Source organism: Sphaeramia orbicularis, chromosome 18 (assembly GCF_902148855.1).
Source record: "Sphaeramia orbicularis chromosome 18, fSphaOr1.1, whole genome shotgun sequence".
In the NCBI taxonomy this organism is placed as follows: domain Eukaryota; kingdom Metazoa; phylum Chordata; class Actinopteri; order Kurtiformes; family Apogonidae; genus Sphaeramia; species Sphaeramia orbicularis.
The window spans coordinates 811,445-873,276 of NC_043974.1; the positions used below are offsets into that span (position 1 = coordinate 811,445).

General features: G+C 39.6%; 1 protein-coding gene across 1 annotated transcript; it reads left to right on the forward strand.

The window, feature by feature from the left end:
• Window positions 1-24,129: 24,129 nt before the first annotated feature.
• LOC115438920 (OTU domain-containing protein 4-like) lies at window positions 24,130-59,111 on the forward strand. Its single transcript, XM_030162811.1, has 21 exons — window positions 24,130-24,506; window positions 27,212-27,295; window positions 27,905-27,955; window positions 28,042-28,088; window positions 29,781-29,853; window positions 30,391-30,469; window positions 32,398-32,560; window positions 32,720-32,759; window positions 33,584-33,686; window positions 34,256-34,320; window positions 34,409-34,503; window positions 40,968-41,059; window positions 41,419-41,581; window positions 41,686-41,822; window positions 45,182-45,254; window positions 50,768-50,967; window positions 51,139-51,428; window positions 53,641-53,972; window positions 54,096-54,481; window positions 56,853-56,893; window positions 58,704-59,111. The coding sequence occupies exons 1-21, from the start codon at window positions 24,366-24,368 to the stop codon at window positions 59,109-59,111; spliced, it is 3,063 nt and encodes a 1,020-aa protein (XP_030018671.1). The 5' UTR covers window positions 24,130-24,365.
• The last annotated feature ends 2,721 nt before the right edge of the window (window positions 59,112-61,832 follow it).

Below are 61,832 nucleotides of genomic sequence, written 5' to 3' on the forward strand. Positions count from 1 at the left end.
TGAATAAATATGTGTTTATGTTTTTGACCTCTGGACAAATGTGTCCCAAATCCCATCCATTCTCTGCCTCTTATCACAGGGGCAACAGTCTAAGCAGGGATGCCAGACTCCTCCCTCTCCTCTGACTCCTCCCTCTCCCCAGACTCCTCCTCCTGGTGGGACATGCCCAGAACACCTCCCCATGGAGGAGTCCAGGAGGATCTGAACCAGATGTCTGGTCCACCTCAGCTGGACCCTTGAACTGCCACCTTACTGTGGTGGGGGGGTTTGAGCACCCCAGTGATCCCAGGAGCACTGTTGTCAGGGGCTTTATGCCCCCAGTAGGGTGTCCCATGGCAAACACACTGTAAAAAAAAAACAAAAAAACAGAAAAAAAAACGGTACTATTCCAGCAGCAGGGGCGCTGAAAATATACTGTAAAATAACAGAAAATAACCATCTCATAAAACTACGGTAATTTTCTATAATTCAAATACATTTTTTTGCCCTAACTTTACATGAGATTTTGCATAATTTTTTTTACTTTTTAATGTTCAGTAAAGAATATTTTCATGTATTAAATTACTATTACTATTACTATATTACTGTGTGAAAACTATGAAATAAAAACATGTTTAATGCAGCTGATCTGGTGTTTTCTCACATTTGAACACACTTTAATACTAGTTATTACTCAGTTCATGGAGATAATATGCAAAAAAAAACAAAACAACTTGTTTAAAAAAAAATTTTTTTTTTTTTTAAATCCTGATAATTACAGTCTAATAACAATTAGGTTTTTTTTTCCCACTCAAACATGTCAGTGCAGATCAGGTTTATGTAGAACAGCACAGTTACAGTAATAGTCTGAATTATAGTGTACAGGATGATGGGTAAGTGTCCTCTGTACATGGAACTAAAACAAGAAAAAACCATGAATATATAAGAGAACAGCTCTGAACAGCTGTCCACTGGAGTGAGCACTGTGCATGGAAGGGTTCATGAGTGAGTGCTCCAGTCTGTGGAGCCATTCATGGTTGTGATTGGTGGGTGGTGCTGGTGGTCCTGGTGCATGATTTGCACTGGGTGTTCAGCGTCTGGAATATCAGTACTTCATAGAAGTGCTTTAAACTGGGTTGGAGGGAGTTTTCTGTGAACAGGTGGTGAAGGACGCTGACGCCAGGAACACTCAGAGGAGCCTGGGAACGGATTCTGCAGGAAACATTCAGAGGAACAAACTGGTGAGAACAGAGCGGAAAATATCAGATACAGGAAAATATCAATGAAATGACAAAAACAGACTGTGATTTTACATGTCAAATGGAAAATAATATGAAAAACTAACTGAACAACCATAAAATTTACATTCTTTAAAAGATTTTTTTTTCTTTTTTCACAGAAAAAATACAGTTCAAATACATTTGCAAATGTATCATAATTTCACAAATATTTATTTTCTATTTATGAGATTAAACTGTTAATTTAAAGTTTAATACTGTAAAAAAAAAAAAAAAAAAGATAAAATTACTGACAGTTAACGGTAACAGAAGTATTTGTTCTGTCAGTTGAACCAGACTTGTTTGTTCATTGACAAATATCTTGTGTAATTACAGGAGGTTTCACAACAAAAATGTTGAATAAATGTATTTTTGTGAATGTATAACATGTATAAGCACTGATAAACTGTCCAAATACAGTTTTTATCAGTGGATTGGACAACTGAGTCTCACTGAAAATTATTTATATATATATTTATAGGGAATTGGATTGTTTTCATACATGTAAATATTCTTTATTAAACATTAAAAAGTAAAAAAAAAAAAGAAGCAAAATCTCATGTAAAGTTAGGGCAAAAAACTGTATTTGAATTATGGAAAATTACCATATTTTTATCAGATGGTTATTTTCTGTTATTTTACAGTATTTTTTCGGCACCCCTGCTGCTGGGATAATACTGTTTTTTGTTTTTTTTACAGTGCACTATGCATGAAAGGGTTCAGTTCCAGTCACAGTCTGAGTGTTTGTGACTGTGGTGCAGCTGTGGAAGGGTTACCGGCTGTGACGTGCTGGACAGTCCAGGCAGTAGACCTGTCCGTGGTTCAGCACTGACACGCTGCTGCACACACACTGAATGAACACAAACCAGGGATGAAGGTCACACAGCGCACTCACCAAACGAGTGGGAGGAGAAGTGTCAATCGCCATGGGTCCTGTCCCCTCCTCTGTGGTTGCCACGGTTACCTGGCATGTTGTAGGTCTCCATGGTGGCAAGTGGAGCGGCGGCGATTGGCTGGGATCGGCCCGGAACAGCCAATGGTGAGCCGACGTGTGGGCCAGGGGGGAGGGGCTGCACAGAAACACACACACATACACACACACACACATGCACACACACACGCACACACACATGTACACACATGCACACACATATGTACACACACACATGCACCCACACATGCACACACACACATGCCACACACATGCACATACACACACGTGCACACACACATGCACACACACATGCACACATATGCACACACATATGCACACACACACATACATATGCACACACACACACACACATGCACACACATGCACACGTACACACACATGCACACACACATGCACATACACACACACATGCACACACACGTGCACACACACATACACACACATGCACACACGCACACACACATGCACACACACATGCACACACATATGCACACACACATGCACACACACATGCACACATACACATGCACACACACACACATACACACACACACATGCACACACACATACACACACATGCACATACACATGCACATGCACACACACACACACACATGCACACACACATGCACACACATACACACACACATGCACACACACATACACACACACATGCACACACACACATGCACACAAAGGTCATGATTATATTTTTTAAATGTTTTAGAGCAGAGACGATGGAAGGATGACGGCAGCTGAAGGTCGGAGGACAGTGGAGATATGTGGAGGAAAATATGTGGAAAAAAATAGGCCACGGAGTGAGAAGAAAAGGTGGATGGAGTGATAGAAAGAGGTGAGAAAGAAGAAGAGGAGAGGCTGGAAGGTGCAGACCATCACTGCCTCTTTTCTGTTCTTCACAGGTTGGAAGCAGCTGTTTAGATTTCTGCAGCTTCAGTCTGCTTCACCAACACAGAAGGTCAAAGGTCAAGGATGAAGGGAAAAGAAAAAAAGGAAAGCTATGAAAACGTTTGAGCTGAACATTCGAACATTCAACGTGTCTTTTATGAAAAATGAAAGAGTCACAGATGATGAACGGCAGGCAGGTCCAGGCTGACGTCTGCTTTTATTTCATCACTTCTTCATCAAGGAATCAGTCATTTGACTAAAAAGGATTTTAAAAGGATATTATCGTTTGGTCCGTAACAGAAAGATTAGATTTTACTGTTGGAGCTACATGCTAGTCTGTTCGTCAGAGTAGAATATTCAACAAAGCAGTCAAACGGTTGTCATTCCCTCTGAACCAGGGTTCTAAACTCCTGTTCTGTCAGGTTCCACATTCAGTCTGATCTGATCTGCAGTGGACCCACCCAGGAAAAGAAGAACAGAAGAACCCAGAAAGAATGACAAATGCACATTTAGGTCTGTGTTTGAGTGGAAAAAAAACCCATTGAATGATGAAAATACTTACTTTTATAAACTATCCCAAAAAAAGGTGAATAACCTGAAAAAACTGAAATTTAAATAAAAAAAAAAAAACTTCAGAAAATTTTGTGGAATTTTAAGAATATTCTGCCTCAACTTGTCTTTAACCTCCTCAGACCCAGGAAGTGTCAGCAGTACCAGCTGGTTTTGTTTTTGTTCAGTCAGTGCCTAAACTGGAAACATCCTGATGCAACAGCTTTTTCAGATGCAGTTTTGAACATTTTGATGGAATGTCCTTTGTGGTGGACCGTTTTTTTTGTTTGTTTGTTTTTGTATAAAGTTGTGAAACTCTTGTTCATAAATGTGGACAGAAAACCCACAGCTGGATCTGAGGAGGATAAGACATGTGCATTCTGGATCAGATCTCCAAAGACACTAAACACTGAGGAACAGGAAGAAAAGAGTTCAAACTGGACTGAATTTAATACAGACATTTCAGGTTGGACACATTTGTTCAGGTTAGTCACATTTTATTGGTACAGGAGAGTTTGGAAATGGAAAGAGTTTCACAATTTAATGTGATTTTTGCACTAAAACAAAGACAAACATTTATAGTTGTCATTATTTACAGACATAATGTAATATTATTTTTCCACCAAACCCAGTAGTAAATCTGCAGTGGTTCTTCTGTGTGGGTTCTTCTGCTGTTCTTATTGGACTGTAGATCAGATTGGTCTGGATGTGGAACCCACACTAACATGAGTTCCACAGCCTGGACTGTGGAATTTAGACACTGTGGAAATTCATCCCAGGGGTGGGACTGGAACCTTTGGGGGGACACATGTTTGACAGCCCTGGACTAAACCAACTCTGAGTGAGCCCCTGTGGATCAGAGGGGCTGGTCCTGCTCAGTGTCATACAGTCCTTTATTTACCAGAGTCTGAACCATCCCATCTAGACCACAGGTTTGGTCTGTGTCCCCAGAGTCTGAACCATCCCATCCAGACCACAAGTTTGGTCTGTGTCCCCAGAGTCTGAACCATCCCATCCAGACCACAGGTTTGGTCTGTGTCCCCAGAGTCTGAACCATCCCATCCAGACCACAGGTTTGGTCTGTGTCCCCAGAGTCTGAACCATCCCATCCACACCACAGGTTTGGTCTGTGTCCCCAGAGTCTGAACCATCCCATCCAGACCACAGGTTTGGTCTGTGTCCCCAGAGTCTGAACCATCCCATCCAGACCACAGGTTTGGTCTGTGTCCCCAGAGTCTGAACCATCCCATCCAGACCACAGGTTTGGTCTGTGTCCCCAGAGTCTGAACCATCCCATCCAGACCACAGGTTTGGTCTGTGTCCCCAGAGTCTGAACCAAACAGGGAGAAGCCTTGTACAGTTGTTGTGCTCCACATCTGGAACAAACCACCAGAAACCTGCAGATGTGCTCAGACTCAGTTGTGTTAAATCCAGGTTCCAGACTCCTGTGTTTACGGCTGCCTCTGATTCCAGGAGGTTTTCACGTCTAACACCTGCACTGACAGTTTCAACTGTTTGAACTGATTTAACATGAAATCCTGCATTTTAATCCAGACTGTTTTTAGCTTTTTTTAACTGTCTCTTATTACCTCCACTAGGAGGGATGGGATCACTCTGCTTTGTGTGTGTGTGTGTGTGTGTGTGTGTGTGTGTGTGTGTGTGTGTGTGTGTTTGTTTGTTTGTTTGTTTGTTTGTGTGTTTGTGTGTTTGTTTGTTCTCATCTTTAGTGTAAAACTCTTCCACCCATCTTTCCCAGATCTTCCCCACAGATAGGCCTAGGCCCTGGGACCAACCCAGTCCATTTTGGTCCCAGTAGGACAAAGTTCAAGGTCACAGCAAGGTCACAACATCTACAGTTTTCCATCTGTCATCACTGAGACATTTTCAGAAATTCATCCAAAATTCCAAACGACTCTGATTCTCCTCCAGTTGGATCCACCTGTAGCTTAGAACAGTCTCTTGTATGTGGAACTAAACTGTCCACATCCACTGTGGAATGTGGACTCTGTGGACATTTACACTGAACACTGAAAATCCCATTTCCCACACATTTAAAATTAGAACTCAACTAATATTGATGTGAATTGAATCTAATTGGACAGACACATGACTGGGACCAGATTCAACTGTTTGTGTGTATGGAACAACCTGGAAACTGTTGGATTTACACAGAAACAGTGGATCCACACATGCACAGAGTTCAGGCTGAAGGAGGAGCTCTGAGTTCTGAACACTAGTTTGGGTGATTTTTAGGTGGTTTTTGGTGATTTTTAAGTGGTTTATGGGTAATTTTTGGGTGTTTTTGTGGTTTTTGGGTCATTTCTGGGTGATTTTTGGTGGGTTTTTTTGTTACTTTCTGGGTGATTTTTAGGTGGTTTTTGGGTAATTTGGGGGGTTTTAGGTGGGTTTTGTACGGTGGCCCAGAGGTGCAACAGGCCAAAAAATTATCCACTAGACAAAAAAAATTATCTACTACAAGAAAAAAAAGAGAACAGCCTAAAAAAATGATCCACTAGATGAAAAAAATTATCTACTACAAGAAAAAAAAAAAAAAAGAGAGAACAGCCCAAAAAAATTATCCACTAGACAAAAAAATTATCTACTGCAAGAAAAAAAGAGAACAGCCTAAAAAAATTATCCACTATAAGAAAAAAAAGAGACCAGCCAAAAAAAATTATCCACTGCAAGAAAAAAAAAAAGAGAACAGGCAAAAAAAATTATCTACTAGCCCAAAAAATTATTCACTATAAGAAAAAAAAAAAAAAAAAAACAGGTGAAAAAAAATATCTACTATGAGAAAAAAAAAGAGAGCAGCCCAAAAAATAGATATTTCCATTAATATAGTTTGCAAAGCAGTTAAATGATTAAATACGGTTCCAGTGTCTGCTCCAGGTTAGGCATGGGCGTTAAATGGTTAAGGTTAGGGTTAGGGTATGGTTGGGGTTAGTTTTCAGTGGTAAATGGCCCTTGTGTGCACTGTGTGAAGGTTCGTTGCTAAGCTAATGCTAACGCGAAAAGTTGACGGCAACTTTGTGAACTACCAGTGCGAGTAAACAATTGTGTGATTACGGTGTTGAATTGTTCAACTGCCTGACATTCAATATCATTTTTGATGAATATTCGCTACAAGAAGTTCTAAAATTATTTTATTTTGAGAGGAGGAGAAGAGGAGCTTCCTGTGGAGCTCCACTATCATGGCATCGCCCATTTGTTGAGAGACAGCGAGTGCATATTGCGGCACCGACACCTGGTGCCGTGGCACCTCGGCTGGTGCCGCCACGTACCGCGGTACCACGGCTCGGTGCCAGGTACCCCAGCACGGCACCGCGTACCATGGCTCGGTACATGGCTCGGCACCTGAGGCACTGCGGTACCACGGCACACATCTGTATCTCCACAAAATGTCCTTCTTGATCTAGTGTTAGTGAAGACACTCCGTTTGAGTTGAGGAGCAGAGGTCTACCTGCAAACAAATGGGCGATGCCATGATAGTGGAGCTCCACAGGAAGCTCCTCTTCTCCTCCTCTCAAAATAAAATAACACAAAGTTGCCGTCAACTTTTCGCGTTAGCATTAGCTTAGCAACGAACCTTCACACAGTGCACACAAGGGCCATTTACCACTGAAAACTAACCCCAACCATACCCTAACCCTAACCTTAACCATTTAACACCCATGCCTAACCTGGAGCAGACACTGGAACCGTATTTAATCATTTAACTGCTTTGCAAACTATATTAATGGAAATATCTATATTTTAAAATAACTTTATTTTTTAGCGCACGACCTCCACTTCCGGTGGGGTACTTCCTTAGCATTAGCCACATTAGCCGAAAGCCTTAAAATTTTTCAGCCTATCCTTTTATTTTTTGTGGTGGCCTTAATTTTAAAGCAAGGCACCTTTCGGGTAAACAGCGCCCCCGTAATTGAAAAGGTGGATGATGTTTTTTTTTTTCTTATAGTGGATATTTTTTTGGGCTGCTCTCTTTTTTTTCTCATAGTAGATAATTTTTTTCACCTGTTCTTTTTTTTCTTATAGTGAATAATTTTTTTGGGCTAGTAGATAATTTTTTTTGCCTGTTCTCTTTTTTTTTTCTTTTAGTGGATAATTTTTTTGGCTGGTCTCTTTTTTTTCTTATAGGGGATTTTTTTTTTCATCTAGTGGATAATTTTTTTTAGGCTGTTCTCTTTTTTTTTCTTCCAGTGGATAATTTTTTTTGGGCTGTTCTCTTTTTTTTTTTTTGTAGTAGATAATTTTTTTCATCTAGTGGATAATTTTTTGGGCTGTTCTCTTTTTTTTCTTGTAGTAGATAATTTTTTTTCATCTAGTGGATAATTTTTTTAGGCTGTTCTCTTTTTTTCTTTTAGTAGATAATTTTTTTCATGTAGTGGATCATTTTTTTTTAGGTTGTTCTCTTTTTTTCTTATAGTGGATAATTTTTGGGGGGCTGTTCTCTTTTTTTTCTTGTAGTAGATAATATTTTTCATCTAGTGGATAATTTTTTTAGGCTGTTCTCTTTTTTTTCTTATAGTGGATAATTTTTTTTGGGCTGTTCTCCTTTTTTTTCTTGTAGTAGATAATATTTTTCATCTAGTGGATAATTTTTTTTAGGCTATTCTCTTTTTTTTCTTATAGTGGATAATTTTTTTGGGCTGTTCTCTTTTTTTTCTTGTAGTAGATAATTTTTTTCATCTAGTGGATAATTTTTTGGCCTGTTGCACCTCTGGGCCACCGTAGTTTTGGGTGTTTTTGTGGCTTTTGGTGATTTTTAGGTGGTTTTTGGGTAATTTCTGGGTGATTTTTAGGTAGTTTTTTTTTTTTTTTGGGTGATAATTGGACAGACACATGACTGGTACAAAGCTGCAACATTTTCTGCTGTATGGAACAACCTGGAAACTGTTGAATTTCCACAGAAAGTGGATCCACACATGCACAGCGTTCAGGGGGAAGGAGGAGCTCTGAGTTGTGAACACTGGGTTTGATCGTCCATCAGCTGTTCTAAACAGCCTCCACTTTGGTGGAAGACACAGAAACCCTCCAGAGCCGGTCTGTGGTCGGGCTGTGAACTGGCAAGAATCTAGTGATACCATACAAATCACAAAACGAAGATCACGATACGATATATCATGATACTGTTAAAAAGGCAATATTTTTTTAGTTGTTTTGTTTCTTTTTTAAATGATTATTTCTTGGAAAGTGTAGTTACACCAGAAATATGCGCTAATACTAAACAAGTTTGTATTTGATTGGAATAGGATCTAATGCTATGTCACAAAACTTTTCTCTATAAAAACTCAAAATGCAGGATTTGGATGAATACACTTTTAACATTAATTTAATGAATTACTTTTTTAGGTCAAAAAAATGAACCTCCACCATATCTGCATTTGAATAAATACCTAAAAATATCAATACAGTACTTTTTAATATCGATACAGTATTGTGAAATGAAATATTGCGATATATTGCAGAACTGATATTTTCTAACAGCTCTAGTCTTTGGTCTATTTAGTTTACTCATTAGGCAAGGCTAATGCATGTGTGCAGCACCATTCATACACACAGCAACTCAAAACACTTTTCAAAGGCACGGAAACACATAAATGACATTAAAATCACTAATACTAGGACAATAACTGAATAAAACATTAAACAAAAGGAAAGTGCAGAGAAGATGAAAAGAAAGAAATTAAATCAACCCAGTGTTCAGAACTCAGAGCTCCTCCTTCAGCCTGAACTCTGTGCATGTGTGGATCCACTCTGTCTGTTTAAATCCAACAGTTTCCAGGTTGTTCCATACACACAAACAGTTGAATCTGGTCCCAGTCATGTGTCTGTCCAATTAGATTCAATTCACATCAATATTAGTTGAGTTCTAATTTTAAATGTGTGGGAAATGGGATTTTCAGTGTTCAGTGTAAATGTCCACAGAGTCCACATTCCACAGTGGATGTGGACAGTTTAGTTCCACATACAAGAGACTGTTCTAAGCTACAGGTGGATCCAACTGGAGGAGAATCGGAGTCGTTTGGAATTTTGGATGAATTTCAGAAAATGTCTCAGTGATGACAGATGGAAAAACATACACTCACAGTCCATGAAAACTTTGAGACCATATTTTTGGACATAGTTTTTATTTTAAACCCTAAAGGCGTCCATACACTGTGTGATTTTAGACCTTCTGTCACTGGTGCTTCTGTTTGTGGATGGGTCCAGATGTTCCTCTGCTGGTGTGTGCTGTTTGGTGCAGTGGACATGGGCGAAGGAGAAGACATGAACACCTCACCACCAGCAAACGTGTGTTCACAAGGAAAACGCAGCTGTTTGAAATCCTGCTGGCTCCTCCTGAGGGTATGGCACTGTCAAAGCACTGCCACGAGCCCATGGGCCTCACATTCTCACACTGTGCATGCACCAGTACAGAAGCGTACAGTAGCGTACAAGCTAACAGGAGCTGTCTATTGTCCTAGTGCAGTTTATCTGTTGCATGTTCCCTCTCGTTCCCTTCGCTGTAGGACTGACAGCCCATACTGTCCACATCTGGACAAACAACTCCTGCACAAACACGTGCTCGTCTTTTCTTCTGTTTTCATTCCTCACAGATAACAGCACATGTTACCAAAGCAGCTCCTTGGTTTTTGTTTAGCACTACCATTTGGTGACTCACACCAAAACACAATCGTCTACGCACTTCTGGATTCCTTGGTATTTGAGCGTTGTATTTCTGGATACAACATTGGAACATGTGGTGCGTCCTCTGGTGGATGGTCCTACACTGTGGTTCGTCCTCTGGTGTATGGTCCTACAGTGTGGTTCGTCCTCTGGTGTATGGTCCTACAGTGTGGTGCGTCCTCTGGTGTATGGTCCTACAGTGTGGTTCATCCTCTGGTGTGTGGTCCTACAGTGTGGTTCATCCTCTGGTGTATGGTCCTACAGTGTGGTGCGTCCTCTGGTGTATGGTCCTACAGTGTGGTTCATCCTCTGGTGTGTGGTCCTACAGTGTGGTTCATCCTCTGGTGTGTGGTCCTACAGTGTGGTTCATCCTCTGGTGTATGGTCCTACAGTGTGGTGTATCCTCTGGTGTATGGTCCTACAGTGTGGTGTATCCTCTGGTGTATGGTCCTACAGTGTGGTTCATCCTCTGGTGTGTGGTCCTACAGTGTGGTGTATCCTCTGGTGTATGGTCCTACAGTGTGGTGTATCCTCTGGTGTATGGTCCTACAGTGTGGTTCATCCTCTGGTGTGTGGTCCTACAGTGTGGTGTATCCTCTGGTGTATGGTCCTACAGTGTGGTGTATCCTCTGGTGTATGGTCCTACAGTGTGAGCAGTCAGGTCCCATACCAGCATTGGTCCGTACAGTGTGAGAACAGGAATCGTGAGTCTGACTTTACCATTGATTCGCACAGTTTGAGATGGAGCTGCGTGCAACAATCAAAATAATCGCACAGTGTATGGACGCCTTAAACTGGAACTTTTTCATCTGAATCATTTGTTTCGGATATCGGCACAGAAACACAAATCTACAATTTACAGAAGAATTTCAAAACAAAAAACTGAACAGAAGAAAATGTCACCTGCCAAACACACAGTCACAACAGTCCTGGTCCTGGTCCTGGTCCTGGTCCTGGTCCTGGTCTGCAGTTGTCCCTCTCTCTCTCTGGTCCTGGACTATGTGGTCTCTGTTGACCAGAGCCTGTGTTGTTGTGGTGTTCCACCAGGTCTGGGACCAGCCTACCCATAGTCCTGGAGCTCAGACCGGCCTCCTCCATACCCAGGTCCAACCCACAGACGATGTTCAGGTGACAGACGTGGCATCATGCCGTTCACTGGACTAACAATGGAGGTCTTTTTTGGGCCTTTTTGGGCCTTTATATAGGCGTTTTTGGGGCCTTTATATAGGCATTTTTGGGGCCTTTATATAGGCGTTTTTGGGGCCTTTATATAGGCATTTTTGGGGCCTTTATATAGGCGTTTTTTGGGCCTTTATATAGGCGTTTTTGGGGCCTTTATATAGGCCTTTTTGGGCCTTTATATAGGCGTTTTTGGGGCCTTTATATAGGCGTTTTTTGGGCCTTTATATAGGCGTTTTTGGGGCCTTTATATAGGCCTTTTTGGGCCTTTATATAGGCGTTTTTGGGGCCTTTATATAGGTGTTTTTTGGGCCTTTATATAGGCGTTTTTGGGGCCTTTATATAGGCCTTTTTGTGCCTTTATATAGGCGTTTTTGGGGCCTTTATATAGGTGTTTTTTGGGCCTTTATATAGGCGTTTTTGGGGCCTTTATATAGGCCTTTTTGGGCCTTTATATAGGCGTTTTTGGGGCCTTTATATAGGTGTTTTTTGGGCCTTTATATAGGCGTTTTTGGGGCCTTTATATAGGCCTTTTTGGGCCTTTATATAGGCGTTTTTGGGGCCTTTATATAGGTGTTTTTTGGGCCTTTATATAGGCGTTTTTGGGGCCTTTATATAGGCCTTTTTGGGCCTTTATATAGGCGTTTTTGGGGCCTTTATATAGGTGTTTTTTGGGCCTTTATATAGGCGTTTTTGGGGCCTTTATATAGGCCTTTTTGGGCCTTTATATAGGCGTTTTTGGGGCCTTTATATAGGTGTTTTTTGGGCCTTTATATAGGCGTTTTTGGGGCCTTTATATAGGCCTTTTTTTGGGCCTTTATATAGTCCTTCCAAACCAGTCCTCAGACTGTGCACAGACCCTCTGAGTATTACTCAGTGTGTATTTGGTCCACTTTAGTAAACAGAGCGACCCATGTGTAATGAACCATGACAACAGGACAACTGAGCATGAGCTGAACGAGCAGCACTAAGGCAGCAAGAAGTACACTAGGAAGAACTACAGCCAACTACAAGTAGAAATACACACACATTTATACATGTAGAAATACACACACATTTATACAAGTAGAAATACACACACATTTATACAAGTAGAAATATACACACATTTATACAAGTAGAAATATACACACATTTATACAAGTAGAAATATACACACATTTATACAAGTAGAAATATACACACATTTATACAAGTAGAAATATACACACATTTATACAAGTAGAAATACACACACATTTATACAAGTAGAAATACACACACATTTATACAAGTAGAAATACACACACATTTATACATGTAGAAATATACACACATTTATACAAGTAGAAATATACACACATTTATACAAGTAGAAATACACACACATTTATACATGTAGAAATATACACACATTTATACAAGTAGAAATATACACACATTTATACAAGTAGAAATACACACACATTTATACAAGTAGAAATACACACACATTTATACAAGTAGAAATATACACACATTTATACAAGTAGAAATAGACACATTTATACAAGTAGAAATACACACACATTTATACAAGTAGAAATACACACACATTTATACAAGTAGAAATATACACACATTTATACAAGTAGAAATATACACACATTTATACAAGTAGAAATATACACACATTTATACAAGTAGAAATATACACACATTTATACAAGTAGAAATACACACACATTTATACATGTAGAAATATAGACACATTTATACAAGTAGAAATATACACACATTTATACATGTAGAAATATACACACATTTATACAAGTAGAAATAGACACATTTATACAAGTAGAAATACACACACATTTATACAAGTAGAAATACACACACATTTATACAAGTAGAAATAGACACACATTTATACAAGTAGAAATACACACACATTTATACAAGTAGAAATACACACACATTTATACAAGTAGAAATATACACACATTTATACATGTAGAAATATACACACATTTATACAAGTAGAAATAGACACACATTTATACAAGTAGAAATATACACACATTTATACAAGTAGAATTATACACACATTTATACAAGTAGAAATATACACACATTTATACAAGTAGAATTATACACACATTTATACAAGTAGAAATAGACACACATTTATACAAGTAGAAATATACACACATTTATACAAGTAGAAATATACAGACATTTAGACTGACAAACTTTCTATTGACTGTTGGTATAGATGTTGTGACCTTGCTGTGACCTTGAACTTTGTCCTACTGGGACCAACATGGACTGGGTTGGTCCCAGGGCCTAGGCCTATCTGTGGGGAAGATTTGGGAAAGATGGGTGGAAGAGTTTTACACTGAAGATGAGAACAGACAAACAAACACACACAAATGTAACAGTTCTGCTTCCACATATCTCTTGTATGGGTGCTCGTTCAGGGGCTCCTCCTTCTGGCTGGTGGAAACAGAAGTCAGTCAGCTGATGAAGGATGCTCAGGGGTAGGTGCATCTGCTCGGTCCGCTACAGGAACAAAGTTTATTAATCATAAATTCCAATTGTAATTGGACAAGAGCTGTTTCAGCACATATAATATTGTGTTGTGATCGCTTTGAAGTACATTTGTTCTAGTTGACATTACTGGATCATAGGTTTCAGCAGTGTTGTAAAATGGCTAAGCTAATTGTGCTAACTCTTTTGTAGCTGAGACCGAGCCGCTGTCTGCTGTGACGGAGCCACTACAAACTTTAGTTCTGTATGTTCACTAAAAACCACTACAAACTGGACCAGCACTGGACACATGACACCTGTCGTCCCGCCCCCGGACACTCGGCGTCTCCAGGGGTGAATGGAGCTGTGGGCGGAGCTCAGCTGGACCAGACGCCGAGCTTCCACGTGCTGATTGGAGGACGGGTCCGAAGGCTGAACCCTGTTTGATTGACAGCTGTTTTCAGATGTGCTCCTTCACTGACACAGTTCAGTTTAATACCGTCACACATTCTGCTGTGGAATCACAGAAACCACATGAACTGTTCATTTACTGACCTGGAAGAAAACACAACCACTGGACTAACTGGTACACTGGACTGAAGTTCAGCGTTTTCTTGTTTACTGTGTACGATAACGTCACTGAGCATTTTCTGAAAAAGGAACAGAGGGACGAATTTATGTTGAAATAACTTGACTTTTTTTTTTCAATGTAAGCGACACTGAGCTTCCCCTGTCTGACAGACAAACAGCTGACACTGGTTTCTGGTGCGTAACTTGACCATCCAATGAAACAATGAAGAAGTGCTTGATTTCAACACAGTGAACTGAAGTATATCTCCTGATTTTTAGACGTATACAAACTAAGGCCTCATCTCAAATGGACCTTTAATTTTGGATCTTGCTTAATAAACGTTGGAAGGTTTGAGTCCATAAAGGAAACTGTGGTCAGGACAGATGTCTGACTGCAGGGTTTGATCACCTGGACCAGGTCTGTCAGACTCCTGTTAGTTCAGTTCCACATTCAGTCCAGTTTGATCTGCAGTGGACCCAACCAGGCAAATAAGAACAGTGAAAAAAGTACAATTCTATTCTGATCAGGTTTACATCTACGAAGTTTCCTTAAAAATCTGAATAACATGAACAACTGGAATTGTCTGAAGAAAAACAAATGTAATTTTACCAATATTCTGCCTCAGTTTATCAGTTTATCATTTACACATGTGCGTTACAATCACACAAAACACTTAGTAACAGACAGAATATTGGTACAATTGTATTTACTTTTCTTCAGACATTTCCGTTTGTTCATATTTGTTCAGGTTATTCATGTTTTTTGTAAAAGTATAGTTTGGTAATGGAAACATTTTCATGTGATTTTACTTGTTTACACCAAAAACACAGAGCACATGTGGGGTTGTCCTTATTTATAGGTTATTCTGATCATATTTGACTGGTTCTGACCCCTGGAAATCTAATTGGACTGTGTGTGTCTGTATGTGGAACCTGAATTAAAATGATTTTGACACCAGTGATTGTTCCTATCTTTAGTGTAATTTTTGCATTTCATAAATTCATCCCAGGGCCGGACCGGACCATTTGGTGGCCCAGATTTGGCCCTGGGACGCATGTTTGACACCTGTGACCTACAGTTATTATGGATCAAATCCTGTAGAATAAACGTCTGTAGAAACCCATCCTCCACTGGGGCAGGTTCATATAAATGGAGGCTTTATGTGAAGTGTTACTCTGCAGCAGGAGATGAGCACAAACCCTATCCAGATTCTGGGAGAAGAACTTTATTTACTTTTTAAATTTTTTTTTTAATTTTTATTGTAAAAGGCTTATAAAAAGTATTCACCCAATTTATCATACTGTGTTCAAAAATTGAATCATGTATAGTCCATATAATTTGACTTTTTTCAACAAGAATTAATGTCAATTTCTTCAAAAATAACCAATGTAAAAATGAGTGATTGTACAAATATTCCAGCCTTCCAAGTCCCACATCTGTATGTAGTAGGTATCATTCTGGCCACAGTGCAGATGGGTCTGAGTCCAAAACTGCTCCAGATCTGTCAAGTTCTCAGCCTTTTTCACCTTCACCAAAACTATTCTATGGCAGCTGTATCGAGCGCCATCAACGACAGTTTAGAGTTAATGTGCTAATGCTAATGCTAGGTACCGTGTGTGTACTGTGAGACGGATCATAACATGAGTTAACCCTTTAAATTCTGTGTTGGACAGAGGTCTGGGTTATGCCTCAGAGGGTCCAGGACTCGTTTTCATCTTTAAACCATTTTTACGCAGTTTTCTATCATACACTTTAAATCACTGTCCTGCTAGAAAATAAATGTTCTCTGAAGTCATACACTGGAAAAAATAATTTCTAAGAAAATGAAAAAAAAAAAAGCCTTGTTTCTTGAACATTTGACTTATTTTTCATCTAAATACAATAAAAAGCTTGTCAAAATTTTTTACATAAGAAAAATGTTCATGTAATATATATATATACATATATATAACCCTAACCCTAACAACTCATAATGGTTTTCTACTGTATTTTTATAATAATAATCACTATTTTAATGTGTTTTACTCTTGTATTGTGCTTTAACTGAATCTCTTCATCTCATGGTGTTTTAAACTCATCTTTTCGTTTGTTTCTTTGCCTCATCTGAATCATTGAATGGACATTTGCTGCCCCCTGCTGGTCAGGTTCCCTGCTTATAAACTCTTGTAAAATCTGTGGTTCTCAGTTCAACATATGAACTTATACAAACATGCTATAAATTCAAGGCCAAATGCATGAAGCAGTGTGATGGCAGTAGCTGTACAAAGAAGCATCAGCGTCAGCCCACACCCAAAGCTGTGTGGTTCAACTAAGAGGAGGAAAATCAATACGATTCTGTGGAACCGGAAGAGACGAGCAGCCAGAGTGAAGAAAGAGAGGAAGAGAAATGAAGGGATGAAGGAAGGAGCAGACGGAGGAAAGAGATGAGGAAAGGTTCAGGGAAGGACTGGGGTCACAGCAGAGAACAGGTTTAAATACTGAGGTCATGAAGGACAGCGACTCAGACCCCAAGAAAAACCAGTGGAAAAACTGGCATGAAAACATTCAAGAAAAACTTTAATGCACTGTAAAAAAAAAAAAAAATCTGTAATTTAACAGAATTTTCACTGTTTATTTGACAGATTTTTCCTGTATTTTTCAGATACAGAAAAATATCAATGAAATGACAAAAACAGACTGTGATTTTACATGTCAAATGGAAAAGAACAGGAAAAAACTGGAACTGTGAACAACCATAAAAATTTCCATTTTTTAAAAGAAGTTTTTTCTTTTTTCACAGAAAAATACAGTTAAAATACATTTGCAAATGTATCGTAATTTCACAAATAGTTCTTTTCTATTTATGAGATTAAACTGTTAATTTAAAGTTCAATACTGTAAAAAAAAATAAATAAATAAAATGAGATAAAATTCCTGACAGTTAACAGTAACAGAAGTATTTGTTCTGTCAGTTGAACCAGACTTGTTTGTTCATTGACAAATATCTTGTGTAATTACAGGAGGTTTCACAACAAACTGTTGAATAAATGTATTTTTGTGAATGTATAACATGTATAAGCACTGATAAACTGTCCAAATACAGTTTTTATCAGTGGATTGGACAACTGAGTCTCACTGAAAATTATTTATATATATATTTATAGGGAATTGGATTGTTTTAATACATGAAAATATTCTTTATTAAACATTAAAAAGTCAAAAAATATGCAAAATCCCACGTAAAGTTAGGGCAAAAAATTGTATTTGTATTGTATTATAGAAAATTCCGTATTTTTATGAGATGGTTATTTTCTGTTATTTTACAGTAATTTTTTTTTTTGGCACCCCTGCTGCTGGCGTAATACTGGGGGTTTTTTTGTTGTTGTTTTTTTTGTTTGTTTTTTTACAGTGTAGACATAAGGTTAGTTTTGCTAAATGTTAAGTTGCAAAAAACACATTTGGGCGAGGCGAGGCAGATTTATTAGTAGAGCACAATTCATACACAGGGCAATTCACAGCTTTACAGAAATGGAAAAGAGACAGATTAAAAACACACACAATTAAAACAGAATCAATAAAACATAAATAAGAATCAGTTTAAACAAAGTAAAAGGTCAGAGTGCAGATAGAACCTGTTCAGTTATGCATAGTTGAACATTTAAATCATATATTGATGATATTTAACCATTTTCCATGCAAAATGTTTTAAATTGTGGTTCTGAACAGATTTTATTGTGGAAACATTAATAAGAAAACTGATTTTTTTTTTTTTTAATTCCCATCCATTTTTCTTTTTTCCCCTTTTTATGCCCTTTGCACCTTTTCCTCTTTTGATTTATAAAAGAATTCATGCCATGAATGTTTTGTACATTACACTTGATGAATAAAAATAAATAAATAATTTAAAAAATAAAGACACGGAAGGAAAGTCCCGTTTCCCACGGAAAAAAACAAAATACACACACACACACACACACACACACAAACCCCATACCGTTTCAGTCTCATTTTTCTTATGTTTCTGCTGTTCTGTGTTCCACTGGTTCTCCTCTCCATCCTGGTTTCCGGTCTGGTTTCCGGTCTGTCGGCTCGTGCAGCTTGATGCAGCCCACTCACAGTGGGCGTGGCCTGGCCGTGTTGTCATGTGTTTTTGTCCCACGCGGCCTCCACGTGCAGAGTTGGGTTTCGCGGGAACCCCCTTCCTGTGGTAGTGGGTCCGAACCAGCAGGACAGAGTCCAGACATGTGACAGAAGAAGTGGAGGAGCAGAGGCAGTCTGAGAAGGTCTGAGAAGGTCTGGTCCAAACACAGCTGAGGGTCAGCTGAAGTTAAAGCTTTTATTTTGATAGGAAACATCCGGAGTCCAGACATGACCGGAAGTGATTTTATTTTGGTGATACAGTCGTAGCTGCGTTTTATTCTTATAATAATGAGTTAGTTTTGTATTAGTGGAGGAATAGAAGGTGTCACAGGAAGGGAATAAACTGTAACCTGAACAGCACTGAGGAGCAGGTCTTTTATTCCTACTTCCTGTTCCAAACACCTTTACTGCAGACGGACTGCCCTTTGACCTCTGCTGCCTTTATTTTCCATCTGTGGACAGGAGGATCTGGACATGGTTGTGTACTTTAGGATTCAGCACCTGTGTGATTTCATGTGTATGTGTACAAGTACACAAGTTTGTCTGTTTATGAAAAGGCAAAAGCTGAGTGATATTTCAAACCTCATGAGTTTGTGTCAAATGCGTGGTTTAAACACTGGGATCAAGTCTGATGGTGAGATAAAAGGAGCAGGAACAGGCCATACCATTAAACATGTGTCCAAAAACAAGTAGAAGAGGTGAAGGAGATAAACACGTATTAGTCTTCTTTCATGTATTCTCTAAAACTCACAAAAATGTTTAACAGCCTCTTCATGACTGACTAGTACTTGTTAGCTGCAGGACCTCTGGAGCACCACAGTGATCCACTGACAGATGCATACTGGTGGGGTGGGATTACAGAGGGAACCAGATGACAATGTATTATTATCGCAGTATTGTTGAAATTGTGCTGAAAATGTTCAAACAGTACTAATACACACACTGAAAGAATTTAACCAGTTTGTCTTAAAAAATAAAATATAATCCCAGTCCCACTGTTCCCTTCTGTGTCAGAAACATTCACATATTAACCCTTAGTGGTCTGAGTCTATTCTGTCTGTTTTTCAGTCCTTTTGATTTGGCCTTTATATACTATAGAAACAAATGTTTACTATACCCATGTTTGGATCTGTTTTTTCAGCACAACTTCATCTATATCCTCTGTCTGTTATTTTTTCACTTTAACCTACTATAAAAACATAAAAGAACAGAAAACACAAAAATATATAAAATCTGATTTGAAAAATATATATACTTTATTGTATAAATAACACACAGATATTTAACAAACCTTTTCACAGACTTTAAAAGTGAATATTGGTTCCAATATTAGGTATAGAAAATTAAAATTGTAATAAATTCAAACTATACTCAAATATTTGACATTAAAGCAGATCTGTACATAGGGTTTTTTCCCTAAAAGTGCGGTAATCAAACACAGTTATCATGAGAATTAGAATTTAAACGGTAATACTGACAGTCTGCGATTTTACCGCCGTTCATCGTTATACTGGTAATTGTTACATCCCTAGTTGTGACATGCTGATGAAGCTTTACCCAATGTGTCTGTTTGTCTTCTGTGTAAAATTATTTAAGTTAAAGTGTTCATCAAATCTAAATTAAAGTCTTTATTGTCATTTTTGTTGTACATATAAGATAGTACAGGCAGAATTAAACTGTTTCTCTGCAGAATACATATATATATATATATATATATATATATATATATATATATATATATATATATATATATATATACATATAAAAAAAAAAACAGTTCAAGTAATAAATCAATAAAAACTAGCAGCTCCAACTCCAAATCTACCAATATTTGTGAGGCCATAGTATCACCTTTTAAAGTTCTGTCACACATTTATCCCACCCCTGTCTAATATCTACACCAGCACATTTAGAAATTGCCGTTGTAATTATTACCTCCGCCAAGGAGGTTATGTTTTTGCCAGGGTTTGTCTGTTTGTTTGTTTGTCTGTCCGTTAGTGTGCAACATAACTCAAAAAGTTATGGACAGATTTGGATGAAATTTTCAGGGTTTGTTGGAAATGGGATAAGGAAGAAATGATTAAATTTTGGTGGTGATCGGGGGTGGGGGGGCCCACGGGGGGGGGGCCACTGATCAGCCTTGGCGGAGGTCTGCGCTCTCCGAGTGCTTCTAGTTGTGTTGTGTTTTTGTCCTGATTTGAGCTGAAGAAATTGCCAGCTTTTTTCTGGCCAAAACAGAGTAAACAACCACAATATACGTGGTTTATTCCAGAAGAATGTTGTCTCTGCTAAAAGATAGTGCAATAGAATGTGACTGTGTCTGTGTGTTTTTGATGTCACATGAATGTACCCTTTAGGATCGCACTTTTTAATTTTGTTGTACAATGTACAACGACAATAAAGATCTATTCTATTCTATTCTATTCTGTTCTGTTCTGTTCTGTTCTGTTCCAAATGTGATGTCTTATTGGAATAATCTCATTCCAAACCTGAGATGGAAGAAAATCTGGTGTCTACCTTCTAATTATTTAATTATAAACGAGATAAAAGAAGTTTCTCTCAAATTATTTCATCATTTCTATCCTTTGTGAACTGTTCCTACACAGATATAAACAGGACATCAGTGTGGATTGTTCCTTTTACAGTCATTCATTCATTCATTCATTCATTCATTTTCTGAACCCACTTTATCCTCACTAGGGTCACGGGGGCGGAGCCTATCCCAGCTCCTTATGGGTGAAGGCGGGGTTCACCCTGGACATGTGACCAGTTCATCCCAGACTGAACACACAGACAAACACACTGTCACATTCACACCTATGGGGGATTTAGATGAACCAGTTAACCTATCAGAGCATGTGTTTGGATGGTGGGAGGAGCCAGAGGACCAGAGAACCAACACAGACACAGGAGAACATGGAAACTCCACACAGAAAGGTCCCACCCCCATGGACTAAAGGTCCCACCCCCATGGATTAAAGGTCCCACCCCCATGGACTAAAGGACCCACCCCCATGGACTAAAGGACCCACCCCCATGGACTAAAGGTCCCACCCCCATGGACTAAAGGACCCACCCCCATGGACTAAAGGTCCCACCCCCATGGACTAAAGGACCCACCCCCATGGACTAAAGGTCCCACCCCCCATGGACTGGTGTTGGACTCAAACCCAGGACCTTCTGTGTGTGAGGCACCAGGTCTATCCGCTGTGTCACCCCCTTTTATAATCAGTCAGAAGTAAATGCAGATCATCTGTTTTGGTTCCTGTCCTTTCTCAAATATTTTCTGTAAAGATGTCTGTTTTTTTATTTGTCAAAATATTGTTTCTGATTTTTCTCTCACTTATTCAAAAATGTTTGGTATTTTCTCATATCCTGTTAACAAATCAGATCAAGATTAAATAATCAGTCTAATTCTGTTTTTAGCAAAATACCACATTCATAAATCCAAATTCTCCAATCTTAAACCTTCCTTTTTTAATCTCTAAAACTGAGCTTACTCAGTATATTTCAAATGTTCAGTGTTCTGAAAATAAAAGAGCTATAAAAACCACTGACCTATGCAACAGTCATGATCTTTGCCTAAACTGATATATTATTTCTGCTTGTGTATTTTGTCCCCTGGCTAATGTTCTGTTCTGTTCATGTTATTGTATTAATATTGTATTATACTTTTTATGTTTCTATTGTACTCTGTATAACACTAAATAAATAAATATGTTTTAATTTTTTTTTTTTTATTTCACTCTTTTAAGTGTACAGCTGCTTTTATGTCTTTTTAATCCATTCTTGTATTTTAGTCTATTATTTTGCAGTGTATTCTTCTGTTTTAACTGTAGAGCTGTTTTATGTTTTTAATCTATTCTTGTATTTTTCTTTCATTTTAGGTTTTCCCCTGTAAGTCACTTGGAAAAACAGCATCTGCCAAATGAATGAATGTAAATGTAGTAGTAGTAGTTTATTTCAAGCACATAGAATCATCAGATAACAAAGAATCATACATGGTCCAAAAAAAAAAAAAAAAAAATTGTGCTTGAAAAGGAGTGGGCAGAAGTACAGCTTACTGACTCCCACCCCCTTTTTACAAACTAATAATCAAACTAGATCCACCGCTTCATTTGATTTGTTCACACACATTTTCCTCTGTATATTTTTACTATAACACAAAACATCCATTCAGTCCATTCACATACACTTTTTTAGTCACCTCACACACAATCAGATTTACAAAATCAACTGTTTTTAACATAAACTATAATATTTATATGCACTTTAAATATTTACTATAAATACAATGATCAATAAAGCTCATAGTATCTTCTTATCATGATAACCAATTAACTACAATAATATCTTATTTTATGCGTGCTTCTATAATGTTCTATATTTTGTTATTACAGTGGATTTATACGTCCTTTTAAATCAGGGCTGTCAAACTCATGTTAGTTCAGTTCCACATTCAGCTTATAGGATCTGCAGTGGGCCGGACCAGTCAAATAATATAAATAATACGATAAGAACTGATAAATAATGTCAACTCCAAAGTTTTCTCTATGTTTTGAGTGCAAAAAGTAAAATTCCATAATGAAAATGTTTAAACCTATGAATTGTACTTGAACATAACATGAACAAATATGAACAACCAGAAAATTCTTGAGAAGAAAAGTGCACTGTTAACAATATTACGCCTAAGTTGATCATTTATACATGTGCATCACAACTTAAAGATTTAGTAACAGGCAGAATAGTGTTAAAATTCCACAGACTTCCCTTAAGACATTTCAGAATGTTCATATTTGTTCAGATTATTCATATTTTTGTGAAAGGATAGTCTGTAAATGTAACTTTTTTTTTTTCTAATTTTACTTTTTTTTATACCAAAACAAAGAAGAAACTTTGCAGTTTTCATACTTATAGGTTATTATGATAATATTTTACCACTCTGATCCACTTTAGATTGAATTAAACCTAAAATGATTTTAACATCCTTGACTGATAATATCTTCAGTGTAATGTTTGCATTTCACAGATTCGTCCTAGGGGTCAGACTGGACCCTTTGGTGGGCCGGATTTGGGCCCCGGGCCGCATGTTTGACACCTGTGATTTAAATGCACTAATTGAAGAAGACATTTTTCAGTTTTGTTCCAGATTATTCCACAGGTGAACCCCTCTGACACAGATTCACTGGCTTTTTATGTGTGTTCTACACTTAATTTTCTTGTAGATTTCAGTCAATACGTAAAAATAAAATTAAATTAAATTAAATTAAATGAAATTTTAAAAAATAAAATTGCCAGCTTTTATTCTTGTAAACATCCGGTTTGGTGACGTTTGCGCAGGTCCAACTTGACACCATAGAAGAAGAAGGGGGCGTGTCGTTAGCCTGTGCTAGCTGCTCAAATGCTAACTGCGGGCTAAAGTTGACTGTTGTACTTTCATTTTCTGACATTCCGTCTCTGGGATGCGCTCGGCTTCGAGGAAAACGAAACTAGAACCGGTCATAGTTGTCTTGGAGTGTCCTTTACCCACAAATGTAGTCACTGAACTCTTTCCGGCTGATAATATTAACAACTTATTCCGGTCTAAAGCGTCTAAAAGTTTGTCCAGGCTAGCCGACAGTCCAACAGTCCGGGTTAGGTCAGCTAGCGTTAGCCGCTAGTCCCCGCTAGCATGGACGGTGGCGGAAGCATGAGAAGTAATGAGGAGAGGGTCGCCGAGAAACAGATGGATGATTACCTGAAAACAATAGGTCTGCATCGGAAGAAGATAGCCAAAGATGGGTCGTGCTTGTTTCGGGCCGTGGCTGAGCAGGTAAATGTGATAAAGCTGACCCAAAGCCAGGCTTAAGTTTTGTAACATGCTAACTGGGTTTGGTGTGTTGTGTTGATCAGATTCTTAGTTTTATTAAAGAAGCACCAAGAGAAACCGGTTCAACCTGAAGACACTGTTAAACCAATGCCTTATACAATTAAAATTAAGGAATCCTAAGGTTAGATTTAATTTGTATGTTTGTGTCTTATACTTTTTTAGTGATTTAATGGACTAAAATTAATTTTTACAGTTCTCTGATGGAAATGACTTTACCCAGGTCAGTCAAACTCCTGTTAGTTCAGTTCCACATTCAGCTAAATCTGATCTGCAGTGGGCCCAACCAGTAAAATAATAACATAATTATATATAAATAATGTCAACTCCAAAGTTTTCTCTATGTTTTACAGTGAAAAAAGTCAAAATAAACAATGAAAATGTTTACAGCTACAAACTATCCTTTCAAACAATGTGAATAACATGAACAAACTAAAAAAATACGTTTAATTTTAACAATATTCTGCCTCACTTTGTCATTTCCACATGTTCATTATAATGTACAGATCACAGTGGATCTACAAACACACAAAAACATTTAATATAAGGCAAAACATTGTTAAAATTTTACTTACTTCTCTTAGAATATTTCAGGTTGTTCATATTTGTTCAGGTTATTTGCATTTTTTTTGTGAAATTATACTTTGTTTTAGTGTAAATACATGAAAATATTTACATTTACAAAATGTTTAAAACTTTTAACGTGTAATATATGACACTGATGCAGCACTTCCCAGTTAAAATGAATATTCAGAGATCTATTTAATGTTGTCTCTAAAATAAAGTAGTCCACTTTAGAGCTGCAACTGATTAATCGATTAGGTGCTTGAAGCCAATGCAAAAATTCACGATTTGATTAATCAACTGGAATTGTTTGAAGGGAAATATTCTATGTCAGTTTTCCTGAATATGAAGCTTCTTTGTGCGTCACAATAAGCGTCCGTGTGAAACACAACAGTGGAACCAATGTTTAACAGCAGAAAAATGAAGGAAACAAAGCTGAAGATTCAGGAGAATTGTGGTTGAAGGATTTTTTTGGATCACGTTGAGGTCGATTAATTGGTTTCAGCTCTAGTCCAGTTTTGTTTTCTTGTAGGTATCGTGGTTTCAGTTTTCACATCCAGTAAACACATATGATATTAGCAGTACAACACTTGGAAATCTATACATTTACTGTCACTACTGAGATGTCATAAGAGCAGGATCAAAAGTAGTCTGTAAACTACCCTAACAGTTGAGATATCCCCAGTATGCATGTGTGGGTATTTGCAGTGGCAGTATTTTTGCTGAGTTTTTATTGGTAGGCACAGTACTACAGTCTGTTGTATCCACAAGAGAATCATCTTACAAACTATGGCAATATTTGATTGTTGCACAACAGCAGGACAGAAACTAGAGAAAGTCAACAGAAACACAACAGAGTGAGTCTGAAGCTGGATTTATGGTCACACAGACCATAAATCCAGCTAGGGTTGTAGGGTTGGGTTGTAACGATTGCAAAATTTCATATCACGGTTATTGTGACCCAAAATTACCACAGTTATCATTATTATCACGATATTGTTAAAATTGTGCTCAAAATGTTCAAAAAGTACTGATACACACACTGAAATAATTTAACCAAGTTGTATTTTGAAAAAAAAAAAGAATAAATAAATAAAATTAAATAATAGGTACAATGTACTTTCTGTTGCAGAATCCTTCAAATATTAACTTGTAAACAATCAAATATACAAATGTCCATTAAAGATGGCACCTTATGGACACTATTTTACCATTTTACAGATCAAGTTTGAGTTGTTTGAGTTTCTTTTTCAGAGATAGATAGATAGATAGATAGATAGATAGATAGATAGATAGATAGATAGATAGATAGATAGATAGATAGATGCTGCTTCTCCAGGAAATGAGCAGCACCATCAGTTTTCAAAGTGCAATAATCAAACACGGTTACCATGATAATTAGAATCTAAATGGTAGTACTAACTGCTGGGAATTTTACCACGTTTTATCGTTATACCGGTAATCATTACATCCCTAGTCACACGTCGCTACCTACGCCATCACTGTGGACAGCCCGCGTTGGCCCGCACAGCCTTGATGTGCACCTCTACATGGCACGGCAACGCAGAGACACCCTCTCCTGGTGGCCAATTTATGATCATGTGATGCCAGGACTATACAGCAACAAATAATAGCCTTTATTTCTATAGCACCGTTAAAAACAAAGTTTACCACAGTGCTTTGACAGACAAAGCAGAAGGACACAACAGCAGGATACAAGATGCAAGTAAAGACCCTAAAACAGAAGCAACACAGTAAAAGAGATATGGACAGCAAACGCAAAAACATGGACACATTTCATACTCATGCATTTTTGGTCAAGGAACAGACAAGCGAAAATGGAAAGCTGATAGGATCAATATTTTGGGAGATATTAATAATTTTGGAATACAATAGCCTTAAATCACATTGCTATACCCCAAAGCTTTGGCGGTGACTGCTGGACAAATGCGGTACAGCATACACAAACACACAACAGCATAAAAACCACCACATCTAGAACCTGGTGGATTCCCCCATGGGTCAACCCACTAGTCTATGATATGAATTGAACAGAGGATAACTTGTTGACCTTTGACCCTGTCTAGGTGCTGTATTGCCAAAGTTATCACACTGAGGTTCGAGCACAATGTGTGGAGTTCCTGAAGAAAAACAGAGACAGCTATGAAGCGGTATGGAAATGAATGAATATGTATTTGTGATTTCTAACACTTTAGTCTGATTGTGGTATCAGCATTGCCTTTGAGTAGACGAACTTTATTATTATTTATTATTAATAATAATAATAATAATAAATGTAGCTGTAGTAGTAGCCGCCTTTATTGAGGAAGAAGATGTTCCAGGTTTTCTGTGGATCTTTAAAGAATCTTAAAACATAAAAAGTGAGGTGTAACTGATCACAACTTATATGACATTGGAAAATGAAAATACATAATTTATTTAAGATATTGTTTACTTTTATTTATTAGTACTTCATGTAATCCTCATCATTCAATCAAAATTATATTTGAGTTTGATTGAATTAGAAAGTACAAGCTGAAAATCCTGTCGCCCTGTAATAATTTTTGCATCATTAAAGTGTATATTTCCTGTGGCATGTAGAAAAGTATTCAAACATAAGTTAATTTATATGCTCCACTATCCAGAACCTTAGATATTTATGGTTCTTTCTAAGACTAGACAAAACAAAAACGTTACATTTTCAGTTTGAAAAATGAAATAATTCAATAATGAGTACACTTTGTTGGTCAAATTGGTGTTTGCCCTGTTCTGTGTTGCAGTTTATCGAAGGAGACTTTGAGGATTACCTCTGCAAGCTTCAGGACCAACAGGTAAACTCAACATCTGACACTGTGTTTCATTAACAGGTGACTGTTAAGAAAAACAAAAGTCATATTTGTTTTACTCTATTTTTCAGCAATGGGTTGGAGAGGTGGAGATCAATGCACTGGCTGTCATGTACAAGTAAGACGTGTTAGAATGGGTTTTCTCTTTGTGGTTTTATCTAAAAAAAAAAAAAGGATTCTGTGAGCAGTAAAGTCATCAAACATACAGAATTCACCTTAAAGCTGCAGGAGACTTTTGTCACCAATTTTCAACAAATCTGTAAAAACCTCAGTAAAAACTCAGTATCATGAATAGGGATGGAAATCGAGAACTAGTTCTTTTGAGAACAGATCCCAGTAGCTCGATTCTTTGGAATCGTTTGCCTGCTTAACAATTCTGTTTATCGGTTCCTCCTTCGTTGCACATGCGCGATGATGTCACGCGTACGCTACATTGTTTTGGTCAGAATGAAGACAACATGGAGTTGAAGCAGAAACAGTCTAAACAGACCACACCAGGTCTAAACAGACCACACCAGGTCCAAACAGACCACACCAGGTCCAAACAGACCACACCAGGTCCAAACAGACCACACCAGGTCCAAACAGACCACACCAGGTCTAAACAGACCACACCAGGTCTAAACAGACCACACCAGGTCTAAACAGACCACACCAGGTCCAAACAGACCACACCAGGTCCAAACAGACCACACCAGGTCTAAACAGACCACACCAGGTCCAAACAGACCACACCAGGTCTAAACAGACCACACCAGGTCCAAACAGACCACACCAGGTCCAAACAGACCACACCAGGTCTAAACAGACCAGGTCCAAACAGACCACACCAGGTCCAAACAGACCAACACCAGGTCCAAACAGACCACACCAGGTCTAAACAGACCAGGTCCAAACAGACCACACCAGGTCCAAACAGACCACACCAGGTCCAAACAGACCACACCAGGTCTAAACAGACCACACCAGGTCCAAACAGACCACACCAGGTCCAAACAGACCACACCAGGTCTAAACAGACCACACCAGGTCCAAACAGACCACACCAGGTCCAGTTGAACTCTGTCAAAGCTTCCATTTCTTCTAAAGGTGGAATCCCTCCAGTCTGTTCAAACATTTGTCCACATGTGATTCATTTGATTCTCTACTCAGCGGTGCTTGTGAATCTAGCGGCAGAGTGAACACCAGGCCATCATCTGGGCCCAGTTCTGGTTCCGGTGCGGGCAACAAACGTCGTACCCCCTCAAGTACAAGTTTCTGAAGGTAGAGGAAAGGAAATGAGGAGCACAACAACAGGAGACGAGCAGAGTCGAACAGGTTCCACGTAGTGGAAATGCAGCAACAGAGGAATTAGTAAAGAGTCTGGAGTTTCACTGTCACTGTACCCCCCCCCCACACACACCCCTCCAAACTGGGCCCAGCGTCATCTGTTCTTATTATTTGTTCATACTGTATATTTTCTATTTTCTGTGCGGATGGAAATATAAAAGACAGTTAATGCAAACACACCTGTTTGTACTCTTTTATTCCCTCAGCCAATGAGAATCGATAAGAGAATCGGATCGATAAGCAAAACCGATAATCAAATCGGAATCGTTTAATTCTTATCGATTCCCATCCCTAATCATGAATCTGTTGGTCTGTCTGTCGTTCCTCAGCTGAATCTCTTCCTCATGGTGAACAGTTTCTTAGTTCCATCCACCACAAACAAACCATATGTTAACAAACAGAGGATTCATGATACTGAGGATGGACAGATCTGAGGAAAAACTGGTGACGACCTTTAATGATTTTTTTTCTTTCTCTGTAGGAGAGATTTTCTTATCTACCAGGAACCCAACAAACCGGCTGTCCACATCACAGACAATAACTTCAAGGACAAGGTGAGACTGAAAATAACTTTTACACCTTTATAATCCGTTAGTCCATTTCACAAACATGAGTTTTTCTACAACTGTGCATTTTATTCTTTTGACTTTATTTTTGTACAGGATGTCTATGAAATATTTCAAAATATGACAACATTTCAAAATAAAAGATATATTGAAGGCCTTCAATCAAACAGATGCAGCATGTATTAATTCATACATAAATTGATGATAGTGCAGTTAAACCTGCTTCATAATGTTCACTTTGTGTTGAGATGCTATAGTGGGCTGCATTGGACTGAGGTGTGTCTGTTCTTCAGATTATCAATCAAATTGATCAGTCAGATTTTATTTATTGCACCACATCAAAACAAAAGTTATCTCATGTCACTTTACATTTACAGCTGGTCTAAACCAGACTCTTATGCCTCAGCTGATTGATGAAGATGCTAACGCAGCTTTTGTTTGAGTAAAAATGAAAGGGCTATTTGGAAACAACAGAATAGAATGAAATTTTTCATGAATGTCCTGGTGAATGTTTTTGTCTCTCAGGTGCGGTTGTGTTTTTTGAACGGGAATCACTACGACAGTGTCTATCCCAGCCACATGAAGGGCGCCGCTGTCTGCCAGTGTGAGTGTTCACAATTCAAATCAGATAAACTAAAGCTCAGAACATGCACAAATGTTTTAACCTGAAACTACGGCTGAAGAAAGACATGAAGGCCTGGTAGCACCGAGTCACTGCCTTTGTCAGACACTTAAAGCTTTTAGGAGAAGAACTCTGAACATTATGTGTGTGTGTGTGTGTGTGTGTGTGTGTGTGTGTGTGTGTGGTGCGCGCAGATTTGTGGTCATGTTTATTTTACTTTCTTTGACGTTTTAGTTGTACTATGGTTTTCTGTGAGTGTCTATGTCTACAGAATCTTTTTCTAAGTTTATTTTGCTGAATGTGTTTTCAGTTTAGTTTTAAGTAGTTTTTGAGTTTGCCACTTAAGTTGGTTTTTACATGTACACTGTAAAATTTGGGAAGCTGGGAAAGGTCATCAAAAAGTGAGATGGTTGCACAACAAAAACAAGTTGTCTTAGCTAAAAATTTTGAATTACAGCTAAATTCAGTTCAAACTTTAGCCTTTTTAACTTACTTTAATTGAGAAACCATCTCACTCTTTTTGATGAGTCATCTCAGCTTCCAATTTTTACAGTGTAGAGCGCACTCGCTCACACGCTAGCTATCATATTTTTTTCGGTTATTTTGCAATTTCTCTGCACTTCTACATTCCACTAGAAATACTTTAATTGTCTGAAACATAAATTTTATTATTCATAGCCCTGAAATACACTAACTAATTGCTTCTAAACATTTGATTTTGATTCTGGTGGTCTCATAGACATAGCTATACCATGACAGTTTTGATAAAAAATTATAATTTCTTGAGTTTTCAAATCAAAATCCCGGTAGCTAGATGTAATTTGATCCAAATTTAAATGCCATATTCGTGTTCAGCACCCAAAAACACTATATTTTCACTAAGGCCCTTTCAATTTCCAAAACTTTAGGATTTCAACCAAAATTTGACACGCCTTAATGTTTGATACTATTCATTCTGACAACAACTGAACATAAAATACTGACGGGCAAATGTTTTTGGGGCCATACAAACAGAGTGAAAGAAACGTGTCTGTTAGTTCCTTCTTATGTCTGAACTGACTACGGGAACACCGCAAGGACAAAACATATGTTAGTGCAATTATTCCGACCACTAGAGGGCCCCCTTTGTTTACTTTGAACAACTGAACACCACATACTATTGGGCTTATTAGTATTAGTACTGATTAGTGGGACTAAGACTCCTGTCAATCACTCACAAGTGTAAATAAACGTGTGTACATAAACATGTGTAACAGTACCGGTCTGTTCCATGGACATTTCATTTTAAATGTCTTCAGATGGTGGGGGGGAGAAGGACACAGGTGTTGGAAGCACTGACATGTGCAATTATTTTTATCAGCAGAGTACTTCAGTCTGAAATATCACTGAAAGGAAATACACACTATTGATGCCAGCAACCCCCCCCCCCCCCCCCATATAACTATGTGATTAATTGCAATTAATCGCAGAAATCCACGCAATTAATTGCGATTAAAAAATGTAATCTCTGCCCAGCACTACTATGTTTCTATGTGGTTTACTGCTGGTTGGCTGGTTTTATATTTCTATCTGGTTACCTCCGCCAAGGAGGTTATGTTTTTGCTAGGGTTTGTTTGTTTGTTAGCAAGATAACTCAAAAAGTTATGGACGGATTTTCGTGAAATTTTCAGGAAATGTTGATACTGGCACAAGGAAGAAATGATTAAATTTTGGTGGTGATCGGGGGGGGGGACGACGACGACAGATCTGTCTTGGCGGAGGTCTGCGCTCTCCGAGTGCTTTTCTAGTTTTGAATAGTTTTTCGTGGGTGTGTGATGCTGCCTGTACATAGTTTTTAGTGCCAGTCTTAAACCTGCAGCTGAGTCTGTAGTTGAAGCAGTGTTAAGTCTGCGCGTTTGTGTGTGTCACAGCCATCCTGTACGAGCTGCTGTACACTAATGTGTTCAAGGTGGATCGAAGTGTACTGGCTGGGTATCAGCGGACTGGCCGACACTTTGAGGTGCTGAGTGATGACAGCATGGCCGCCTGTATCAGCAGTGACGAGTCCGATGTGGACTCGACTGAGACGCAGAGGTAGGAAACAGTAAACATAAACCAGTGAAGTAGTCTGCTGGCACTGAAGAACCTGTAGGGGATTTCCTGTTCAGTATTCTTGTAGGTTTTTTTGGCACTTTATGAAACTGTTAAAGCTGGATTTCCAGCCTCATGATTCTGTTCATTTTTGTGTTGCAGATTGGACAATGGGACAAGCACTACTACAACAAAGAGCAGGGTAATATGAGCACCAGGGCTGTAAGAAAATATCGGTATCACAATATATCGCGATATTTCACTTCACGATACTGTATCAATATTAAAAAGTACTGTATCGCTATTTTTAGGTATTTATTCAAATGCAGATATGGTGGAGGTTCATTTTTGTTTTGGTTTTCTAAGCTATTTTATTTCTATATTCACATGGGTATTTTGTTCGGATGTTTTTATAGTACAATAGTACTGTTGTGATATTGCAGATCATACTGTAGTTTCTTGAAATTGATAACGCTGTTTTGTTAAATAATGATAATAATTCAAGCATCCTAAAAGCACTTTTTACTGTCTGAAAGAGGCAAATGTTTGTGTTTTTTTTTATTGGGAACGTACAAAAATAATGTTCTGATGTTGGATGATTCAGGGACTGAACAGTATGGATTCTATTCGCAATCGAATACGAACATTTAAGCAGAATCTGAAACTGTAATGTCTGCAAAACATTTATTTAATTATTTATTTATTTATTTATTGTTTGTTTTTTTTGTACTGGTAAAGCCACATGTTAAAACTTCATCCAAATGCTGCACTATAAGTTTTTTCCAGGAAATAATCTTTTTAACAAAGAAACGAAACAAAAAGTATCGCCTTGTTAACAGCATTGTGATATATCGCAATATATCGTATTGTGGTCCTAGTATTGTGATTTGTATCATATCGCCAGATTCTTGCCGATACACAGCCCTAATGAACAGGCTGTCAGACCCCTGTCCACACCACTGAACTGTAGACTGGTGAATAGGTGTGTGTGTCTGCGTTCATGTGTTTGTGCGTTTGGTGTTTCAGGGCCGGGGGCGTGGCCGTCATCTGTCCGACAGGGTGAGACGGTCTCTGAACCCGACTCTGTTCAGAAACATAGAGTTTGACGTCTGGCAGAGGTCTAAGAAAGGTGACACACATATAAACACAATATACTTCATGTACATTCATTTACTACCACACACACTGAATTATCTTTATTCAGAAGAAAAGAATGACATGTTTTTTTTTATTGTGCTGTTTATATGAGTTCAGGTATTTACTCCTTTTATTGTATGAGAATTAATATTATACCCACATTATCCTTTTTATTCATTTCATCATATAATTTTTTAAACATTTTACAACATCAATTTATATAAACTTTTATTTTAATGTCTTATGTCAATATTTATTTGTGTTTATTTACCTTATTACACTGTTATTAGTGTTTTTTATTGTTAGTAGTTTTTTTAAATGTATTTTAAAACTTTTTAGCCTTTGTAAATGCTTTACATACATTCATTAATTTATATCATATTTTGATATTCATCTTATTGATGCTGCATTATATTTAATCTGTTTTTATTACATTATTCCTAAATTGGAATTATGTTTACAGTTATGTTATTTTTAATACAAGTGGTATTTTTGTCATTTGTTTAATTTGAATGTTCTTATTAATTTTTTCTAGCTCAATTTTTTCCCCTTTTTTTTTAGCCCAGCAGAAGCTGGATTTCTGCATTGCTGCTGGGATGCAGTACGCAGTAGGAGACCGCTGTCAGGTGTGTGTGGTGTGTGTGTGTTTTCACAGGGTCATTACCTTACAGACGTGCAGTATTTATAGTAGTTTTGTGTTTGATTGCCCTGTAGGTTCGTCTTGAGGGCAGGACTTACAATGCAACTATCAAGGAGGTGCCACCAAACAACAGCGCAGTGACAGTTTATGTAGAAGAACTGGGCAGGAGGTGGGTCTAACAACACACACAAACACACACCACTGAGGCTGTGTGCCTTTGTGCCCTTCATTTCCTAATCTTTTGGGGACATAAAGCTGATCCACACAATGTACAGCACTGTCTAGAACACAGGTGTCAAACATGTGGACTGGGGGCCAAATCTGGCCCACCAAAGGGTCCAATTGGTAGGATGAATTAGTGAAATACAAAAATTACACTGAAGATATTAACAATCAATGGTGTCAAAATCATTTTAATTCAGTTCCACATACAGACCAATTAGATCTCAGTTGGGTCAGATCAGTAAATATTATCATAATAACCTATAAATAACGACAACTGCAGGTTTAATCTTTGTTTTAGTGTAAAAAAAAAAGTAAAATTAAATAAAAATGTTTACACTGACAAACTATCTTTTACAAAAAATGTGAATAACCTGAACAAATATGAACAACCTGAAATGTCTTCAGAGAAATAAATGCAATTTTCCAAATATTATACCTGGTACCATATAGGGAAGTAAGAAAATATTGGTTCTGCAATATATCGCGATATTTCATTTCACAATATTGTATCGATATTAAAAAGTACTGTATGGATATTTTTAGGTATTTATTCAAATGCAGAAATGGTGGAGGTTCATTTTTGGTGTATTTGTTTTTCTTTATTGTTTATTTTATTTATTCTTATTTAAAACTCTTTTATTCAATAATGTTGGTTCCTTTGTTGGGATTGAACTCAAATACTGTTCTGATGTTAGTTGTGAACTAATAGAATCTGAACATTTGAACAGGATCTGAAACTGGAATGTCTGGAAAACAGAATTTCAGTTTGAACACAGGAACATTTTGTGATATAACATTAGATCCTGTTGTATCAAATAAAAATGTGTTCAGTATTTGTGCAGATTTCTGCTGTAATTCCATTCTTCCAGGAAATAATCATTAAAATAAAGAAACAAAAATTTGTCTTTTTAACAGTATCATGATGCATTGTGATATATCGTATCGTGATCCTAGTATTGTGATTTGTATCGTATCGCTAGATTCTTGCCGATACACAGCCCTAGTACTATATGTTTTGTGTATTGTAATTGTAATGTAAGTTTTAATGTACATGTGTAAATGATAAACTGAGGCAGAATATTGTTAAAATTGCACTTGTTTTCTTAAGACATTCAAGTTGTTCATGTTATTCAGATTTTTAAGCAAATGTTGTAGATGTAAACATTATCATAATGTAATTGTACTTTTTTCACTGTTATTATTTTACTGGTTAAGCCCACTGCAGATCATATTGGGCTGAATGTGGAACTGAACTAACATGAGTTTGACAGCCCTGCTCTAGAAGTCTTAGTCCACCCTAAGATGTGTTGTTTTTATGCAGCTGTAGTGAGCATCATAGCTATTTGTCAGTCACTATGTCAAACTACAACAAAAAAAAAGGGAATATTGTGCACAGCATTAAGTATAAACTCCATGGCCTCGACAGGAAGCAGCTAGTATTTTGTGTGATCTCTGTTCCCATGACAAAAAGTAGCACAAACAAGAGACAATGAACATGTGTTGAATAAAACCAGAAGAGTTCAAGACATGTTCAGTACAAAGGAAGTTTACACGAAATACTGGATACGTGTGTCTGTTTTTTGTGTTTTTTCTTTTCCTAAAATTCTTGTATTTGAGAAATGTGTTTGAGCATTATATATACAGCTCTGGAAAAAAATGAGACCACTGCAAAATGATCACTTTCACAGATTTTTACCGTTTATAGGTAGGGGTTACTGGGGACAGTTGTAACACAGGTCAGTTGTAACACTTGCAATTGCTCCAATCAGGAACAAGTTAGGACTCACCTAATTCACTCTGCACATGCTCATTTAGTCCTTGGTCCACATGGGAAGTTCTAGTGCCGTGAGACAGACACATCCAAATTTGAGGGAAAAAATAATTTTGGGGTAAGAAAGTAATTATTTTTGCTCAAATTACTTTTGTGATTACATAGCTTTTAGGGCTGCACGAATTTGGCAAAAAATAAAATCCCGATTTTTTTATTTTTTTTTTATTTTTTTTTCCCCCTCTAAAAACTTGATTTTCGATTTCGATTTTTGGGTAAAACTACAAAAGACAACAGAAGTCAGCATGTCATTTTAGTGAGCAGCCCACAATGCAAGGCACTGCTCTGACCTCAAATCTGTGATGGTATCACGTGATGGGCCCACAGAAGTTTTATTTTTTTCTTTATTAAATCTTTATTGAATGAAGTAGAGTATACAAACAATGTATACAACAAGAAAATAAACATAACAAGTTTGCCAGGAGGAATACACTACAATACAATGTCCAAATCAGAGCGAATACTGAATGTTTTTAGAGCCTTTTTGTTTCCAGATTTATTGAACAGCTTTAAATAAAGTTCAATATTTTTCAAAAAATTCATACTATTTGGTTTTGTGTTACAGAACTTACATTTCTGAATGTAAAATTTAGCAAGTAAGAGAAATAAATTAATTATAAAAAAAAACACAACTTTTTTTCCCTTTTTGGGGTATCTGGGCCCACAGAAGTGAGAACACTGTAAGTCAGAGACACACATCAGTCGTATGAGTGATCCTCATGCGGTTCTATTTAAACTGGGAGATCCGTGTGTGGAACAGACCAACCCAGGACACACTGGAGGGATTCTATCCTGGAGCTGGTGGATGTGTGTGGGCACAGGGCTGTCTGGTCCCTCTGCTGAGGCTGATGACCCCAAGACCCGGATCAGAAGAAGACAGTATGGTACAGATCTGGGACAACAGAAGATGACTGATCTCCATACAGCTACATTTCAGTTGCGGGATCCATGCGTGAAACCACGGCTTATATTGGTATCGCTACTGCGGGTTCATGAACAGATTTAATGTCCGTGGTCATTGCACAGACTTCTGTGACAGACCGCTGTCACTGATAGGAGGAAGAGCCTACGGTAGCCTGCAAGCGCACGGCCCAGAGGTGCGCGGCGTGTGGCCCAGAGGCACGAGAAAGATGAAATTGATTTCACGATTTCCCTTTTTTAAAAATCGTCCTTATTAAAAAATCCGATTTCGATTTAAAATCGATTAATCGTGCAGCCCTCTTTGTAGTTGGACTCATTAAAGGTCTGTCGTGTTGATTATGTGTGTTTAGCAGTCTTTCATACAGGTTATTTGTGCTAATGTTTTCTTCTAGCTGTAAGTCAGACTCACTCATCACTAATGCACTCAGGGACAGTTGGAACAAACTTGCTTGGGGTAGATTGGAACACTTTCTAAAATGTTACAACCTACTCCAAGTTAAAATCCATTTGTTTTTCCAGGATTTCATGACGATTTCATGATTTTTAGTTTCAACATGCCTAGGTCTCAGAGGAGAAATACTGACAGGGGGGTGCCTCTGGATATCCACTGACGTAAAGGTCCACAGAAAGTCAGTCAGATCTGTGGAAAAACTGTATGGCATGTCACTGTATGTAGCAGTGGTTCCAACCTTTTTTGGTTCATGACCCCATTTTAACATCACAACTTTCGGTGACCCCAGACATTCAAAACGGAGATTTTTTTTGTTGTTGCTAAAATTAATTTGTTTTTGATCATGTAATAGTTTGCTATATTATGTTGCAAATAAACGTTAATATTAGATGACATTTAGTCTATATAATGTATATTATTGTGGACAGAGGCAGTAAATCCAGGTGTAGATTACTGCACAAAGGGAAATTTTATTTTCCTTGGTCAGGATCTGTCCAGTCAGTCCAGCTGTGATTTACAAGGAGGACAATTAATACTGAACAAACAAAACTGAAACTATGAATTATGAAAGAGCTGCAGCATCTGAAACTGACCACAATGAACATCTGACAGAGAAACAGAACCACAGTGCTGCAGTTTCAGCTTTTATGTATTGTGATTGTCTCTCTCAACTTACCATATATTTTTAATTAGTAAGTTTTTATTTTTATCAATTACTAGAAGTTTCAAGCGACCCCATTTGAATTCCAGATGACCCCACGTAGGGTCCCGACCCCGAGGTAGAAGAACACTAGTATATAAATTCTGCAAAGGGAGGAAGTTAGAAGATCAAGCGAACTTCCACGAGTAGGTACAACTCTGCAACAAAGGTGTTCACTGATGATCAAGAACAGATTTGGACATACTATCTGAAAGGTGCTACTAATACAGACTATGGACTGTGTCCTACAGAGATAAGCACAGAAGAACTGAGAAGTCAGGCTGAATTTAGGAAAGTTAGACTGGTGGCAATAATAAGATATATTGAATAGGGAATTTTTAAACATTTTTTATGGTTAACATTACAGGTAAGAGAACGTTCATATCAGCTTGCAGAAAAGTATGACTATGAAGACGCTGGGTTAAAAGACCTTAAAGTTAGAGACAGAAATGGGTCATTACATATAGTTTCATCAAGTGGTCCCCACCTGACCCTGTTAGATTTTTCTAAATTTTTACATACTTCTAGTACATTATATGTGATAGAAAAATCAAAAATTTCAAGGCTTAATTGTAAATAGTTTGAAGTTATTACCATTTGAAGTAGGTAGGGGCTACCCTAAAATTGCAACCAAAATTCAGACTGTAAATGTTCGTCAATTTTCAGGCTTCTATAACTTAATTTAAGGCAATTCCTGTCCTTTCACATGGTGTCTTTTATTTTGTGATCCTACCTATCCCACATGCTGAAATTGACCTTGAATCTGAAGGTCGGACAGATATTTTTAATTTTAAGCTGTTCATATATCATCCATAACAGAACATAGGACCTTTATTTACACGGATCCATTCCCTAAGTAGCCAAGATATAGCACAGAAAATTTAGAATGAATATGAGGATTAGTTTTTGTGTAATGAGTGGTCAAAAGTAGCATTTTAGAAGTTTGCGATGGATAAAATGTCAACTTTGTCATTCTCTGTAACATGCAATTATACATTTTAAGTAAATATTTTCACATTTCTTAGGACTATAGATTCCTGTGAAATGATTCTGAAAATTTCAAACCTCTAGCTCTTGTTGTTCAGAAGTTATAGAAGCCTGAAAACAGACGAACATTTCAAGTCTTAATTTTGGTCGCAATTTTAGGGTAGCCCCTACCTACTTCAAATGGTCATAACTTTGGAACTATTTACAATTAAGCCTTGAAATTTAGGATTTTTCCATCATATATAATGTACTAGAAGTATGTAAATTTTTAGAAAAATCTGAGAGGGTCAGGTGGGGACCACTGGAGGAAATTATATGGAATGACCTAGTAGTGGTTTTTATCTGTCTCTGTCCATCCATCCATCCATCCATCCATTCTCTTCCTCTTATCCGGGGCCGGGTCAAGGGGGCAACAGTCTAAGCAGGGATGCCCAGACTTCCCTCTCCTCAGACTCCTCTTCCAACTCTTCCGGGGGGACCCCGAGGCGTTCCCAGGCCAGCCGAGAGACATAGTGTCTCCAGTGTGTCCGAGGTCTTCCCTCAGGTCTCCTCCTGGTGGGACATGCCCAGAACACCTCCCCAGGAAGGAGTCCAGGAGGATCTGAACCAGCTGTCTGATCCACCTCAGCTGGTTCCTCTGGATGTGGAGGAGCAGCAGCTCTACTCTGAGCTCCTCTCTGGTGACTGAGCTCCTCACCCTATCCCTAAGGGTGCGCCCAGCCACCCTGCGGAGGAAACTCATTTAGACCGCTTGTATCCGGGATCTTGACCTTTCGGTCCTGACCCAAAGCTCATGACCATAGGTGAGGGTAGGAACATAGACTGACCAGTAAATGGAGAGCTTCACCTTTCGGCTCAGTTCCTTCTGAACCACAACAGACCGATACAATGACCGCGTCACTGCAGACGCTGAACCGATCCGTTTTTATACTTCTTCTGAAATAAGACATAGAACAGGTGTTTTTCAGTAGAATAAGGTGTGCTTGTTGTTGTATTCAACAGACACAGGAATGGAATGGCTGTCATACATGCACACATGCTGATTTCAGAAGAAATTGCAGTGGTCTCCTAATTTTTTCCAGAGCTGTGTTTATTTTATTTATTTAACCAGGTAAGTTAGTTGAGAACAGATTGTCATTTTCAGGACATATAGAGACAAATAACCAATCACTCTCACATCCACACCTATGATTAACCAGTGAACCTACTAGTGCATGTCTTTGGATCATGGGAGGAAGCCGGTGTACCCGGAGAGAAGCCACGCAAACACAGGGGAACATGCAAACTGCACACACACAGGTTCCTGCTGTTGGAATGGAACTCAGGACCTTCTATCCACTGCACCACTGTGGTCTATAGCATTTTCTTGCTAAAACAATGAGTGTATTTGTGGCCTAAAACTTTTGCACACTACTTTTAATCTTCACATTTAAGGGTAAAGGGTAGGATTAGGAATTTAGTTGTTAAGGATAAGGTGAGTCTCCACAGAATGAAATCCTGAACATATTTGTGTTTCTGTAGACAGGTGCCTTTGTGGAGTTTACGTCCTGTGAATGAAGACGGCAGCTGGAGCTTCGTGAACAGAGACAAGAGACTCGGCAACGGGCATGGAGGTGCTAAAACCAGGCTACTAATTAAATGTATAATAATAGTAATAATTAAGGGTGAGTGCAATGGTACATGTACCATTTGGTACGCTCCTCACGGTACAGTATGAGCATGTACGGCTCATTTGTAATTTTCAAATGACATTTCCAGACACCCCTACTCATAACAGTCATACATTGCCAAGAATCAAGTGAGTGAGAAGTTGAGCAGAGGATGAAAACTTCAAGTTGAGAGAAATTCCATCTGAGAACAATCACTGCTTTAAGAGGCTGAGACGTCACACTGTTGATGTAGATGAGCCTTTAGCGCAACAACACTGTTTGGTTTTGTAAAAATAAAATGCATGTTTTGCTTTTTCTCTCAGAATGGGAGCAGAGGGGTCGAGGTCGAGGTAGGGGGAGGTCCACAGCAACATCCTCTGCTGTTGCCCAGGCAACCGCTTCATCACCCGGTGGGCGTGTGTTGAAGCAGCACTCGTGGCCCCCACAGGCCACCGCAGAGGAGCCAGGAGGGTCCAGAAGCAGCAGGTCAGTTCATTTAAGTTCACATCATCTTCCTTTTCATTTCTATTCCTGCTGTGTCTACATCTGTGGCTGTGAGCCAATATGGTTGTGTGTGTGTGTTTCTACAGGAAGTCTTTGAGCACGGCCGATCCGCCACCATTTGGTCTGACTGAGGAGGAACGTTTGGCCAAAGAGGAGGAGAGGAACGTAGCGTTGGTGGAGATTCAGCTGAGAGACGAACACAGCTTCCCTGCACTCAGTGTGAGTAAAACAGCAACCGCAAAAGAAAGAGCGTTATAGGTAGGCAGGCAGGCGGCCACAGGTTTTTTTTTTTTGTACTTTATTTTTTATTATTTTAATCTAAGACACAAAACAAACAGACATGGTCCCAGGTCCATTCAGACGTTTACATACTGTTTACTGTCCACAGATTGAATGAAAAAGTCCCATTTTTTTTCAGTACTTCACACCCTTGTGCTGTTGTAGGTGGAGATTGTATGTCATCATTTCTATTAAATGGATTTGGTTGACAGTTTTTACCACCAAGGAAATTGAGGGAGGGTCCTTTTTAAGCCAATATTTGGTGATGGCTTTTTTGCCTGCGGCAAACAGTATTCTAAATAGATATCGTCCCTTGAGAATTGGCTGGTTCTATGTCCACTTTTCCTCATTTTGAGAAAACAGAGTTTGAAAATGTCACCTGTCTGCTCTGTGATATTTGGAGAGTTCTCAATCATCTTTTGTATTGAATAGTGTTGACTGTGGAAGGAACCCTAAACATATTGTTAACATGTTTTAAATCTCCATAGGCTTACAGATAGAAGAAGTCAAAAATGGACATAGAACTTTGTGATTCCAAGGTGTGGAAGTTGTCCCTGGTCAGCATGTTCTATGTCCACCAGAGGAGCTGGTGCCTTTACAGGTGTCACTGATGATCCACATCAGGAAGTTCTATGTCCACCACAGCTGTTTTTTTTAAAAAGTTATGAACAAACTAAGAACTTTTTAGTCAGTGATTGCATGGCTTTTATACTGATGTCACAAAAAACCATCCTCTGCTAGTGTTTTCCAATCCACATGTATTTAAGGTGGACAACTAAAATGAGCACATCTATCCTTTTTCATTAAAGGTGGAATGGTGAATAAACGTGTTCGGACACCTGGAGGACCTGAGGAAATTGTGTTCACTCAGTTTTCATGGCAAACAACCATTTTCCGTCCATACTTCAATCCTCAAAGGCAGGAGAATTAGTTGTGGAATGGAGGCAAATGATGTGGAACACCATGAACCACCTTAAAGACTGAGGAGTGATGAGGACTGAACATTCTGAGTCCACTCATAGATAAAAGTCCATGAATGAGACACATTCTCATTTGAACCTGACACGGGACAACATTGTCCACTTGACCAGATTCTAGAACATGAACAAGAAAAATTAGTGCTCTATAAGTGCACTATAAATATTATTTGCAAACTGGACATAATCAGTTGTTTGGGAATTAAACAGTTCTGTGTCCATGCATAGGCCTAGTGATGAATGTTGTGATTTTCCGCCCCTAATACAACAAAATAAAGATTTACAATATCTATACATTATTGGTGAACAACTTACCCATCAAAATAATCCCTAAGTCTTTCAGAAGGGATCAAAATAGAAAGTTTTTTCTGAGGATTCTCATTTTGTGCTTCATGTGCTCCACGGCCATTTTGAGCAAATGTCACATGATCCAGGTCTGGCCCCTGATTGGCTCCTCTTGGACATAGAACAACCTGATTTGAAACCAGCTCCACTCAAGACATAGAACTAAAAGTTTGTATGTGTGAGTGTGTAGATGTTTAGCTTGGAGCTAAGCACTTTGGGACAGAAACTTAAATGGTTTTAGAATGTCCTGATATGCTTAATTCCATTTCGGCAAAAGTGGACATAGAACCAGCTGATTCTCAAGGGACGATATATGTCACTTTTACATAATTCTTCTGGGGGAATGCTAAAAAACAAAGTAGCCAATGACATATCAAAATGAACACCAAAAAAATGAATACATCAACTTTATCATCTCTTCCCAAAAGCCAACACCACCAGGACAGGAGCAGAACACGTGTTTGATCTGCCTCCAGTGAACCACACTCCCTCCAGCAGGAAAATGAACTCCAGAAAAATGGGATTTTCCTACAGGTGGAATAAAGAAACGGGCCAGACATTTGAAACACAAACCCCTCCATGATAGGGATTTGTAGTGCAGTTTTTAGATTTCCATCCCTCTGACCAGATCTCACTTGGTATTTCCTCTTGCAGGTCCCTCTCCCATTGATTTTTTTTGCGTGAAAATATACGTCATTGTCTTTTGAATTCAAAGCTGTATAAATTTTACCAGTGATGTTTTTGTTACTGGAACCTTTATAGGCGTCCACCAGTATTTGAATTAGATGAGGGAGTCGCGGCCACAGGTTTGAATCTTCTGAGTGAGCATGAGAAGGAATAACATGGGTAGCATGATATACAAGAAAAGTTTCACACATGTGTACTTTGATCCTTTGTTTAGTTTGGACTATTAAAATGTGATACTTGGCTCATTTAAGCTCTCAGCTACTTGATGACCTGTGACAAATGAATGGACACCGATTTACTCTTTTTGATATGAAGAGGTAGCACAGTGTTCAGTCTTGCTGTACTTAGGGATGTAACGATTACCGGTATAATGATAAACGGCAGTAAAATTGCAGATGGTTTAGTATTACCGTTTAAATTCTAATTATCATGATCTGTGTTTGATTACAGCATTTTTAGGGGAAAAACACTATGTAAAGATCTGCTTTTAGTCAAATATTTGAGTATAGTTTAAATTTATCACAATTTTAATTGTATATCTCTAATATTTGGAACCAATATTCACTTTTAAAGTCTTTGAAAAGGTACGTTAAGCATCTGTGTGTTGTTTATGCAATAAGTTATATACATTTTTCAAATTGGATTTTATATATTTTTATGTTGATATAGTAGGTTAAAGTGAAAAATAATAGACAGTTGATATCAATTAAGTTGTGCTGAAAAACAGATCCCAAACATGGGTATAGTAAACATTTGTTTATATAGTATATAAAGGCAAAATCAAAGGACTGAAAAACGGACAAAATAGGCTCAGACCACTAAGGGTTAATATTTGAATGTTTCTGCAACAGAAGTGTTTGGTCTTATGTCTGGTTTTGAATTATTTCTTTTATTCCGTTTTCATTTTGTTCTGTTTTTTTTTCCCCTTGTTTTCATTTCGTTGTTGTTTTTGCCGCCTTGTGTCTTTTACAGATTTGATTTAGAAATAATGATTTGACCATAATTATCAACAGATGAATTTATTATTGTGATAACATTTTCCTCTCTACATATGTTAAGATTGTGTCAATTATTTTATGTTTTTTTAAAATACAACTATGTTAAATTATTTCAGTGTGTGTATTAGTACTTTTTGAATATTTTAAGCACAATTTCAACAATATCACGATAATAACGATAACCGAGATAATTTTGGTCACAATAACTGTGATATGAAATTTTTCCATGGTTCCATCCCTATCTGTACTGTATCGTGTCTTGACAGTAATTAAGTTGGCTTGTTTCCTCCCCTCAGGCGCCTGTGACCCACATGAAGGAGGGAAAAAGAAAGGTGGAGAGAAGAAAAGATCCCAGCAAAGTGTTAAACGGTAGATTGAGTCCACACTCATGTCATCTACAGTAGACATGACTTTACATGACCTCTGTCCCTGTTTATTTGAGTTTTAAACCTTTAAGATAAGATAAGATATTCCTTTATTGATCCCACAATGGGGAAATTCACAGTGTTGTCAGCAGCAAACATACACGTAAAACAAACAGTCATAAATTTGAATAAAAAAGTGTTTAAAAGGAGAGTGCAAATATGTTTTGATATGAATGTAGTGCAAATGGTTATAAATATAAAAAACTATTAAATACGGATTTGAATATATACAGATTGGACAGGTGCTGTTTTAGATATATAAATATGGTGCCTATAGACAGTGATGCATATAGACAGTGACGGACAACATAAATGGAATGGAAGGAGGGTTTTATTACACCACATATGTAGACCACATATGTGTGATCTACTGGGAGCAGGACTGACTGTGCAGTCTGACAGCAGAGGGAAGGACCTGCGGTATCTCTCCTTCGTACAGCGTGGGTGAAGAAGCCGGTCACTGATGGAGCTTTCCAGGTTTCCAGCTTTCTTACAGTCTCATGTAGGGGGTGGGAGACATTGTCCATGATTGATGACAGCTTCGCTGTCATTCTTCTGCCCCCCCAACCTCGACTGGATCGAGACTGCAGCCTAGAACTGAACCGACTTTCTTCACCAGTTTGTTCAGTCTTTTCCTCTCTGCTGCCGTGATGCTGCTGCTCCAGCAGACCACACTGTAGAAGATGTCCGATGCAACTACAGAGTCGTAAAAGGTCCTCAGGAGAGCTTCCTGCACTCCAAAGGACCTCAGTCTCCGCAGTAGGTGGAGTCTGCTGTGGCCCTTCTTGAAAAGGGCCTGGGTGTTGGCAGCCCAGTCCAGGTTCTAGTTCAGGTGAACACCCAGGTACTTGTCAGAGTCCACTATCTCAATGTCTGTTCCCTGGATGTTCACTGGGGAGGGAGGGGAGGCCTTGTGCTGGCGAAAGTCCACCACCAGCTCCTTTGTTTTTCCAGCATTAATCTGGAGGCAGTTCCGCTGGCACCAGGCCACAAAGTTCTGGTTCAGTTCTCAGTATTCATTTTCGTCTCCATTGTTGATAAGACCGACAATAGCTGAGTCATCCGAGAACTTTTGTAGGTGGCAGTTTGTTGTGTGGTGTGTGACGTCGGCTGTGTAGATGGTGAACAGGAGAGGGGCCAGGACAGTCCCCTGTGGAGCCCCTGTGCTGCAGGAATGTAGGACGTTTCGGACTTGGACGTTTCGGCCTAGGACGTTCCGGACTAGGACGTTTCGGACTGCACTTTTTGCAGAGTAGGACTTTTCGGACAAATCATATTTTCAAAAACAACCCATAAATTTATGTTTATTTGCATATAATTTTATTATTCACTCGATCACATATTAAAATTGTATACAATATACTCAAATTAAAGTATCAAAATTATACAAATTACATTGCAAGTATATAACCTCACATTATTGAAAGAGTCCAAAATAAGATCTCATAACACTGAGCACATCATAGAGATAAGCAAATCACCAAAGTGTGGCCAGAAAATTCACACCTCAGCTGTTAACACAGTGAGCACATCATAGAGATGCATAAGCACTGTCACTGGAGTCCTACTACAAGATGAACGTGGGGTCCGACCTAAGAAGAGAACAAAGAAGGCCTACCAGGAACTTCAATCAAGGCTGCAGCATCTCTGTGAGGAGAGCTTCTGGCACTAAATCCATTCCAGAACTCCTTCGGGGTGTCAGTCACAACTGAGAGGAGGAAGGCCCAATGTGTAAAAAAGGCTCAATTTGTATAATTTTGAATTTGAGTGTATTGTATACATTTGTAATGTGTGATCATGTGTAAAATTCTTATGGACTCTTTCAAATAATGTGAGGTTATAGACTTGCAATGTAATTTGTATAATTTTGATACTTTAATTTGAGTATATTGTATACATTTTTAATATGTGATCAAGTATACATTTTTAATATGTGATCGAGTGATATAAAATTATATGCAAATAAACATAAATTTATGGTGTTTGTTTTTGAAAATATGATTTGTCCGAAAAGTCCTACTCTGCAAAAAGTGCAGTCCGAAACATCCTAGTCCGGAACGTCCTAGGCCGAAACGTCCAAGTCCGAAACGTCTGTCCACCGTGCTGCAGACCACAGTGTCAGACTCACAGCCTTTTGTCCTCACAAACTGTGGCCTGTTGGTTAAGAAGTCCACGAGCCATGGTGTCAGTTGTTGGCTCGCTCCTGCATGGTCCAGTTTGTCCCTCAGCAGAGCTGGCTGGATGGTGTTGAAAGCACTGGAGAAATCATAGAACATGATTCTCACAGTGCTTCCAGGCCTCTCCAGGTGACACAGGGATCTCTGCATGAGGAAGATGACGGCGTCTTCAACCCCGATGTTTGGCTGGTAGGGAACTGCAGTGGGTCTGCAGTTGAGCTCACCAGAGGGCGCAGATGACGGAGGACCAGCCTCTCCAAGGTCTTTGCCAGGTGGGCTGTCAGAGCCACTGGGCGGTAGTCATTAAAATCCCAGGGCGAGATGACTTGGGCACCAGTACTACACAGGATGTCTTCCACAGCAGCGGTACCTTCTTTAACCTCAAGCTCAGGTTGAAGATGTGCTCCACAATCCCACACAGTTGGCCTGCACAGGATTTGAGGAGCCGAGAGCTGATGCCATCTGGACCGCATGCCTTCTTGACTTTGAGCCTGGCCAATTCTCTCTCTACCTGGCTGTGGAGAACACCATGCTAGGTGGAGGGGCAGCAGGGTGGGTGGTAGAGGGTGCTATGAGTGGGCTGGGGGGTTGTGGGGGAGCAGCAGGATGGGGGTTGGGGGGGCAGCAGGGAGGGGGATTGGAGGTTGGGTGGATGTGCTGGGGGGTTGTGGAGGAGTAACAGGGAGGGGAAGGGTTGGAGGTGCAGTGAGTGTGCTGAGAAGATTGGGAGAAGCAGCAGGGGAGGGGGTTGGGGTGCAAGTGTTTGAAGTGGCTGAGGTTCCAGTAGGGGGGGTTGCAGCAGGGCTGGTTGTATGGTGGGAGGAGGGGTGAGTGGTCGTTCAAACCTGTTGAAAAACCGGTTTAGCTGGTTCACCCACTCCCGGTCTGCAGCCAGTTCAGGTCTGGAGGAGTTGTGTCCTGACATTGTTCTCAGGCTCCTCCAGACGCCACTGACGTTCTGCTGCAATTGCTCCTCCATTCTTCTCCTATAGCTCCCTTTCCCCTCTCTGATCTTCTCCTCAGTTCTCTTTGCACAGACTTCATCAGCTCCCTGTCCCCCGACTTAAAAGCCCTCCTTTGTCCTTGAGAAGGGCTTTTATTCAGGGGTAATCCATGGTTTGCTGTTTGCAAACAGTCTAGGGTACGTTTACATGGCAACACTAGGATCTAATTCCGCAAAGATTTCTCCTTTGCGTTATAAAATCATTCCGCATTAAGACGAAGCCGCTATGATAACGATCTGCGTTAACATGAGTTCGTGAGGATGGCTGAATACGCTGTAGTGGCCATGCCAGACCAGTAGCTGGCGATGTAGAGCTGTAGTGAAACAGTGGCGACTCAGGCATTTGCGAATATAAGAACTGCGTCTCCGCTGGTAAGAGTGTAGACGCAGCAAGTCTAACTTTTGGTGGAGAAGCGACAGCAACTGAGCACAGTTAGCAGCACGTATGTTGTTCTGAAACCGGCCATTGTTGTTGGGGTGTTTTCTTTTTCTGCAGCTTTATTGTGTCATAGAGGCTGGCAAACCAGCTTGGAGGCGCATTACCGCCACCAACTGGCCTGGAGTGGGTTAACTGGCGGTATTTGGCTGCGCGCGCATGCAGTGACGTCATATTTTACCCCGGAACGCTCCGATTCGCGTAACACGGAGCTGAAATGCGGAGCGTATCGATAACATTCCACCCTGGACCCTGGTATCAAAAGTTTCCGGATTCAGGCGCTCTAGGCACCGTTTCCATGTTAACAGAAGGCTAATCTGCGATGAAATCTTCCCGGAGTTGACTGAATCCTACGCCGTGTAAACGGCCCCTTACTGTTTTGATGGGTATGGTGGAGTCTACACAGAAGTTTATGTAGTCTGTAACACATCTGGTCAGACTGTTGATGTCCTCCCCGTGGTCCTCACAGAACACGTCCCACACTGTGGTGTCAAAGCAGTCTTTCAGGGTCTCCACAGACTCTTCAGACCAGATCTTTCTTGTGTGGGTGGCTGCTGGTTGTCTGTGTACCAGAGGCTTGTACACAGGGAGAAGGTGTACTGGATCATGATCAGATCTTCCCAGGGGAGGGAGGGGAGACGATGTATATGCCTCCTTTATAGGGCTGGGTAAAAAAATCGATTTAATCGATCTTAGATCGATCTCATTTTAATTTTGCGTATCGATTAATAGTGGATGAGATCGATTTTTCAGAGCAGGACCGGGAGTACACGGAACCACGGATGGCTCCGTCTTGCGAACCCCTGGGGAAGACTTGGTCTCGCTCGTGAAAAAGACGCAGTGGGGAAACGCCTCCGCTGGAGGTCCTCTGGCCTCAAATTGAACTCGCAGTGTGAAGGAAGTGGCTGCTCGGCGAGTCACGGAAGAAGGTCGTTCTTGGAATAATAACTTGGATCCATACTATCACCTATGGCTGAGTATGGAGTTAGAGGAAGAGAGTGACAATGTCTGACCGTCCTTCTATGTTGAATGTTCAAATTAAATATGGACGTTTTCACCCTCATATTTTAGCCATTTATGGCTAAAATGTGGTATTTATAGAAGCCAGTTGTGCTTGGTGTCCAAATTTGGGTCACTTCCTGTCCTTTCACATGGTGTCTTTTATTTTGTGATCCTACCTATCCCACATGCTGATATTGACCTTTGAATCTGGAGGTCGGACAGATATTTTTGATTTTCAGCTGTTCATATATCATCCATAACAGAACATAGGACCTTCATTTTACACAGATCCATTCCGACAGTAGAACAGATATAGCACAGAAAATTTCTAATGAATATGAGGATTAGTTTTTGTGTAATGAGCGGCCAAATTTAGCATTTTAGAAGTTTGCAATGGATAAAATGTCAACTTTGTCATTCTCTGTAACATGCAATTATACATTTTAAGTAAATATTTTCACATTTCTTAGGACTATAGATTCCTGTGAAATGATTCTGAAATTTCAGACCTCTAGCTCTTTGTTCAGAAGTTATAGAAGCCTGAAAACAGCTGAAAATTTCCTGTCTTAATTTTGGTCGCAATTTTCGGGTACCCCCTACCTACTTCAAATGGTCATAACTTTGGAACTATTTACAATTAAGCCTTGAAATTTTGGATTTTTCCATCACAGGTAATGTACTAGAAGTATGTAAAAATTTAGAAAAATCTGATAGGGTCAGGTGGGACATTTTTTTTAAAATCTGTTGATTTCATATGGAATGACCCATTTGTAAAGTGTGTTCATGCCTCAGGTCACTGTTCTAATCCACATTGTCTGGTCTTTGCTTGTGCAGATGAGTCCTGTTGAAGATCTCAAAGCACCATCGCCCCATGCTGGAGAACAGCCCAAATCAGTCAGCCCACCACTAACAGCTCCTCCAAAAGCCCCACCCAGTGCCCCTCCCTTCTGCACCTTGTGTAAACCGGACTCCAGACACTGGACTGAATGTGGCTTCCACCGTGCTGCTGACACTACTGTTGTTTCCAGCCTCCCTGCAGGTTTGGCTCCGCCCCTAAACCGAACACACTGTCTTACGCCTCAGCTGCCGGCGGTGTTCCACATTCACCTCCTCCTGCTGCTGCAGCCGCCACCGTCAAACCTCCTGTAACGGGCGGCGTCCCTTCGTCGCCGTCCTGCTTTGCTTTCGCACCCCTGTGCTTCCGCGGCAGGCTCCTCCTCCTCCCCTCCCATCTCTTCTTCACCTAAACCTCCCACTGCCCCCTCCTCTGCCTTTCTTCTTCCCACATCCTCCCCCTCTCTGGTGGTTTCACCTCCCACCTTCATCGCTCCCATCGCTCCGTCCCCTGTCGCTGCTCAGGGCTTCGTCCTCTCCGTGTCTCCCCCAACTCACCCCACTCACCCACTCACCCAGCCCACCTGTGTCCTAGCCCTCATCTCCTCCTCTTCCTCCTCTCTTATCCGTCATGCTTGTCAAGTTGATGAGGCTCCACCACCTCCAGTGCACACCAAAAGTAAGAAATATAATTATTGCTACGTCAACTTCTTAGTTTGTCATTTACTCCTGTGGAAGCATACCAGCTAGAGCAGCAGCACAGGGGGTTCACCCCACTTCACTGTGGTAACACTAGGGCTGTGTATCGCCAAGAATCTGGCCATACGATACAAATCACAATACTAGGATCACGATACGATATATGATCAGGGGTGTAAGAAAATATCAGTATTGCAGTATATCGCAATATTTCACTTCATGATATTGTATACTGTATCGATATTTTTTAGGTGTTTATTCAAATGCAGAAATGGCAGAGGTTCATTTTTTTTTTGGTTTTTCTAGGCTCTGTTATTTCTAATTCACATGGGTATTGTGTTCTGTTGTTTGTATATGATAAAAGTACTGTTGTGATACTGCAGATCATACATGTAGTTTTTTTAAATTGATAATGCTGTTTTGTTAAATAATGGATAATTCAAGCATCCTAAAAGCCCTTTTTACTGTCTGAAAGAGACAAATGTGTGTTTTTTTTTAATTGGGAATGCACAAAAATAATGTTCTAATGTTGGATGTCAGGGACTGAACACTCTGGATTCTTTTCACAATAGAATACGAACATTTAAGCAGGATCTGAAACTGTAATGTCTGCAAAACATTATTTATTTTATTTACTGATTGATTGATTGATTTGTGTTTTTTTTGTATTGGTAAAGCCACATGTTAAAACTTTATCCAAATGCTGCACTAAACTTTTTCCAGGAAAATCTTTTTAAAAAAGAAACAAAACAAAAAATATTTCCTTTTTAACAGTATCGTGATATACTGTAATATATCGTGATATATCGCATCGTGATCCTAGTATTGTGATTTGTATCGTATCGCCAGATTCTTGCCGATACACAGCCCTAATCATGATACTGTTAAAAAGGCAATTTTTTTGGTTTCTTTTTTTTTCAATGATTATTTCTTTGAAGAATTGAATTACACCAGAAATATTCAGAAATACTAAACACATTTTTATTTGATCACAACAGGATCTAATGCTATATCACAAAATTCTGTTTTACAGACATTACAGTTTCAGATCCTGTTCAAATGATTTTCTATTAGTTCACAACTAACATCAGAACATTATCTTTGTGCGATCCCAACAAAGGAACTAACATTATTTAATAAAAGAGTGTTAAAATAATAAATAAGATATAAACGAAAAAGAAAACCAAAAACCAAAAGTTAACCTCCTCCATATCTGCATTTGAATAAATACCTAAAAATATCGATACAGTACTTTTTAATATCGATACAGTATTGTGAAGTGAAATATCGTGATATATTGCAGTACTGATATTTTCTTACAGCCCTAGTTACCATACATACCTGACTAAATCTGTGCAAGTAAACTGACCTTTCGAGACATGGTTAAAGTTGGAAAATCATGTTTGAGCTGAAAACAGTGTCAGGAGAAAGAGTTCCCATTAAGCAGCGACCTGCTTAAGAGATCAATAAAGCTGCAGAGCTTGTCTTAATTTAATTTGAACGCTTAAATTCAATTCAACGTGGAAAAAATGCTCCAAACTAAACTCATGTCTACTCTATATGACTTCCATCTCATGACTTCCTGACTTGTCTCTTAAAGTCAGTGCCAGTATTTTATAAGATATGACTTGTGTTGATATAATCAAACACAGCTTCTTAAATATCAATCAGAATAAAACTCACTGAAGCAAAAAGGTAGTCATCAGGCACGACAAGCAAAGCTAAACACTTTCAGGCTATTATGGAATCATGTCATGTATTGTTTGTTTTTTTTCTTTTATGATCATCAGACATTTATTACTTCCGCCAAGGAGGTTATGTTTTTGCCAGGGTTTGTTTGTTTGTCTGTCTGTCTGTTTGTTTGTTTGTTTGTTTGTTTGTTTGTCTGTCCGTTAGTGTGCAACATAACTCAAAAAGTTATGGACAGATTTGGATGAAATTTTCAGGGTTTGTTGGAAATGGAAGGAAGAAATGATTAAATGTTGGTGGTGATCGGGGGTGGGGGGGCCCACGGGGGGGGCCACTGATCAGCTTTGGAGGAGGTCTGCGCTCTCCGAGTGCTTCTAGTTTTGATTATGTAGACACAGTTCTGTTCACACAGAGTTAAAGATCCCATGATCACATAATGTGTCTGTCCTGAAATAAAATTCAATTTTCTGTTTCTTCTTTCTTTCTTCAGATTGTTTGCCAAACCCTGGAGCAGTTCTCACCACATCTCAGTCTGCCCAAAAGGAGGTTCCTCAGTCCCAGAACCAAACCAGATTTCAGGGTCACAGATGCAGAACCAGATTTCAGGGTCACAGATGCAGAACCAGAACCAGATTTCAGGGTCACAGATGCAGAACCAGATTTCAGGATCACAGATGCAGAACCAGAACCAGATTTCAGGGTCACAGATGCAGAACCAGATTTCAGGGTCACAGATGCAGAACCAGATTTCAGTGCCCCAGATGCAGAACCAGATTTCGGTGCCCCAAATGCAGAACCAAAGCCAGGCTGCTGTGCCTCACAGTCAGGTCTTTCTGCCTCATGTCCAGGCCTCAGTGTCTCATCAGGCCCAATCTGAGCTAGTGTCTCTGCAGCAGATCCAGGTCCAGCCCCTCTGCCCCCCCTCCAAACCCCAGTCTGAGCCAGTCCAGTCCTCTCATCAGAGTCCAATGCCTTCTTCCCCCCCCAGACCTCAGATCAGCTCCATCCTCACCCTCCTCACCCCTCTCAGGTCCCTCTTCCCTCCCAGTCCCTATCCTCTGTTACCATCCCCTCTCTCCCCACTCAGACCCCTACCACTGACAAACAGAGGCTCCTCCCTTCCAGTTCCCCCGGGGTCCCCAGCTCACCCAGTCGTCCCTCCCCCTCTCACCCCCCTCAGTTCCAGCCTGTCCCTGGGACTGTCCCTCTGCAGCAGCTGTCCCAGCTCTACCTGGACCCCCTGTATCCTGGCTTCCCCCAGAAGGACAATGGCGAGCCGGCTCTTCCTCCTCCTTATTCCACCAACAAGTCAGGAGACGACCTGCCACAAGGTGAGCCACAAAAAACTATAAATATGTAACTTTCCCCAGTTTTCACATGATTTAGGCCAGGGCTGTCAAACTCCTGTTCTTTCAGGTTCCACATTCAGTCTGATTTGATCTGCAGTGGACCCAACCAGGAAAATAAGAACAAGAAGAACCTAGAAATAATGACAACTCCAAATTTTTGTCTGTTTTAGTGCAAAAAACCCCATTAAATTATGAAAATGCTTATTTTATAAACTATCCAAACAGAAAAGATGTGAATAACTGAAAAAATGGAAATTTCTTATGAAAAATAAATGCAATTTTAACAATTCTTCCTCCACTTCTCATTAGTCCATGTGCATTCTGGATCAGATCTACAAAGACACTAAACACTGAGGAACAGGAAGAAAAGAGTTCAAACTGGACTGAATTTAATACAGACATTTCAGGTTGGGCACATTTGTTCAGATTATTCACATTTTATTGTTACAGGATAGTTGGAAATGCCAATATTTTCATAATTTGATGTTTTTTGCACTAAAACAAAGACAGACATTTGAAGTTGTCATTATTACAGACATAATGTAATGTTTTTTTTCCACATCAAATTGAGAAGAAAGTATGGAGTCATTATTTTTTGTAGGTTATTATGCTATTATTTTTCTTGAGATCATATTGGTCTGTATGTGGAACCTGAACTAAAATTAGTTTGACAGCACTTTGCAAATTCATCCCAAGGGCCGGATTGGAACCTTTGGCCCCCGGGCCACGTGTTTGAGACCCCTGATTTAGAGATTGTCTGGGGTCCTTGTAGTTAATGTCTTTGTCACATTTTTTTACTTTTCAGCCATCATCCTTACCACATTTGTGAAAGAATCCATAATGTACTTACTGTCAAAAGTCAATTCATATTCACAACAGCCTTTTCTTGTTGGGGGTTTTGTCATCGACACAGGTCTGGGAGGATGTAGTTAGTCAGGCTACAAGAACATTTTATGTATTTTATTAAAAATACAAAGAATTTCAATGAATTTTGGAACATTATTTTCTGTTACTGTGTAGAAAAAAGTAAAAAGCAGCTGACTACAGAAATTCACCAGAAGTCAAATGCAACCATTAGAACTCTGTCCCCGTTGTCGGTATTGATGCTCTCCACATTAATTTTGCATTAACTAATTGAATATACCCCTGAACAGTGTGCATGTGTGAATCGACTATTTCTGTCTATATTTAACAGTTTCAAGGTTGTTCCATACTGCTGGATGGAACAACCTTGTATGTCAAATTAGATTCAATTCACATCAATATTAGTTGAGTTCTAATTTTAAATGTGTGGTAAATGGGATTTTAATGTTCAATGTAAATGTCCACAGAGTCCACATTCCACAGTGGATGTGGACAATTTAGTTCCAGATACAAGAGATTGTTCTAAGCTACAGGTGGATCCAACTGGAGGAGAATCGGAGTCGTTTGGAATTTTGGATGAATTTTGGAAAATCATTCAATGATGACAGATGGAAAACTGTAGATGTTGTGACCTTGCTGTGACCTTGAATTTTGGCCTACTGGGACCAAAATGGACTGGGCTGGTCCCAGGGCCTAGGCCTATCTGTGGGGAAGATCTGGGAAAGATGGGTGGAAGAGTTTGACACTAAAGATGAAAACAAACAAACACACAAACAAACACACAAAGCAAAGTGATCACAGCACCTCCTGGAGGAGGGAATAAGGGGGCAACCCTGAAAGTCAGACTTATATTCTTTCTATATATTCTCTTGTCTAAAAAACAAAATGCTTGTTTTATTTAAAGTATGATGAACTGATGTTTCAGAGAGTAATGTTTTAGTTTTGCCGTGGTTACAGCTGACAGTAACAGCGACCAGTATGGAAAAAAAAAACCTCATCTATCCTTCTGACGTCCAGTAGGATGCTACAGTACTTTATTGCTGCAATGAATATAAATAAATTAAATTTTGCAGTTTGTAATCTGACTACTCAACTACTATGACTAGTTGTTACAGTAGTCGATGAGTCGTCAACCACTGAAAAAGTTCTTAGTGTCAGCCCTAATGTAGTTGCATGGAGTCACTTTTTGGGCTCCTTTTCATCAGATAGTTGCAAGAGCAGAGTTCCATGTAAGACTTGTATACAGTTCAAACTTGAACAGTAAAGACAGACTTGAATGACACAGAAATACGTGCAGCTAATACTGATTTACATGACTGGTGAATGAAGTCTGTGTTATTTGTGCTTTTGTATTTGTATACTTGTTGCAATAATTGCAGATAATCCAAGAAGCAGAAGTGAACCTGCATAGTGCTGCTGAAAACTCTTGTAGGTTTCAAACTCCAACAGCCACAGGTGGATGTTGAATAAGTTGACTTGTTTTTCACAGATGTCAGCATCTTGAGATTCTTCTTCAACCTGGGTGTCAAGGTAAGAGGAAAAAGAGACTCAAACACTTCAAAATTAAAAGGACTCTGCTCTTTCATTCATAGAAAAGACATAAATCTGGCACATTTACCATCTTATTTATCTATGTCAGTTTTACATGTTACACCATTTACTCAGATATTGTACATTTATGAAATATATATTGTCTCTCTTAGTAATAGTTTATATTTTTTTTTTTTTTTTTTGCTTATTTCTTTTCCATGCTATTCTTAAATGCCACATGTTTCATTTGTTTTAATTTCCTCGTTAAATTATTCTGTTTTTATACATCTTCAGCTCTTTGCATTCAGTGTGGATGACAGTCAGATTTTCATTGGACAGGGAAGTCTGTTCATTACTGTGCACATGACAATAAAACACTCTGAATCTGGAAGAAATACACAACAAAGCAGGTTCATGCTTAGATCTGCCACATAATGTAGTAGGGCTGGGTAAAAAAAATTGATCTGATCAATTTTGGATCTATTTCATTTTTGCGTTATCAATTAATAGTGGATGAGATCGATTTTTCAGAGCGGGACAGTGAGTACCTGACCCAGATACCACCAATGCAAGCCCCTCAGGGAGGAGCTGGCAGGTGGAGGGAGTCATTCTAGAAATATTAACTTGGATCACCTGTGGCTGAGGGTGGAGTTAGAAGAATAGTGAAGCAGAAATCACGAAGCTCCGCCCACCCTCCAACACCAGTGAGTTTGTGTACCAAGGGTCCAACATGAGTCTGTTTCAGGGTGGCCAAACTGGTACAGTAATGAATGAATCCAACTAATATTGAATCAAATTGTGATTAATCGATTCAGAACCTTATGAATCGAAATCAAATCGATTAAGGAAATTGGCCATGCTACCCAGCCCTACATATTAGCATTTGTCCTGATATTCACTACATCTGGACTTTTTTTTTTAACATTCTTTTTATTAAACATTTTCAAAATTGTCCAGAATAGTCCAGTGCAGTGCATGCAGGTTGTATGAAATGTAGAGCAGATCCAAAATCTGTCCACAGCCATGATCTCAAAAGTCTGTATTCAGTCTGTTTCAGGTCGTTGCAGTCTGAGTTCCCAGATATTCCTACACTTTCCAAACTTTGCTGTACAGACGTCCTTCTGATCGTTAATATAAAATCTTAGTCTTTCCAGAGAAATATAGTCAGATATCACAGACTTCCACAGATGGACTGAAGGAGGTTCTTCTCTAACCCATGTGGTCAGAACAGCCTTTAGACCCAATATAAACACAAACTGAACAGTAGACTGATGGTTGTCAGTGATTCAGGGATACATGCTAACACAACAGTACTGCATCAGTCTGTACCTGCTGTTTAATGACCACACTGACCTGAACACATGTGCTTTACCACAACTGTTGACTGTTCACATTCCCAGAGGCACTGAAGTCTGGTACCTAAAACAGTTTGACATTTGGGGCAGTTTGGAGAGGCCCCTGCTGTAGATTTACTGTCCATATATGGACATATAGAGATATTTGTAAACTAGAATATTACATTCTCTAAATCTGTTACATATGGATATTTTTGAAGGTAAAAGTCAGATTTCCTCCCATACGTCAGTATCTATTGTTTCAGCTGAGTTTCCCATGATTTCCGTTAGAATGATAACTTATCAGTATTCAAATGCTGCAGCTTTGAATGAAAGTTGGAGACAAAGTGACTTTAGGACTATCTAAAAGGGTCTTACATCTGGACTGTAGAATGTGGCTGTAGACACTTCAGACAGTGTCAGAATGTTCTTGTCTTCTGTTCATATTGACTGTTCTCCTGCTCTGTCCTCTGCAGGCCTACTCCATGCCCATGTTCTACCCCTATGTTTACCTGTTCCCCCTTCAACATGCCTACAATGTGCAGCCCAAGCCCCCTCCCGCTCCCCTCTCCCACCCCCCTCTGCCATCCTTCCGGTGCCCCCCAGGGCATCACGAGCCTTATCCCTCTGTGTCGCGTCAGTTCGATCGCAGCTCTCCACAAGCCCCCCCAGCTGAACGGCCCCCCCCACAGAAGGAGCGTACACCAGGGTGGATACCCCCCCTCTCTCAGCCCCCCTCATGCACTCTGCCCTGCCCACCACCATTATGGCATCAGCCTCACATGCAAACGCACAGAAACCCCAGTTACCCTGTGGTGTACCCGAGCCCACAGCTGTTGTCATACCCCACACCACCTACATCTCAGTGCTACCCCCCAGTCTGACCCTGGGTCACCCTATGCACCCCCCTGCTGTAGCGCAGTATTCTTCAGTGGAGTTTCAGTCCTCAGCGGCCCAGAGGTGCTCCAGGTGAACCAGGACCAGAACCTGCAGCCGGCCAACGGAGAAGCGGCACCTGGTCTCAGATCAGCCCAGGCCCTGGTCCTCAGGAGGGGGCGGCCTCTGCTAATGTGGCCAATGAGAACAGCGGGCGGCCAGCAGCGCTCCCTGGAGTTTCCGATTTTGGTAAGTTGTGACTTTTTTGAAGAAACTACAACTTGATAACATACTGACATCAAACATCTGGCTGTCTGTATCCTGTCCAAATGTAAAGAAATGCAACAGAAACTTGGATCTTAGCCTAATGGTGTAAAAACACTCGGGCACTTTTTATTTTTGTAATCTGTGTAAAGGAGCAGTCATAGATATTTAATATTAGTGTTATTCTGTCCCTTCAGGTCACCCCCAGAAGGAGGAGGGAGACCGGTTGACCAGACCGATGTTTGCAGTGGATCCTTCACACAGCACACCTGTAGTACGAACACACGTCTTTGTTTTGGAGGACAGCCACAGACTAAATGCATTCCCTGGATCTGTACAATCACACAGAACCTTCAGAATCGTCTTACAACTCCTCAGCTTCATTAATGTTTCATTTTCATTGTACTATATGTAGGGATGGGAATCGAGAACCAGTTCTTTTTGAGAACCGGATCCCAGTAGCTCAATTCCTTGGAATCGTTTGCCTGTTTAACGATTCTGTTTATCGATTCCACCTTCGTTGCGCATGCGCAATGACGTCATGCGTACGCTGCATTGTTTTGGTCAGAACGTAGACAACGTGGAGCTGAGGCAGAAACGGTCTAAACAGACCACACCAGGTCCAAACAGACCACACAGGTCCAAACAGACCACACCAGGTCTAAACAGACCAGGTCTAAACAGACCAGGTCCAAACAGACCAGGTCTAAACAGACCAGGTCCAAACGGACCACACCAGGTCTAAACAGACCACACCAGGTCCAAACAGACCACACCAGGTCCAAACAGACCACACCAGGTCTAACAGACCAGGTCTAAACAGACCAGGTCCAGACAGACCAGGTCCAAACGGACCACACCAGGTCTAAACAGACCACACCAGGTCCAACAGACCACACCAGGTCCTAACACACACCAGGTCCAAACAGACCACACCAGGTCTAAACAGACCAGGTCCAAACAGACCAGGTCTAAACAGACCAGGTCCAACGGACCACACCAGGTCAAACGACCACACCAGGTCTAAACAGACCAGGTCCAAACAGACCACACCAGGTCCAGTTGAACTCTGTCAAAGCTTCCATTTTTCTAAAGGTGGAATCCCTCCAGTCTGTTCAAACATTTGTCCACATGTGATTCATTTGATTCTCTACTCAGCGGTGTTGTGAATCTAGTGTCAGAGTGAACCCAGGCCGTCATCTGGGCCAGCCCGTTCTGGTTCCGGTGCGGGAACAAATGTCGTACCCCCTCAAATACAAGTTTCTGAAGGTAGAGGAAAGGAAATGAGGAGCACAACAACAGGAGACGAGCTGAGTCGAACAGGTTCCATGTAGTGGAAATGCAGCAATAGAGGAATTAGTAAAGAGTCTGGAGTTTCACTGTCACACCCCCCCCCCAAACTGGGCCCAGCGTCATCTGTTCTATTATTAGTACCATTAAGTATCCACCCTTAGCTCTGATGACTGCTTTGCACACTCTTGCATTCTCTTGATGAGCTTCCAGAGGTAGTCACCTGAAATGGTTTCCTAACAGTCTTGAAGAAGTTCCCACAGATGCTTAGCACTTGTTGGCCTTTTGCCTTCACTCTGCGTCCAGCTCACCCAAACCATCTGATCGGGTTCAGGTCCGGTGACTGTGGAGGCCAGGTCATCTGGCGCAGCACTCCATCACTCTCCTCTTGGTCAAATATCCCTCACACAGCCTGGAGGTGTGTTTGGGGTCATTGTCCTGTTGAAACATAAATGATGGTCCAACTAAACGCAGAGGATGGAATGGCATGTCACTTCAGGATGCTGTGGTAGCCATGCTGATTCAGGTTGCCTTCAATCTTGAATAAATCCCAACAGCGTCACCAGCAAAGCACCCCCACACCATCACACCTCCCCCTCCATGCTTCACGGTGGGAACCCAGGCATGTAGCATCCATCCGTTCACCTTTTCTGCGTCGCACAAAGACACGGCGGTTGGATCAAAAGATCTGAAATTTGGACTCATCAGACCCAAAGCACAGTTTCCACTGGTCTAATGTCCATTCCTTGGGCTTCCCGCAGAGTGAAGGCAAAAGGGCCAACAAGTGCTAAGCATCTGTGGAACTTCTTCAAGACTGTTAGGAAACCATTTCAGGTGACTACCTCTGGAAGCTCATCAAGAGAATGCCAAGGGTGTGCAAGGCAGTCATCAGAGCTAAGGGTGGCTACTTTGAAGAAACTAGAATATAAGAGATGTTTTCAGTTATTTCACACTTTTTTGTTAAGTACATAATTCCACGTGTTCATTCATAGTTTTGATGCCTTCAGTGAGAATCTACAATGTAATAGTCATGATAGAAATAGAAAATGCAAAGAATGAGAAGGTGTGTCCAAACTTTTGGCCTGTACTGTAGTTCATACTGTATATGTTCTATTTTCTGTGCAGATGGAAATATAAAAGGACAGTTAATGCAAACACACCTGTTTGGTACTCTT

What these genes read in the sequence shown, in the direction of transcription:
- LOC115438920 (XM_030162811.1), top strand. Translation starts at nt 24,366, where the DNA reads ATGGACGGTGGCGGAAGCATGAGAAGTAATGAGGAGAGGGTCGCCGAG. An exon ending in ACAGAGACAGCTATGAAGCG is followed by an intron (nt 27,296 to 27,904) that starts GTATGGAAATGA and finishes TCTGTGTTGCAG; the next exon opens with TTTATCGAAGGAGACTTTGA. An exon ending in ATGAGGCTCCACCACCTCCA is followed by an intron (nt 51,429 to 53,640) that starts GTGCACACCAAA and finishes TTCTTTCTTCAG; the next exon opens with ATTGTTTGCCAAACCCTGGA.